At 36.3% G+C, this 72,089-nt stretch overlaps 3 protein-coding genes and 1 pseudogene across 3 annotated transcripts; 2 read left to right on the top strand and 2 right to left on the bottom strand.

The window, feature by feature from the left end:
* Nucleotides 1-3,988: 3,988 nt before the first annotated feature.
* Nucleotides 3,989-4,423, bottom strand: LOC122304633 (uncharacterized mitochondrial protein AtMg00820-like). The gene has a single exon (XM_043116892.1). The coding sequence runs from the start codon at nucleotides 4,421-4,423 to the stop codon at nucleotides 3,989-3,991; it is 435 nt and encodes a 144-aa protein (XP_042972826.1).
* Nucleotides 4,424-21,770: 17,347 nt separating this feature from the next.
* LOC122303857 (tricyclene synthase TPS4, chloroplastic-like) lies at nucleotides 21,771-25,515 on the top strand. Its single transcript, XM_043115851.1, has 7 exons — nucleotides 21,771-22,025; nucleotides 22,352-22,625; nucleotides 22,727-23,099; nucleotides 23,519-23,737; nucleotides 23,832-23,970; nucleotides 24,462-24,710; nucleotides 24,848-25,515. The coding sequence occupies exons 1-7, from the start codon at nucleotides 21,780-21,782 to the stop codon at nucleotides 25,175-25,177; spliced, it is 1,830 nt and encodes a 609-aa protein (XP_042971785.1). The 5' UTR covers nucleotides 21,771-21,779; the 3' UTR covers nucleotides 25,178-25,515.
* A 10,166-nt stretch (nucleotides 25,516-35,681) lies between these two features.
* On the bottom strand, nucleotides 35,682-36,503 carry LOC122304632. Its single transcript, XM_043116891.1, has one exon. The coding sequence runs from the start codon at nucleotides 36,501-36,503 to the stop codon at nucleotides 35,682-35,684; it is 822 nt and encodes a 273-aa protein (XP_042972825.1).
* Nucleotides 36,504-66,665: 30,162 nt separating this feature from the next.
* LOC122304631 overlaps nucleotides 66,666-72,089 on the top strand; it is a 6,008-nt pseudogene continuing 584 nt past the window's right edge.

The following is a 72,089-nucleotide window of genomic DNA, read 5'->3' as shown; positions in this document are numbered from 1 at the left end:
TTACATTTTTAAGAGTTAAAAATCAAGGTCAGTTCTTTAGGTCTGAAGTCAATGTGGAAGTTGTTCTAGTGCTCAGTATCAAACTGGTAATGTGTGAAGTTTGAGTGGCTTGGGGTATGTTTGGATGGGAAAATTTTTCAATTTATGAGAAAATCTTTGGAGATATATATTTATTTTGGTGCTTGTGGAAGTGGTGGGGCTGAGGGTTGATACCCACACCCTACGACTGGGATTTGGCCCATTTGGGTGACTCTGCCCCCACTTCCCATATCAGGGGAAAAACCTTGCTTGCCCCTAGCTTTCGGGCAGGAAGTGTTTAACAGCCTCATCTGCAAGTTACGGAAAATAAAAGGAAATAAAAAAATCAAAATCAAAATTCAAATCCAAATTGAAATCCAAACACAAACCTGAAATAATAAATAAATAAATAAAACCAGCACAATTACCCTAGAATCCGGCCTAGCCAATCAAGATTGGATGGACATAGATGCACCAACCTAACAAACCCCAAGAGAGAGAGACGCGCACACACACATTTATTGCAAGAAGAAGAGGTTCATTCCGCTTTCACTCCCATAGTTTCCCAATCAACTGTTTTGCTTCCATTCCTGTAGTTGATTTGGATATGAAGCTCACAGGTGCCAGTCTGCGAGATTGTGAAATTTACGTAGAGAAGAAGAATTAGAAGAGAGGAAGTGTCAGAGATTTTTGCAACTTTTGTTATTTCATATAAATGGGATTTTATATTATTATTATTATTTGCCTAGTTCTATTAATAGTATTTTCACTTACAAAAAATTATGATTATATTATTAGATATATTGTGGGTGGAGACAGGCATATACTGGGTGGATTTTTATACAATCTAGACCCCACCAGGCCCTTAATATTTTGTGATGAGTGGATTTTCCCATCGTTTCCCTGTGAGCCAGTTAGATTCCATGGTAGCTATTAGTGTTCTCCCACAGAAATCTGTGTAAATGTGAACATTGAACAAATTTGCCTTTGTATCTTCTGCACATGAAATTTAGACTTGAAATGCGGCCTTTTTATTGTCTGCATATCAAATCCTGTGAACAATAATGCATTTGTGTTTTCTACATGTCAAAACTAGTCTTGGAATCTGGTGAAATTTTTTCACCCACTGTGACTGCAGTTTTCTGTTGTGTGCTTGCTATAACGGGATCATTGCATCATATTGACAAGGATTTTCTTGGATGGTGGTTATGCGAACGGCAGGTTAAATCTGGAGGTCTTAATGGCCATCCTGAGAAACTTCCTGATGTAAGTGTATACATATTTACCCAGTTTGCCACACATGAACATTTATTAGACTTTCTCACTAATTTATTGCATCACCTTAGGTCTGCTACTCGTGGTGGGTTCTTTCTAGCTTAATTATGATAGACAGGGTTCATTGGATCAATAGGGAAAAGCTTGTTAAGTTTATCTTAGATTGCCAGGTCTCAATGTTTTCCTCTGTAGATTCACACTATTTCTTTTGCGAGTTCTGGGTTGTCTGTTTTATTTAAAAAATCTTTTAGTTTGATTTAAGTTTCTCTGAGATGTTGTAGTTTGTTAACAATCCAGGATACAGAAAATGGGGGTATTTCTGATAGACCAGATGATGCTGTGGATGTCTACTATACACATTTTGGGGTGGCTGGTAACTAAATGCGGCATTACTACTTTTTGAACTTCGTCAATTTTACTTTTTTAACTCATGCATATGGAACATGTTAAATCTTTAAATTGTTGTGAATTTTCGTGCTGAACTTTGAGTTGAATCACATTTTCATGTTCCTCATTCATGAAGGGCTAAATATAACCTTTTTTTTTTTTTTTTTTTAAATGAGGGCTCTTTGAAGTTTGAAGACTGAATTTGATACAGCGTATGATTTTATCATGCGTTTTAGTTTCATATTATTTAATAGTTTGGGAGCGCTTGGTTAGGAGTGTGAGGGAAAGAGACTTCAAAGTTATTCCACCCATTTACTTGCTGGGGTCTCTTCTCTCTTATTGCAACTTTTTAATTGGTGGCTTCAAAATCCAGTGCACCCAAGAAGTATTTCAATGTGTAGTTTGTATCTAGCTTTCCTTAGACATGATTTTGCTTTCTTATTATATCTTTCTAGGGTCTCCTTTTTTTTTTTCATTCAAAACAATCAGAGGTTGCTGCTCTTCTACGGTAAAGGTTTAGACTGAAAGATTTTAATTTATCAGATTGAAAATCGGCCATCTTTGTTGTTGCAGGACTTTCCCTTCTTGAATATCCGGGATTGAAAGCTATAGATCCAGCTTATACTTTGCCTGTTGATGTTGTGAATAGAATCTTCTTTGCCAGATGACTGATTCTTCTGACTTTTCCTTTATACATCGGTTGAAGTAATTTGTACCCTATTGTTTCCCTGTACTTAATTAAAGCATACGAAGAAATAGAATAGCACAGCAAGTGCTTCACAAAAGTTTTCAGAGAATTGAAGATTTGTTATTATGTTTTCTCATATTCATTTCATATGCAGTATTAGAGCACAGAGGTCCCATTTATATAGATTTCTCATGGATGAAAGATTTAATCATACGGCTCTAATTTCTCCATTTTGTTACATAAGAATATTCTAGAAATATGACAAGTGTAGCTGCTTCATTGGTCAGTTGGAGATTCTTTTAGAAACAAATGACCTAAAGATCTTTGTGTACATGTCCTCTGCTTGTGAGGTATTGTTGTTGCAACGACATTCTCTTGGTTATTGGTTGCCTTAATAAGCCCTTACAAGTCAAGTGGCACCGGAGAAATGGTGAGACTTAATCGAAGTAATTCAAAACGAGCAGTGGACAATGGTTTAGTGAAGATGTTGAAAAGTTGGTCTTTGCTTCAAATGAAGGAAACATTGAGAGTATTTGCAGCAACTCTTTCACAAACAAAAAGATAGTCTAGCTCCACATGTTTTGAATGCAAATGTAAAATCGGATTCACGGACAAGTAAGTTGCTCTCAAATTATCACACCATAAAGGAGGGGGTCAATCAAAAAAATTTCAAGTTCACCCAACAAAGATCGTAAATAAAGTTCACAAGTAGTATTAGCTACGGTATTCGGCTTCGGTGGAGGATCAAGCAATGGTTGGTTGCTTCTTAGATCCTCATGATACAAGGTGCTAACCAAAATACATGCAGAATCCACTAGTGGATTTGCGACCATTAGGACATCTGGCCCAGTCAGCATAAAAAAAGGTAGATAATTTAAATGAAGAAGTAGCGAAAAAATGTAGATCGAAATGAGAGGTTAGTCTTAAGTAACGAAGAATGAGTTTAACAGCTTGCCAATGAGGAGTTCTAGGGCAATGCATAAATTTGCAAACCATATTAACTGCAAAAGAAATGTCGAGATGAGTATAGGAAAGGTACTTGAAGCTTTCTACGACACTACGGTTTAATTGAGGATCTTCAAATAAAGAACCTTCTAATGCAATATGTTTTGCCGTAGTGGCCATGGGAGTTGAGACTAATTTGGAGTTATGCATATTTGTTTTGCTGAGTGGGTCAGTTATATACTTGGTCTGAGATAAAAAAAAAGACCTTGAGAGTTATGGAATACCTCAATTCCTAAAAAATAATGCAGAGATCCTAAGTCCTTTACAGGAAATGAGGCACGCAAAGAAGAAATAATCAAAGATCAAAGATTGACTTGAACCAGTAACAATAATGTCATTCACGTAAATTAACACAAACACAAAATTATAATTATTTCTAAAACAGAACAATGATGAATCAGACTTAGAGGCAAGAAAACCAAGAGAAAGCAATTTAGTGCTTAACTTTGAAAACCAAGCCCTAGGGGCTTGTTTGAGACCATATAGAGATTTATGAAGCTTACAGATGTGATTGGAATAGTTTGGATTTGCAAAGCTCGACGGTTGATGCATGTACACCGCTTCCTCCATATCTCTATAGAGAAATGCATTATGGATGTCCAATTAATGGAAGGGTCAAGACAAACACACAGCAATGGAAAGTAGAAGCCGAATGGTCACTAGTTTGACCATAGGGCTGTAGGTTTTAGTGAAATCAATCCCAACTTGCTGATGAAACCCTTTAGCCACTAAGCGGGCTTTGTGGTGCTCAAGAATTCTATCAGCAAGCCATTTGGTCTTGAGGACCCACTTGCAACCGAGAATGTTGAGATTGGATGAGTAAGGAATGAGATCCCAAGTACGATTGTGAAGTAAAGCATCGAATTCAGAGGCCATGGCTGCTCTCCATTCAGGGTATTTTGGTGCTTCAGTAAGGGAAGAGGGTTCTTCGGGAATAGTGAGAGACGTTGAAGTGGTGAGATGGAGAGAAGGTTTCGGAACAGGATAAGGAATGGTTCCATCCGTTCGACGAAGAAGACAATGAATATGGTTCTGTGAGCGTGTGACCATAGGGTGGTTAGAGTGAGATGGTGGCGGAAGAGTTACAGAAAGTGGTAGGTTTTGATGTGGCGTGATGAAATGGGAAGTTGTAGGAGATGACCTAGATGGAGAAGACAGACTCGGGTTGTGGGATACAGATTGGGTAGAGGTGGGTAATATGGTTTGAGAGGTTTGGAGATGTAGGGTGAGAAATGGGCTGAGAAATAGAGACAAACCTAGGTAAAGGGAGAAGTGGAGAAGATGAACAACTTGAGGAGTTTCAATTTAGGATAATAGAGGGGTTTGGTAATATGGCTGTAGGCAAGGAAAAGGGTTGGGCTAAATTAGACACACTAGAGGGCTGGGGGGAGGCAAATGGAAATACATGTTCAAATAATTGAACATTCCATGATACATAAGTCCTTCCAGTGGGAATGTGAAGGTACAAATAGCCTTTGTGATCTGGGCTATAGCCGATAAAGACACAAGGCTTGGACTGAAAATCAATTTTGTGTCTATTAAAGGGCCTATGGTTGGGCCAACATAGACACCCAAAGTCCTTAAAAAGGTGTAATCTGGATTTTTTGAAAAAGGAATTTGATAAGGTGATTTGTTGCCTAAAAGGGGAGTAGGCATATTGTTAATTAGAAAAACGGCCGTAAGTATGGCCTTGGCCCAAAATTTTTGTGGGACAGATGCGTGGGCTAAACGGGATAGCCCTTTCTCAATGATGTGTCTATGTCTCCTTTCAATAGTGCCATTTTGAACATGTGAATAGGGACATGTAATTCGGTGATTTATCCCAAAATTTTGAAAGAATTTGTGAAGGGGCCGAAATTCCTCACCTCCATTAGTTTGAATGGAAATAATTTTTGAAGAGAAAAAGTTGTGCACATAATCATGAAAAGCTAAAAATATTTAAGAAACATCTAATTTTTCTTAAAGGCGAAATGCCAAATATACTTAGAATAGCCATCTACTATAGATATATTGATAAGAAATAATGACACCCATTAGAGGAAGGCATAGGCGCGGGTCCCCATATATCTAAAAACAAAAGATTAAAAGGAGTAAACGACCTAGACGGACTAAGAGGGTGAGGTAAGGAGTGTGTCTTGGCTTATGGACATGTGAGGCATGGAGAGAGGCGAGTATTGGCTGTAACAGGAAGGTTGAAAGTCTTGATTGTGCAATTAGTGGTACCAGGGCAAGAGTGATTGAAAAGTGAGTGCCAATTTTGAATAGATGTTCTTTCACTGAGCATTGCTTGAGGAGAGAAATGTAAAGATGCTGGATCCTTCCAGGCCGAGACAGCAGGAGGAAGTGATTGAGCATAAATCTTGCATATTTTATATATTTAAAACTAATGTATTTTAATTGCTTCATGACATTATTATTGGTTTTAAATGAAAAAATGGTTAATAAGGATAAATACGAGTTGTGATTTTTAATTGATTAATAACATATTTATGCTTAATTTTATAACTATGATTTAATTGGGCAATATTTCCTCACATATAGAACATATTTTTGATAATCTATTTTTTTAATTTATTTTTGAGTATTATTTTTCTCTCCTTATTTTCAGCTTGAATAAAATTCACATGGGATCCAGTTGAAACATTTGACCAAAAGCACATGCTAATTGAGAGGAAATACAAAGAAACATGCAATGTCAAAGTCTAAGAAGGGGGCTGAAACCAAGTGGAAGCATGTTGAAAAGAAAAACAAGTGAGGGACATGGAGGTGGGTGGTCTGGATGTATATGGAAAGGAAAAGAAAAAAAGAGGCTGGCTAGTGGTGAATTTTGGACATTTATGAGAAAAAGGCAATAGATATTTATTGGAGGAAAAGAAATTCAGCAGCACGGCAGTACGGTTTGAATTCAGCAGCAAGTTGATTGGATGATATTTTCGGCAGAGTGTCTTCATGTCTGGCGTCTTGGAGGTCCCATGAAGCAGCTCTTTTCTTTAATTTTGCTTGCTCTTGGACGTGGGAGTGTGAACGTAAGAGGCGGCAGCTTGTTGATTTTTTTGACTTGACTTTTACGCTGATAGAGGGAAAGATTTGATGTTCACGTCTTGCTTGAGGCAGCTATTTAGTTGAGAGAAGTCGGTTGGTGCAGCAGAATTGATTGGATATTGTTTTTTTTTTGGAGGAAAGAACTTCACGTATGGCGCTTGGGACTTGGACTTGAGGCAGCTATATATATATATTGCTGGACGAAAGGAGGAGAAGGTAGAGTAGTGAACATGAGGTTGGATGAGAAGGTGTGTGTCGATCGGTTGAGAGAGAGTCGGTCATTGGGAATTATTTTGGCTGAGTAGGTGAGGGACGTGGGAGGTTTTTGGATGGTCTGGAGTTTTCATTGAAAGAGGTTGGTGGGGATTTGAGAGAGGAGTGTCAGTTATTGGGATTTTTCTGAAGTTTTCATTGGAGAGGAAGTTGGTGCTTGACTGAATTGGAGAAACGGGTAGAGTTGAGGAAGTCAGACGATAGAGAGGGGAGTGTGAACATAAGTCTGGAAAGAGAGTCGATGCTTGATTGAATGATGGAAGAAGTCGGTGCTTGAGTTTATTTTGCTGGGAGAAAGTTAGTTGGAGTAGAGAGAGACCTTAGTCTGTGAGGGACGGTAGATTTTTATTTTGATTTTTTCCTTAGTCCTTTTCATCTTGGACGAAAGCTCTGGCTCTCTCGGTGGGGAGTATTTTTTTTCACTTTTTCCATTTCGTTTTGGCTTCCTTCTTCATTCTGAGTGGTTCAAACCTTAAGGGACTCGGTCGGTTGGTGTGTATTTTCGTCTTTGTGGATTACGTTTCTGTTTTCCAGACCGGCGACTAGTTATTTGTTTTGCTTTTGTAATACTTACATTTTCATTTGACGGGATTTGATTTTCGGCTGGATTTCCAGATTTTATTACTTCTAAGTTATTTTCTAGTATTTCTTGTATTTTATTTTAAATTTTTAATGAAGAATATTTATGTGATTTCTATAGTACTTGTGATGAACATGGTTGGCTAAATTTTCATACTAAGGTTAGAGGTGAAGTTCAATGATTTAAATATTGTTTTCGAATTAACGTAAAATTTATTTTGTGAGCTTGATCGGTTGAAAGATTTTATTATTGGATATTTTGATTATCTATATATTTATCTTGATTCATTGTGATTTTCAAATACAGTGAATGCTTGAAGAATCCATATGATATTCAAATAGATTTGTGAATGTTTTAACCATCATTCGTTCATGCTTAATCATTAGCGATTTTTTTTTCCTTGACCTTAAATGCTACATCTTCCAATTAAACGGAATTATTATTCTAATTTAATTGAAGTAAATTGATTGGAAACAATATTATAAATTATTAGAAGGATCTTCGAAACTTTAGTCTTTCTCCATATCAATTCATTTTATCATTTTAATTTTATTCAGTTATTTTACAAATCTTCATCTCAGTAATTTTATTTTATATTTAATTGCACGTTTTATTTAGTAATTTCTTTTCATTGTTTGAATTTATTTTCTTCATCACATAAGTCAATTCCTGTGGATTCGACCCTGTAAGGTATTACAACACCTGTATACTTGCAGGTAAAACTGCACTAAATTTTTGGTTTATTAGTTTGAGTCAAAGTTTAGGTGCAACAGGAAGTTCATAAAGGCCATTTCTAACATGGCCTTGGAGGAGCGGTTGCAGGGTATGCAAATCCTTCACAAAAAGGAATTGGAATAAAAAAAAAAAAACTGAATTATCAAGACAAAATTGATGAGCGGAAAGTAAATTGCGAGTAATAGAAGGAGCATGTAAGAGTTTGTGAAGTATGAAATTGCGAGAGGAAGTGTGCAAGTGAGCGGAGCCAATGTTTTGAATGGGGAGAGTGGAACCATCTTCGATGCTAACTTGGTCGGATCCTTGATAAGACATTGCATCCAAATTTATGTTAGCAAAATTGGCAGTAAAATGATTCATAGCCGCAGAATCAAGAAACCAAGAAGTGGTGTTTGGAGCAGGGACAACAACGGTGGTATAATTGGTAGTATAATTGGTAGTGAATGAATTAGGAAGAGGAGTGAGATAGCCATGGTCGGTCATAACGATAGTAACAAGCTACAGCTGTGTGAGTCGTGTGACCAAGTTTTTGACAACCCTGGCACACTAAGGGACCTTGGAATTGATTGGGAGGGTCATTAAAGTGACCCCTGAATGGGCCTTGACCATGACGTCTAAGAGTAAAGGATCCGGCCTCTGTTGGTATTAGAAGAAGGTTGTCTGGAAGTGTTATTAGTAGTGATGGTAGTGCTTGAGAGCAGGGGAGATGCCTGATGGGCTAGCCATGACTCATGATTAAGTAGGTAACTAAAGACCTGGTGAGTGGAGAGTGGGTCAGGCTGTGTGGTTAAGGAGGTCACAAGTGATTCATAATCACTTCCGAGACTAGCAAGGAGATAAATCATGAACTTAGATGAGGAAAGTGGCTGACCAGCACCCGATAGAGTGGAAGCAAGAGCCATAGCTTTGTGGAAATATGTAGGGATGGAATCTGACCCTTTCTTTAAGGTGGCTAGCTGAAAGTGAGTTTGCGTTATATGAGCTGATTACTGGGTGGAAACATGGTTTGATAGGTGGACCAAACCTCAGAAGAGGTGGAGCAAGAGAGAAACTGCACAAGAATGGTGTCCTATAAGGAAGCATTAATGGCAGAGATGATGAATTGGTCTTGCAAAACCAAGTTCTTGTGTTCTAGACTTGGCAAGCCGTTGATTGTGTAATTGGTTGCAGAATAGATCTGTCAACATATCTGAAAAATTGATGCCCCTTGAGGAAAGGCACAATCTGAGCCTTTTACAAGAGTTAGTTCTCAGTATTCAATTTGGTTGTAACAAAATGTAAAGAGGTGTTGATGAGGGTGGGCTTGACAGATGGTGGGGAAGAAGAATTGATGTTGATGAGGGTGGGGTTGATATATGTTGGGGAAGAAGAATTGGAAACACTGGAGGACTTGTGATTGGCCATGGATAGAAAGAAGGTGGACATTGGTCCTTAAAGGTGCTTTGATACAAAACTAAATTAAAGCATATGAAGAAATAAAATAGCACAACAAGTGCTTGTCAAAAGTTTTTAGAGAATTAAAGATTTTGTATTCTATTTTATCATATTCATTTCATATTCAGTATTACAGCACAGAGGTCATATTTATACATATTTCTCATAGATGAAAGATTTAATCATAGGGCTCTAATTTCTCCATTCTGTTACATAAGAATATTCTGAAAATATGACAAGTGTAGCTGATTCGTTGGTCAGTTGAAGATTCTTCTTCTAGAAGCTGATGACTTGAAGATCTTTGTGTACATGTCCTTTGCTTGTGAGGTATTGTTGTTACAACGACATTCTCTTAGTTGCTGGTTGCCTTAATACCTTGATATAGAAAAAGAACATATATGTAAAATTCTTTTGACAAAAGAAGACATCCAGTTTAAGGTGGCGTTTCTCTTTGCTTGTGTAACACTCTAGATTTTCACTTGCAATTTTTGCTACCATTTTGGTCATTGAACTAATAAAGGAAGCCCATGATACATAATATTTATTTATTTATTTATTTTTAAATGGTTCAATGGGAGCCACAATGTTTGCTATATCGCCTGCCTTACATATTTTGACTAAAATAAACAGACGACTTTGCTTCATTAATCTTTTGTCCTGACCAAAGTGAATACTTCCTTATACACTTCGTCAAACCCGTGGCTGCCGATACCTCAGCTCTGTAGAAAGGTCTCATCGGTAGATCTAAGATGAAATAGAGCTAGAGTAGCTCTTGGCACTTGAATACGACAAATTACTCCCCTCAACCATCCGTGATAATACTTCAGCACACGATAAAAGAAAAGGTGACAAAGGTTACCCTTGTTGTAGCCCTCCTAATGGTTGGAAAAGTCTAAGTGGGCCTCATTGAGGAGGGGAAATCAGGAATGCAAGACATTATACATGAGACATGAGAGATACATTAGTTCACCAAGTGGTTTACAACCAAAGAATTTTGGAACAATTAGTACATAACTCAGCTTTTCATATGCCTTCTTTATATCCATCTTCATTTTGTAAAGAACTAGGAGAGATGACTTTATCCATCACGTTCCTTAATATTGCAGCCATAATATTTGAGATGATTTTATATATCACTTAGTTGCATATTAAATATAGGCTTATAATGTTAGGATTCTCAACCTTTGGAATAAATACCAGATCTGAATGATTAGTTTCCCTGAACATCTAATTGCTTGACAAGAAGGCTTTCCACTATAGACATGCCAATATCACCTCTCACAACCTCCCGAAAGAGTTTGGAAAGCAGAGCATTTAATCCAATGGGACTTGGGGCATTCAATGATCCAACCTATTCAAGAGCACCTCCACAGATATCATCATCATCTTCAATCTTCTCCACCTGATACTTAATTAGTGTTTGAATTAAATATGATAAATCCTAAGTATCCTCCAGATTAGATGGTTGGAAAACTTGCATGATTGCCTTTTTGATAATCTCAATAGAATTTCTGCACCTTCTACTAACCATGGATAGGTGAAAAAAAAAGGTTTAGTTTTCATAGAAATGATATTTAGCCACTGTCAACCTAAAGTTTTGTGAGTAATTAGCCTTTTCTCCTCATCACTTTGCTGCATGTGGGACCGTTCACATACATTGTGATATCCCATATGATAAAGATAAGGGTAGGTAGTGAATAGAATCCCATATTGCTTGGCAAGGAAAAATTCTTGCTCTTTATAAGGTTTAAATGGGGCTCCAATTGTATCATTGACTAGTCCTTTTGGAGTATAGGTTATGCAATTTGCACCTTTCATTGGGGTGTTATAATTGGAATCAGAGCTAGGTTACAAATTTTGTAGACTTTATGGATCGAGGTTTTGGGAAAATTGTGGTTTTAGATTTGATTGGCTTATATTAGGCTATAAGACATGACTTGGTTATGATTTAAGGTTTAGATTTTGAAGTAAACATAAGTTTGATTGAAAGTCAAGTTTGAGGTTCAGTAGACTATAACATAGGAGGTGTTGGATATCTGCGGGTTTAGGTAATAACTTTGGATATGAGGTATGGAAAGTTAAGGACTAAGAAATAATTATGTGGAAATTTAAAGGTTTATATTTTGGGTTGACTTCATGGAATGAATTTTGGTTAGGAACTGGAGGTCTAGACTTGTGACATTGATGTTTTGGAGGAATTGTTAGGCTTGTAAATCTAATGTGGTGGTTAGTTCCTTTTGGATGTATTTGATGGAGATACAATGCATTTGGGACTACAAGTTGTTAGAGTGTGCAACGGAAGCGTGGTTTTGGTGATATGATAGCTGAGAATCTTTTTTTTTTTTTTTTGCTATTTGTACGAGGTTCATCAATTATTGTGGAGAGTTTGGAATTATTATTAGGTTTTTAATTGTATTGTTGAAGTTTATACTTTAGAATTGTTTTGAATCTTTTGAAGTGTGATGTAATGTGCACAAATATTTATAAAGGTTTAAGTATTCGAGTCTTGATTTTAGGTGCGATCAATTTTGAGGATGAAATTTTTTTAAGGGGGAGGGAATGTAACATACGGATCCAGTGTCAAGCTATTTTAAAGAACTTTTGGATTTATTTGTGCGAAAAACCCATTTGAGTTTTCAAATATTTTTTATGGGAAACTACGGGCTTAAAATCACTTTTTTGGTGGATTATGATTTTTTCTTTGGGTTTGATATTTAGGTTAAAAATCTTTTTATGGGCCGAGATATTTTTTTTAAAACAAGTTGGATTATTTTTAGTTTGAGTCGAGGTACAAAAATTCAAAAAAGAGTGCTTTTATAAATTTCCTACACTATCCAAACTGTGGGCTCAAATGTTTTTGAAATGGGCCTTACCCGACCACCTTAAAGCCCAAGCCCATGAGATCAAGCAGACTCCACATCGTGCAGGTTCCTTTGTAGACATGGCTCCATCACTTCTGTTCCTTGCATGCACACCTCTTTCTCTCATCTCTAGGGCTTTTTTTTTTTTTCCTTTTTTATGGTCAACCCTTTCACCTATTTATACCTCCCGTTAGCCCCCAACCTTATGTATGTTTTAATCATCCTCAACCCTAGACTTTGTAGCGGCTTCTCCTTCTCATCATAGAGGCCCAACGGCAACCTTCCCTTCCATGCATGCTGCTAGCCTCTTCAACCACCACTCCACTGCCGCAAATGAGCCCAGCCCAGATGAAGCCATAGCCACCCACATGCACGGCAACACCACCTCAAGCTGCAGTTTCCTCCTGTGCCAAGACTCTTACATTTCATAGATTCACCAAGCCACTGTCCAACTCTTGTTGCACATCCTCACCATCATGGTAGCCCAACTAGTGTGTGTCCACCGTTAGGAGAAACCATTCCACGCTGCTGCTAGGCCCTCCGCGAGAACACGCCAGCCATTGCCCAAACTCAACCACCACGATCCGTTGTGAGCTACGTTACATTTTCAGTAGCCAACCATCGCATTTAAACACCTGCCCAGACCTCACCGTCCGAAACCTGGCCACAACCCCTTTAACACCCAAGAACCACCTCTGTTTTGCTTCTAACAAATAGAGCAAGTTCTTGCTCAAGTCCTCCACCGTGCTCCCCTTTGTCAACCTCTCACTCGGTGTTGCACCTTGTTATCGCCTCTGCCCTCCACGTCACCTCCACCTGCACATAAGCTACTGCTGAGTACTGTGTGTCACTCAAGCGGCTTTCCTCTCTGTAAGCCTTGGCTGAACTCCCTCATTAGCTTTCTTTGTTCTCTCTCTCTCTCTCTCTCTCTCTCTCTCTCTCTCTCTCTCTCTCTCTCTCTCTCTCTCTCTATATATATATATATATATATATATATGTTGTTCAGCTGCTTGCCACCGTCAACCCAACCGCAGCCCAATTTCCAATACCTCTCTTTCCCCTTGGCATCGCTGCTCTTGGTCTTCACTTTTTTTTGGGGGGGGGGGGGGGGGGGGGGGCTGCCGCATGCTCTAGTTTTAGTAAGTTTGTTTGTGAGTTACTTTGGGTTTTGTTTTTCTATAGAATTGTGTTATTAAATTACAAAGAGACCTTTTCTTTTATAAAACATTTTAGTATATATAATTTTTCTTTCAGTAAAGTCTTCTTAAGTTTTTGGTATATTTTACAATTTTGTCCTCTTGGGCTTTAAATCAAAACATGAGGGTTTAAAGGATATATTGAGTGGGTTATCTTTACTTTGTGCTGACAGACTTGTTTTCTACTTGGTTTCTTTTTTATTTTTTTAGTGTGTTATGTTAAGTTATTTTAAAGTAAAATATTTTTGGTTTGAGTTCGGGTTCTAAATTATTTTGGGTCGGGTAATATTTTTATTTAAGCTACATTTCATTTCTTAAATGGGTTGGGTTTTGATTTTTTTTTTAAAAAACTTGTGCATAAGTGGAAATTAGGTTAAGTAAATATTAAGTGGATATCGATGAATTTGAGAAGTGACCATATTTTAGAGTTAAGAAAATTTTTAGGTTTTTTAGGAATTAAAATAGTTATTTCAAGTGTTAATATGATGTATTTGCTCAATTGGAGATTTATTCAAATTACCTGAATTTTTATAGGTGATGATTGATATTTGTTCAGTACCATTGTGGAGAACTTTTGAAAAGGTAAGAAGTTTAAGTAAGCGAAGTTCCTATACTAGATTTTGCATAAAAGGAAAATAAAATGAGATTGACTTTTGAAAATGTGAATGTTTTTTTGTTCAAAATTACTCATGAACTCTAATGAAAGAAAAAATATTTTTGTCATGACTAGTATAGACATGAGCTTATTTTTAGTATTTTGTTTTCTAAATTAAGCAAAAAGAGCGAATATAAAATTTTGTGCATGATTATATGAATATGCCCTGGGTGTTTTGATTCTGAAGATGATATGATTTTGTTCAGTGCTCTATTTTGATAAGATGTGACTTCTGAAAAACATTTGGCATAACGTTCTAATTCTGAATTTGATTTTGCTTCCACTTTGTTCAATTACGGCCCTACTACTGATAATAATAGTAGCATATGGCCTAACCATGGATGATAATAATGGATATGGCCCAACCACAGGTAATAATAGTAAATACGGCTTAACTACGGGTAATAGTGGATACGGCCCTATCATGGGTTATAGTAGTTGTCTCTGTTTGAGTGCACACCTTGATGATAGAGTGATTTATGTTTTGCTTGGTTATCCACAGATGCACAACCCTATCACGAGGGTTATACATGGCATCTGTTATGATATGATGCTTTGATATAATAATGATGATGATCATTTATGCTATGCCAAAGGATTATTTTTGAATAAGATTGTTTCTAAAAGTTTCGCTCTGATATTTTGATACATGTTTTGCATTCTGAAAGCAAATGTTCTGATTTTAGCATTCTGAAGGGACACATTTTTGTTCTGCACCCTAAACTCTATAAATGCTCATGTTTATATACTAGTAGATGTTCTCTACTTACTAAGTTGTTGATAACTCACTCCTTATCTCTATAACATTTTTCAGATGATTTTTGGAATAGTTCAGTTGAGGATCGAGATTATGGAGCATGGGTGAAATGATTATTTAAGCATTACTTGTAGAAGATTTATGAGGATTGACAGTTTCTATTAAGAGATTTTGTAGTATTCTAATGATTTTATATTTTAGAGTCTGTAAATATTTTGATGAAATGTGAGTTTTAAGTTACAAGAAATAACTCTTCATTACAAATGATATCAGAGCTTATCTCTATTAGAAATGTGGGACTTGAGCTGTGTCATTTACGACGAACAGGCCCGACGAGAACGTTGAAAATTTAAGGAGGGGAGCTTATAATATCCCATATGATAAATATAAGAGTAGGTGGTGAATATGACCTCTCATTGCTTGAGAAGAAAAAGTTCTTACTTTATATAAGGTTTAAATGGGACTCCAATTGTACAATTAATTTGTACGTCCTTTTAGAATATAGATTATGTAATTTGGACCTTTCATTACAGTGTTACATATGTGCTAATAACATTTCTTACTTTTCATCTCATTCATCGCCATATCTGATGATCTCACTCTCTCTCTTTCTCTCTCTATTTTTTATGGTACTGAAAAATCTGTGTTCTGTTCATTATAAACACACAGAGATATTGATCCCAAGAAAAGCATACAACATGAAGTGAACGTGAAATCCGCAACAATGAACAGTACCACTCACGTCCAAACAGTGAAGTTTCCAGTAGTACTAGTACTAGTTTATAGTAGTCGTTACGTAAGTTTTGGATCTATTCAGCTCGCAAACTCAGGCCATACCTCCCTCATCTTCACCATCCCCACGGATTGCGTTATAGTACTAAAAGCAGTCATGTTCAACTTCATTATTCTGAAGCCATATATGTGTTCACATGCATTTGTCCTATATACGCTTTATGGTATCTTCCATTAATTCAGTTGTGTTCCACATAGTTTGATCCTATATATGTCTCTATAATGAAATTTCCATCTCTCTTTAATTACTACGTACGTACCTTAAAAAATATATATCTTTAAAATGATCAGGTTATTTAATCTAATTACACGTGGCAACTATATTGTTAAGATTCACGTGTCTTGGCATGGGATTCCAAAAGGACCTGAACAAATAAAAAAAATCCCACCATAGATCGCTCCTCGTACACCTCTTGTTTTTTATGTTTTTTGTTTTGTTTTGTTTTTCATTTTTTTAATAAAACGTACACCTCTTGTTTTCGACGAATGTTTTATGGTATGATGCCAGCAACTTCTAGATTAATCTTATGTCTCGATCTGCCAGATCCTGAAATGTAGGACCATATGTACCCGCAGTGACACGTAAAGTATATATACAAATATATATATATTTTTTTTCCTCTCCCTCTCCCTAAGAAACAACCTAATTGAGTAATATGCAATATACCATTAAAAAAAAATATTTATTAGTGGCCGCTAAATATTTAGGAGGAAAATGATCTTTTGCTACGAAAATGAACTTATTATCAATTGTTTTTATCGTAAGAGTAATGTTATTTCAAGCTTCTAGCTACACTATATATCATTCATGTAATATAATTTAATTTGTAAAATTCAAAATTTATTTTTCAAATAAAATTATATGACTATATACAAACGTTTTCATGTAGGAAATTATCTACCTATGTAGGAAATTATTTTGATACATGTTTTGCATTCTTAAAACAAATGTTATGATTTTAGCATTATGAAGTTACACATTTTTGTTTTGCACCCTAAACTCTATAAATGGTCATGTTTATATACTAGTATATGTTCTCTCCTTACTGAGTTGTTGATTACTCATCCCTTATCTCAATAACATTTTTTAGATAATTTTTAGAATAGTTCAGCTAATGATTAGGATTATGGAGCATGGGTGAAATAATTATTTAAGCATAGTAGATTACTCGTAGAAGATTTATGAGGATTGGTAGTTTCTATTAAGAGATTTTGTAATATTCTTACGACTTTATATTTTAGAGTCTGTAAATATTTAGATGAAATGTGAGTTTTAAGTTACAGGAAGTAACTCTTCGACCTCTACTAGACTAGGGCGTTACAAATAGTATCAGAACTTATCCCAACCAGAAATGTGGGACTTGAGCCGTGCCACTTACGACGGACCGGCTTGATGAGGATATCGAGATTTAAGGAGAGAATATTGTAATATCTCATATGATAAATATAAAGGTAGGTGGTGAATGAGATCCCTCATTGCTTGGGAATGAAAAGTTCTTGCCTTTTATAAGATTCAAACGGGACTCCAATTGTACCATTGACTAGTCCTTTTAGAATATAGACTATGTGGTTTGAGTCTTCCATTGGAGTGTTACATACATTCTAATAACATTTCTTACTTTTCATCTCATTCATTGCCATATATGATGATCTCACTCTCTCTATTTTTTTTTTATGGTACTGAAAAATCTCTATTTTGTTCACTATAAACCAAAGTTTTAAAAACTGTTTCGTTCTAATCAGAATGAACAGAATTTTTCGTGCTGGAACAATGACCAGTGGGGGGTAGGTATGTATTCCGTTTCAGGTCAAATTTCGATTTTTCCTACCAATTTCGGTTAATTCTAACTGGATTTCAGTATTCTGGCTAGAATAGTAATTTCGATCCAAAATTAATATTAACATTGAAGGAATGGCTCTCTTGTAAATAAGTTGAAAATGAGGGACAAGATTTTACTTTTAGAATCCAAATACCCATTTCTGTGCATTGGACTCCAAATCTCTGCCAATTGTCGAATCACTTTTTACTTTTTACTTATTTTTTACGTTTTCCTTGTCAAGTCAAAGTTTATATATATGGACGTTGCTACGTCCACAGAGGGTTTCTATCGAAATTCTCTACAGATCAAGCAAAAGCTCTTTCTTTTTTTCACTTTTTCTTTCATCATTTATTAAAAATATTTAGACATTTCTTAAAAATAAAAATAAAAAATCACAAATTCATTTTAAAACTGTTACTTAATCACTAAGTAAACAAACATAAAAAATAAAAATAAAAAAAGTTTTTGGTAGAGGACTTCGAATCCTTTGTAAGACTAGTGTTTTCCTATATTTATATGTGTGTGTGGTTTAAAAATTCACCAAACGACCAACTCAAACAAAAGTTAAATTTATTATAGTTTATAAAACTTCTACATGCAAGTCAACTCCAGGGATTTACTATAGTTTTAAAATAAAATAAATATATTAATAAATATGTGTTTTACTTTAAGATTTATATTAAAAAATATTATTAAGTTTTTTAGTATATATGTTTTTAAAATTTGCATTGATGTTATTTTAAAATATAGTTTATATATATATAATTTATTTATTTATTGTCTATCTTAAAATAATACATTGAAACGTATCAATATCAAAATATTTCATTTCAATATCTAAACCACTGTAGGAAACAGATTTCAAAACTTTTTGATAAACAAACACAGGTATCGATCACAAGAAAAGCATACAATATGAAGTGAATATGCAATCCGCAACAATGAACAGTACCAATCACGTCCAAACAGTGAAGTTTCCAGTAGTAGTACTAGTTTATAGTAGTCGTTACGTAAGTTTGGATCTATTCAGCTCGCAAACTCAGGCCATACCTTCCTCATCTTCATCATCCCGATTCCCCACGGATTGCGTTATAGTACTAAAAGCAGTCATGTTCAACATCATTATTCCGAAGCCATACACATGTATTCCACATTTTTCCTATATACGCTTTCTAGTATCTTCCATTAAGTTGTGTTCCACATAATTTGATCCTACGTCTCTATAATGAAATTTCCATCTCCCTTTAATTACTACGTACATACCTTAAAAAATATATATCTTTAAAATGATCAGGTTATTTCATCTAATTACACGTGGCAACTATATTGTGAAGATCGTGTCTTGGCGTGGGATTCCAAAAAGACTTGAACAAATAAAAAAAATCCCCCCATATATAGAGCGCTCCTCGTACACCCTTTTTTTTTTTTTTTTTAAATAAAACGTACACCTCTTGTTTTCGACGAATGTTTTATGGTATGATCCCAACAACTTCTAGATTCATCTTATGCCATGATCTGCTCGATCCTGAAATGTAGTACCATAGGCACCCGCAGTGACACGTAAAGTATACAAAGATCCTCTTTTTTATTTTTTTAATTTTTTTTAATTTTAAGAAACAACCTAATTGAGTAATATGCAATATACCATTAAAAGAAAAAAAAATTTATTAGTGGCCGCTAAATATTTAGGAGGAAAATGATCTTTTGCTACGAGAATGAACTTATTATCAATTGTTTTTATAGTAAGAGTAATGTTATTTCAAGGCTTCTAGCTACACTATATATCATTCATATAATATAATTTAATTTGTAAAATTCAAAATTCAAAATTTATTTTTTTAAATAAAATTATATGGCTGTATACAAACGTTTTCATGTAGGAAATTATCTACCCATGTAGGAAATTATTTTGATACATGTTTTGCATTTTTAAAGCAATTTTTTTGATTTTAGCATTATGAAGGTACACATTTTTGTTCTGCACCTTAAACTCTATAAATGGTCATGTTTATATACTAGTATATGTTCTCTATCTACTGAGTTGTTGATTACTCATCTCTTATCTCAATAATATTTTTCAGATAATTTTTAGAATAGTTCAGCTAAGGATTAGGATTATAGAGCATGAGTGAAATAATTATTTAAGCATAGTAGATTACTCGTAGAAGATTTCTGAGAATTGGTAGTTTTTATTAAGAGATTTTGTAGTATTCTAACCACTTTATATTTTGGATTTTGTAAATATTTAGATGAAATGTGGGGCGTTACAAATGGTATCAGAGCCTATCCCAACCAGAAATGTGGGAGTTGAGCCTTGCCACTTACGACAGACCGGCTTGATGAGGACATCGGGAATTTAAGTAAGGAATATTGTAATATCCCATATGATAAATATAAGGATAGGTGGTGAATGAGATCCCTCATTACTTGGGAAGGAAAAGTTCTTACTCTTTATAAGATTCAAACGGGGCTCCAATTGTACCATTGACTAGTCTTTTTAGAATATAGACTATGTGATTTGAGTCTTATATTGGGGTGTTACATACATGCTGATAACATTTCTTACTTTTCATCTCATTCATCGCCATATCTAATGATCTCTCTCTCTCTCTCTCTCTCTCTCTCTCTCTCTCTCTCTCTCTCTCTCTCTCTCTCTCTCTCTCTCTCTCTCTCTCTCTCTCTCTCTCTCTTATGGTACTGAAAAATCTCTATTTTGTTTACTATAAACCAAAGTTTTAAAAACCGTTTCGTTTCGGCTAAAATGACCAGAATTTTTCGTGCTGGAACAGTGACTGGCAGGGGTAGATATTTATTCGTTTTAAGTCAAATTTTGGTCTTTCCTACCAATTTGGGTTAATTTTAACCGGATTCCGGTATTCCGGCCAGAATAATAATTTCGGTCCAAAATCAATATTAACATTAAAGGAATGATTCTCTTGTAAATAAGTTGAAAATGAGGGACAAGATTTTAGTTTTAAAATCCAAATACCCATTTCCGTGAACTGGACTCCAAATCTCTGCCAATTGCCGAATCACTTTTTACTTTTTACTTATATTTTACATTTTCCTTGTCAAGTCAAAGTTTATATATATGGAGAGTTTCTACCGAAATTCTCTACAGATCAAGCAAAAGCTCTTCTTTTTTTTTCACTTTTTCTTTCATCATTTTTTAAAAATATTTAGAAATTTCTTAAAAAAAAAATCACAAATTCATTTTAAAACTGTTACTTAATCACTAAGTAAAAATATATAAAAAAAAAATAAAAATTTTTTTTGGTAGAGGCCATTTCGAATCCTATGTAAGACTAGTGTTTCCCTATATTTATATGTGTTTGTGGTTTTAAAATTCATCAAACGACCAACTCAAACAAAAGTTAAATTTATTATACTTTATAAAACTTCTACATGCAAGTCAACTCCAGGGATTTACTATAGTTTTAAAATAAAATAAATATATTAATAAATATGTGTTTTACTTTAAGATTTATATTAAAAAATATTATTAAATTTCTCAGTATATATATTTTTAAAACTTACATGGATCTTATTTTGAAATATAGTTTTTATATATATAATTTATTTCTTTATTGTCTATCTCAAAACACATTATAAGAGAAGCGAACTTTTGTGACCAAAATTTAATGATCAAAAGAACTGTTTCGGATGAAAATCGTCGAAAATAGTTCTTTTGATCACTAAATTTTGATTACAAAAATTCGCTGCTCTTGTAGTAACGGTACATTAAAACTTACCAATATCAAAATATTCCGTTTTAATACCTAAACCGAAACACTGTACGAAACACGCAGGTATCGATCACAAGAAAATCATACAATATGAAGTGAATATAAAATCCGCACCAATGAACAGTACCACTCACGTCCAAACAGTGAAGTTTCCAGTAGTAGTACTAGTTCATGGTAGTCCACTAGTCCTTACGTAAGTTTTGGATCTATTCAGCTCGCAAACTCAGGCCATACCTTCCTCATCTTCATCATCCCCACGGATTGCGTTATGGCACTAAAAGCAGTCATGTTCAACTTCAAGGCTTCTAGCTACATTATATATCATTTACATAATATAATTTGATTTATAAAATTCAAAATTCAAAATTTATTTTTTAAATAAAATTATGTGGCTATATACAAACGTTTTCCCGTAGGAAATTATCTACCCATGCAATTTCCACGTTATTGAAGTTCTATATATAGCTCCACTCCACTCCTTTTGAAATCACAATTGATTGCAAACATAGAGAGGAATGGCACTTCTTGTACTCCAGTTGCCATCATCCAATATTAATCATGTCTGCTTGACACACTTGCCTACATATCCAAAAACAAAAACTCTTCTTCTCTGCCAAAAACAAAAACATCATGGGCAACTCCGATGTTTTGCCAGTACAGCGACTACTTCTCATTTAGAAGTCCAAAGACAGTCTGCCAATTACCAACCAAGCTCTTGGAGTTACGATTTTGTGCAGTCCTTAAGGAATGATTATCATGTGGTGATTGCATTTTTGATCTTTTACTCCTGATTATTTGCATGTTCTCCCTGTACCTAGCTTCCTGCTTTGATCTCTTTTTTAAAGTCCGATAAAAGTTTTGTAATGTATGATCTATATGCATGTCTGAGAAATCTAAAACTATTAGGTACTATTCATAGAATATTAATTAAATGTCGCTCGTTATATCCTTCAAGGATAACTCATGATGAGACACAAGAGAATTGAGTAATTAGGGAATATATGATCATAGTGATCAATTATATTTAAGACATCTAGCTATGGAGATGCATATTAATTGTAAGCTCATTTTGTAACCGCGCGCACAGGATGAACTATACAAAAATAAGGTGAAGAAGCTGGACGAAGACGTGAGGAGTATGATCAATAATGAAAATCCAGACTTATTGGCTAAACTCGAACTGATTGATGAGGTTCAACGATTAGGCTTGGGTTACCGCTTTGAGAAGGACATAACAAGAGCTCTCGACAACGTCGTCTTAGCATCTTCAAAAGGATATAATGAAAGAATTATGAAGAGTCTCCATGCGACTGCTCTCATCTTTAGGCTCCTCAGGCAACGTGGCAGTGACGTCTCTCAAGGTACAAACAAATTAATATCTTCTTCGGCATTATATATGTTTATTTTGATCATCTTAACAAAACGATTCGAAGTTACATATATTTTTCATACACGCATGCAGATATGTTTAACAGTTTCACAGACGAAAATGGCAATTTCAAGGAATGCGTTAGAAGTGATGTCAAAGGAATGCTGAGTCTATACGAAGCCTCGTATTTGGGTTTCGAAGGAGAAAACCTCTTGGATAAGGCCATGGAATTCGCAAGAATGGGTCTCGAGGACCTCAAAAGCCATGTAAGTAAAAGCGTGGCAGAGCAGATTCAGCATGCGTTGGAGGTTCCGCTACACCATAGAATGCAAAGACTGGAAGCTCGTTGGTATATTGAGGCTTACAGTAAGAGGGAAGATGCAAATCCGGTTGTGCTTGAGCTTGCAAAGTTGGATTTCAATATAGTCCAGTCATTACTTCAAGGAGAACTTCAAGAAATGTCAAGGTAATTAGAACATGTAAAGAGTTCTACAAATTGGATTGCAGTACGTACTAAAACAACAAAAATCAATATACGAAGAGGGAATGATGAAAATCAAAACAACTTTGACAAATAACAAATCCCGTGAAAGAATTATATTCAAAACAATTTTTTAACTCTAACTACCCCTTATAATAATACAAGCCATATTAAAAAAAAAAAAAAGAAAAGAAAGAAAGAAAGAAAGAAAGAAAGAAGCTTTTGTTTAGATTTTCCTACTCACTTATATAAAACACAATAAAAAATGGATCAAAAGTATTTTCAGAAAACTTCCAAGTTTTGTCAAAATTCCTCAAACTATCGACTTTACGATGTCGTACGTGTGCACACTAGTTGGGTAGTTCATGATGATCACCACTCACCGCCTCATATATATAATATAGGTGGTGGAAAGATATGGGGCTGTCGAACAACTTGACCTTCACCAGAGATAGGCTGATGGAATGCTTCATTTGGGCGGTTGGAATTGGCTTCCAACCGCAGCTGGGCCTACTTCGTAAACAGCTGACCAAAGTTGCTGCTCTTGTCACCATCATTGATGACGTCTATGACGTTTATGGTACATGGGATGAACTCGTGCTTTTTACAGATGCTGTCGAAAGGTTCATTTCTTTCCCTCTCTTTCTTCCTCTGGCACCACCAAATTAATTTTTATAGCAAATCGTGTTTTTAAAATACTCTAAATTGTGTTTTCAGATGGGATATCAAAGCCGTGACGAACCTTCCTGACTATATGAAGCTATGCTTCTTAGCTCTTTATAACACTATCAATGAGATTGTTTACGACACTCTTAAGGAGAAAGGAGAAAACATCCTTCCATACCTAACCAAAGCGGTAATATATTTTTAAATTGCTGCACCTCTTGACTGTCTAAAATCATATAATTAAGACCATATTTAAGTGATTTAACAAATTACCTACATCCACTGGAGCCTCTTTTACTGAGTTTATATGAGATTACAAACACTCAACATATTTCTCTCTAACATCCTCTCTTTCTCTAATTTTCAGCCACACTTCTTACATATAAGAACTCCCCTATTTATAGGAGAAGTTCTCCTAAACAAGTTGCTAATTATCAATCGTAATTGATGACTAATCTCTAACCGCAACAACTTTAGTTGAAAATCAACATATAGGTGCAAGTTTCAACATACGGTGCTGTATGACGGTGCATGTGATATCAGCTATTTAGTTACTGCATTCACACTTAGGTGGTTTGTCCAACAATTTTGAAGGAGAAAACATAATTCGTTTTTGTTTATTTATTTATTTTTTTTAAATGTTTAAATCTGATTAAGTTGTAGTTTCCTTTTGTATTTTAGTGGGCAGATATGTTCAAAGCGTTCCTCCAAGAAGCAAAGTGGAGTTCCGACAAGGAGATGCCAACCTTCAAGGACTATCTTAACAATGGCTGGCGATCCTCTTCTGGGACGATCTTCCTCGTTCATTCATATTTTATATTGAATCAAACTTTCACAAAAGAGGCCCTTGAGGGCTTGGAAAATTACCATGACCTCTTGCGGTGGCCATCAATCATTTTTCGACTCAGCAATGATTTGAGTACTGCTGCGGTATTCATTTTCATTTCTCGCATCAAGTTAGAATATAATTTAAATAATTAAATCTATATCTACCTATCAACTTAATATGTTGTCTTATATAGTTTTGTGCTAAATTAACAATTTTAGTCATTTATTTAACAATGCAGGCAGAGTTAGAGAGAGGTGAAACTGCAAATTCAATCCATTGTTACATGCGAGGAACAAATCTTTCTGAGGAACATGCTCGTAAACACCTCAGCAACATGGCTAAGACAACTTGGAAAAGATTGAACAAAGAAAGAGTAGTTAATCGTTTGTTTGGAGAATCGTTGGTGGAAACTGCAATCAACCTTGCTCGGATTGCCAAATGCACTTACCAGTATGGGGATGGGCATGGAGCACCGGACATTAGAGCAAAGAATAGAGTCCTGTCGTTGATATTAGAGCCCATTCCATTACTTGTTGAGAGAGATCAAATTCCTTGTTTACCAAAATGACTTTGGCACAGATGCATATATATATATATATGTATATATGTGTATATATGCATGTGAACTTAGCACGAAAACGACCTGGTGCCATGACTGCCATCTAAAAATAAAAAAATATATAGTTACTCAATCTGGCCTGTGCCAGGAATATAGGGCTTAGAAAATTAAAAATAAAGTCTTTGAGAGGGTTTCATGACATGTTGATACAACCAGATCATTGTCATGTTAACTTATGTAACCAAACCAATATTGCGGATTTAACTTGCCACGAGGCAGTCTTTAATTGGTCCATGTGTTTATTTAATATTAAAGTTGATGTATTTAGAAATTAACAATTCAAGTTCTAATAAACAAGTACCACGCAAGATTGCGATAAAAAAATTGATGGCTTGGTTCTTCAAATAAAAAATCTGAGTTCAAAACTCCACTCTCCTTAATAATAATAAATACAAAAGTACCACTCAAGATTATTCATTGCTAAAAAAAAAAAAATGTAAAAGGTATCCAAATCAAAATAGATCTACGTACCACATATAGCATGAGAATATTTGATCAAGAAAAACTCTAAACATAGGCATAAAAGGTAGGCCCTTTACTAGCCAGCCAGCATGGATTATTGAAACACTGGGTTTAGCATTTTAGAGGTCTCATTGTCTCAATAGGAAATTCAAAAGCGGGAATTATTGAAACACTGCGTTTAGCGTTTTGCTAGTTGAATCAAAATACATCGACTTTGCCCTGTACAACTAGGGGTGTTCAACTGGGCCGGATTTTATCCGGCCCGGTCCGGATTCCGGTTCCGGGTTTCGGTCCGGATTAAATCCGGGCCGAAATCCGGATGGCAAAACCCGGACCTATGCGGTCCGGACCCGGATAGAAAATCCGGGTTTCATATCCATAACCCGGTTAACCAGGTTTCTATATAAAGGACCAAACCAAAAAAACCCTAAGTTCCTTCGGTCCTTCCCCTCCCCCCCGATTCTACGCCTCCTTCCCCTCCCCTCATCTGCTCTCTCTCTCTCTCTCAACCCTAGCTACGAAACCGTAGCCGCCGCCGCTGTGATGGTCTCAACCCCCCCTCTGTCTGTTCCGCCGTTTCTCCTCTCGGTAAGCCTCTCTCTCTCTCTCTCTCTCTCTCTCTCTCTCTCTCTCCATCTTTGAGCATTTCGGTAAGAAATCTGTTTGTTGATTTTGATTTTTTTTTCTTTCTGTGCATTGGGTATCAGAGTAGAGTCAGCAATGGGAAATCGTGAGTATAGTTAGATCTGCATGTATCTTTTTTTTTTTTTTTTATGGGTTTTTTAGGGTCAAATCTGTGCTAGCCATTTCTGTCCAAGTTCAGATTTGCAATAGATTTTTTTAGGGTTTTTTTTTTCGTTGAGTACTTTGTTGATTTGGGTCTATTTTGTTTTCATTTCTTTGTGTTTTATGCCCAAATCTCTTCTGGGTATTTGGTATTTAGTGTTTGTGAATCACTGTCTGGTGTGGGTTTTCTGATTCCGAGGGTTGAAGGGTTTGATGTTTGAAAGAGTTGAGATTGTATTTGCAGCTATGGGTGTAAATATGGAGACTGCACAGTTTTTCAAGCCCGATTTCGAGGAAAATGGCTCGATGGAGAGAGTGACCCTTTTTCTAAATCTGGTATTTTTTACTGTGGGAATAATTTTGTCAAATAGCATCTATTACTGTTGAATTTGCTATTTACTTCTAACTTATAAAATCTTCTCATATGTAAGATTTAGAAGATTTAGATGGGATTGTTATTTTCTTTTCTTTTTTATTATTTATTTTGGAATGAAATGCAGAACCATATCACTTCTAAATCTCCAAATTACATGGATGGAAGATTGCAATTGTTTTATATCATCCTTAGTGATTTGAAATTAGTCTGTTCCAATCCTCAAAAGGACAAGTTTTTCTGTTAAATAGGTTTTTATGGTCCTGAAAGAGTCGTAGTAGTGGTCTTTGCATGTTTTAGCCCTAAATTTTTATCTAGGACTTGTGCTTGGGGATTTGTTTTTTCTTAACAATTGTGACAGTGATTAACGTTGTGACGAATATTGTAGGGTATGTTATGTTTTCAGATTAAATAGCCCGAGAATTCTTCTTGTGGTTATACTCTGTTTTTCTAGTCAATTACATGACTTTTGATGATTTTGTAGTGTTACTGGTTCTGGCCTGGCTCATGAATTTAATGCCTCTTGAATGCAGGGTCCTCCAAGAAATCTGTTTATTGGTGGAAGTTTGATCCAAGCAGCTGTCCTATTTAAATTTATTCATTTTTCCCATGTTGTTCTAATGAGTTGATCCTATAGATCAGGTTCCTATTGTCCAATCTACTCTGTTGAATCTTTTTATTAAGTATGTGCATCACTGTGTGGTTATATTTAGCACTCTTGGCTGCATTAATATCGTCATGCATCCTCATATTACAGGTCTTTTGTAGGAAAATATACATTTTTTTTTTATCACATTCATATATCAAGCAGAAATGATTTGGCCCTTTTTCATTTGTAAGATGTCAATAGCATGTTCATAGGAGTACCGTGTAGATGGGTGACCAGATTTGTGGAATAACTTCTAGTATCAGTACCATAACTACAATATGCAGTACATGTAGTTCAGCACATCCAAACTATTGACAAATACGATGCTTCCTCGAAATAGCTAGCTAGCAGTACATTTATATCAAATTTTCAGTGCATGGCATTGTATACTCTTTATCTATCAAATTTTCCTTGGAAGTCATAAGTGTATAACCCATTCAATTTCTAAATTCTGACACATTTCAGGTTTAGGTGTGTTCTTTTGCAGATTTAAATGTTCATTTCTTGAGACTACATCTTTCTCTATTATTATTGGGCTTCTGAAGAGCAATGTCAATTTTTGTAATCCTTTGGGTGTAGTCGTAGGAGGAATGTTCTTACAAAATTTGTTCATGTTTGTTGTTATGTATTGGAGTTTAATTAAAGCAATATATGTGTTTTGTAATGCTCTAAACAAATTAGTTCAAACAATGTAATATATAGTGGATTTGTTTTTTCTTTTTAGATTAATTAGTTGTTTCTAGCTTATATGTATGTGTTAATTATATAATTAGTTGATATTTTTATCATCATGGACAATGATAGAAAAACTATAAGCTTTTATATAACAAAAAAATTTTGCATTTCAACAATATTTATTGAAAGAATTGCAATAAATATTGGATTTTTAGTAAAACATATTTTCAACATACAGTATTAAAAAAAAAAAAAACCCGGTTTTGATCCGGAACCCGGATTTCCGGGTTGTAAAAACCCGGATTAATCCGGGTTTCAAACCGGGTCATAACCCGGGTATGACTGGGCCGGAACCCTGTCCGGATTTTGAATCCGGATTCCGGACCGGGTATACCCGGATACCCGGTCCGAAACCCGGTTGAACACCCCTATATACAACCCTTTGTTGATTGTATCAAAAAGTTCATTAGTGGCGTTATAGCATTGGCAATGGACTAGCTAAATGCCAATGCAAGTCCATAATTTGACTATATTTTTCAAAAAGCTCTCACATTGGACTAGCTAAACTCTCGCTATCTTGAATTTGTGCTACAATAAATTGGTTTCCCTGGCCATTGTTGGCGAGTTGCTGTAGAAGGATCAAAAGACTATTTTATTATTTTTTGTCTAAAAGCCACTCTCTCTTTCCCTCGTATTTTTTCTTTATTCATCCGAAAACCCCATCACAGATCAAAGCCCAGATCCTTAGAAACTAGAAACATCACAGATTAACTTAAAAAAAAAAAAATAGAAACAGCACAGATAGAGCTTGGGAAGAAGCTGGTGACCATGAAAATCGAAGAAAACCATAAAATAAAATAAATAAATAAAAACAAACAAAACTGAGAAAATGAAGGAAAAATAATCGGGGATTTTTTTGACAAAAAAAAAAAAAATACCAGCACTGCAAGAGGTAGGAGGGTCTTTCATCTGGAGGTCCTTGAGCTCCTTTAAGATCTGCTTCGAAGCCATGGATGAAGCTCGTAGATCGCCTCCGATCAAAAAGTTAAAGAGTTTAAAGAGAGAGAAAAGTATGTCATCTGCAACTCCAAGTGCCAATTAAAATATATAATATATCATATTATTTTGCTGAGATGATTTTGGGCTTTGATGCGGACGACTACTTTTCTCAATAAATGAACGAGTTTGATGTGAGAAAAACTTCATCTGCAAGTGTCTATTAAAATATATAATATAATATTATTATTTAAATTTTAAATGTCTAGTTTAATGTGAATTTCTTTAACTAAAAATTAATATACTAATCAAAAGATAAAATTTTAACTAAATTTTAAACTTGATAATGTTTGTTGGCTTCAACCACAATTTTAAATATAAAAGTTTGATAGAATAAATGTTGATATATTTATATATGTGATTGTTAGGTGAATGGTTGGTAAAATATATTTATAATAATTTGTAATTAAATAGTTAAATAATAATTTATTTAATAAAATTATTAACTAATATATGAAGTGTATTTGTAAAATATATAAAAAAATTTAAATATTATTAAAATATATAATATTTTATTATTATTTAAATTTTAAGATAGCTAGTCTAATGTGAACTAATCTATCTAAAAATCTATTTTAAAATTAAAAGTTAACATTCTAACTAAATTATAGACTTAACAATGGCTAATCTATTATCAATGCCCTTATTGAGGAAACTTTGATCAAACAGTACTGTTACATATAGGTACTGTACACGCTACTGACATGGTGTTTTGCCACGTCAGTGGTTATATTATTTGAAAAAAAAAAGATGAAACAAATAGAGGAGGAAGAAGAAAGAAGACTGCAATGCCCATTTCGTGTTTGCCCATTTCGCGTTCAGACTCTTCATACACAACCATTTCACCTCTCACCTCTCTTCCTCTCTGTTATAACCATCCATACACAAAGGACAGATTCGAAGAAGAAAGAAGACTGCAATGCCCATTTCGTGTTTGCCCATTTCGCGTTCAGACTCTTCATACACAACCATTTCACCTCTCACCTCTCTTCCTCTCTATTATAACCATCCATACACAAAGGACAGATTCAACAGAACACTTTACCAATTCTCACCTATCTTCCTCTCTCTTAGATTTGATAAATCTCTCATATTTGACAGAAAACATCCATTTCACGAAATAGGTATTGAAGAAACCTCCTGCAAAGTACTTCCAAGTATTAATTTGGACTACAAAAATTGAGAAATCCAAGAACCTAAGTGATGGGTTTTCCTTGAGGTAATGAAGGAGACAAAAGGGATGGGTCTTCTCATAGGGCTGTCCGCTTTTGGATTGCTTCGTTTTTTTCTTGCACTTTCCCTTTCTGGGTCCTTCAATGGTTTTCGGATCAGAGGACAGGTCCGGTGAGTTTGGCGTAGGCGAACATTAGTGAATAAGGGATAATGGATGGGTAGAAGATAGGTCCTTCAATGGTTTTGGATTGGCTCCCTCTTTTTCTTGAACTTTCTGTTTTTACCGTATGTTGCTGTCACAGGGAGGAGAGAGAGAGAGAGAGAGAAGTGCAAAGTTGAGGTGTTTTCATTCAACTGGTAAAACGCTAAATGTAGTGTTTCAATAATCCACACTTTTTTTTTTTTTGAAACCAAATTTCATTCATAGAGGAGGCTCATTACGAGCAATATAGATTAAGTCATCCAAGATGACTCTTTTGATTACATCAGGACCATCTTCCAGCCAAACTACTTCACTGGCCACATTAATAGCTAGTTTTGCAGCAGTGTGTGCACCTACATTAGCACTTCTTTGAACAAAATTTAAGACCCACTCTGGATTAGCTGCCATGATAAGTTGCAGGTCCTCAATCACTTGTCCTAACCAGTAGCTGTCCTCTTCATTTAAATTCACTGCATCTACAACGTTTTTTGCATCCCCTTCAAAGCATACTTGTGACAGACCAAGCTCAAGACACAGCACCATTGCTCTTTGAAGGGCGTAGCACTCAGCTTGGAAGGCTGATTGGATATTCTCCCTAGGTGCCACCAGACACCCTAACAATTCTCCCTCTGAATCCCTTACTACTACTCCCAGACCCATTCTTCCTTTGTCATGATCAAAGGCTGCATCGAAGTTAACTTTTGAAAAAGGCCATTCCGGGGGTTTCCAAATCTACTTCATATCATCCGCTTGTCTTCCTTCTGTTTTGTCCTTACCCCCTGACTGTGCTTCCTTATACATTGCTTGTTCAAACAAAGCCTTTGCAATAATCAAACTAGGAGAATGAAAGGTTTCCTGAAAAACCAATCCATTTCTTCTTGTCCACAGCTGGTAAAAAATTATTGCTGCCAGTTCCAATTCTTCCTGATTCAGCCTTACTACCATTTCTTCCCACAACAAGTGGAAGTTATTGAAGCTCCTTTTCCACTTACTAAAAAGAGTAAAGCCTCCCCACACATCGGCTGCTGCAGGACACTCCCAGACCACATGCACTTCAGTTTCGGGTTCCCTCAGACAGATTGGACACAAGTTGCTTTCCACTATGTTCTTTCTAAAAAGTTTGTCTCTAGTTGGAAGGATCCTACCAATACACTTCCATATCAGCATCTTTACCTTACCTGGAATCATGAGGCCCCACATTTTCCTCCACATACTGCTGATTGACCCACGTGAGGAAGTATCCCCTAAGTTTCTTCTCTGCATTGTAGTTTACAGGAAGTAGGCACTCTTGACAGAGAATTTTCCTCTTGCTGTAGCTGCCCAAATCCTCTTGTCACTTGCTCCTCTACTACTCAGAGGAATGGATAGGATCATTTCTGCTTCATCCTCCCTGAAAACTGCCTCCACCACTTCTTTTCTCCATGATTTAGTAGTCTCATCTATCAGAATTTCCACCTTTGCTTCACTATCAAGAGTATTCATTGGAGACTGAACTTGGAAAGATACAGGTCGAGGTAACCACTTGTCTTTCCAAATGCTAATGTTCTTGCCATTTCCCACCCTCCATACCATGCCCTCCTTAACCAACTTCAAGCTCGACCATAGGCTTCTCCACACAAAAGATGGAGACCCTTTTAGCTTTGCATCCACCAGATCACACTCTTGAAAGTACTTTTGCTTGAAGACCCGAGCAACCAACAGATCTGGTTCCTTTATAAACCTCCACAGCTGCTTTGCTAGTAGTGCTTTGTTGAAAGAACTGAGGTCTCTATAGCCTAATCCCCCTTGGTTTTTTACTGAGCTTAGGAAGCACCAGCTTTTCCAATGTATGCCTCTCCCTTCTCTTTTATGGTTCCACCAAAATCTTGCCAACATAGCTTCAATCTCTTTTAGTAGCATAACTGGTAGCTTAAATACACTCATAGCATAAGCAGGGATTGCCTGTAGTACACTTTTAATCAAAACTTCTTTGCCTGCAGATGAAAGAAATTTTGTTTTCCAGCTGTTTATTTTCTTCCATATCTTCTCTTTCAAACTCCTAAAAGAGTTATACTTTGATCTTCCAACCACTGTAGGGAGTCCTAAATATCTATTATAATCATTACATCTTGAACCATTAATCTGTTGGAGGATGAACTCTCTTGTTTCTTCTCTTGTGTTGGTGCTAAAGAATACACTGGTCTTTTTCATGTTTAATGTTTGACCTGAAGCTTGCTCATATAAGGCCAAGAGTCCCCGAATTCTGTACCACTCCACTATCTTTGCTCTGCAGAAAATAACACAGTCGTCTACAAAGAGAAGGTGACTGATTCTTATTCCTCCCCTCATTACCTCAGCTCCTTTAATCATGCCTTTCGATTCAGCTAGCTGTAGTAAATTACTAAGGCCTTCAACACATAATAAGAATAAGTAGGGTGACAAGGGATCACCTTGTCTTAGTCCTCTAGTGGGAATTATTGTCTCTTCTGGCTGTCCATTGATGATAACTGAATATGATACTGTTCTGACACATGTCATCAACAAATTTGACCATTTCTGCCCAAAACCCAGTTTTAGTAACACGGCCTCTAAGAAATCCCATTCAACCCTGTCATAGGCTTTCGACATGTCTAGCTTGATTGCCATAACCCCCTCTTTACCCTTTTTCCTTTGTTTCATTGAATGAAGAACCTCAAAAGCCACCATTATGTTATCGGTTATCATCCTCTTGGGGATAAAGGCACTTTGATTCCTTGATATCACCTTGTCCAGCATGCCTTTCATTCTATTTGCCATAACCTTCGAGATCAGCTTGTAAAACACATTACATAGAGATATAGGTCTAAATTCATGTACTGAAGTGGGGGAATTAACCTTAGGGATTAAGGCAAGATGAGTGTGGTTTAACTCCCTTGGTAAGGTACCTGAATTTAAGAAGTTCAGCACTGCCTGAGATACCTCCTTCCCAACTAGTCCCCAGTGTTCTTGGAAAAACCCTACACTAAACCCATCAAGCCCTGGTGACTTGAGAGGTGACATTTGTTTGAGTGCCAGCTCCACTTCCTTGTTGTAAAAACCCTTTCCAGTCTTAGACACATCTCGGTTGTTAGTCTTGATTCCAGGCCCTGCAGACTTTGCTCTATACTTGCTGAATTGGGATTTGTTGACTTGTATATTGCTTTGAAGTGGTTCTGAAAACTTGCAGCTATCTCTTTCTTCTCTCTCACTTCTGTTCCTTCCATATCAATGATCCTGGTGATATTGTTCTTTTGCCTTCTCTGATTTACACAGGCATGATAGAATTTTGTATTTCTGTCCCCACCAATCAGCCAGTGTCTCTTTGCCCTTTGCCTCCACCCTATGGCTTCTTGTTCCAATAGAAAATTCAGGTCTAACTGCAGATTTTTTTGTCTCTTTATGGTGCTTGGTTCTTCTCGGCTTTGTAGCTCACCTAGCTGCTGTGTCTTTTCTCTTATAGCTCTATTTCTGTCTCTTGCCATGCCTCTACTCCACTTTTGAAAACCCTTTCTAGTTCTTTCAAGCTTATATAAGACCTTCTCCACACCAGACACCCGTCTATAACTCCCCTGCCATGCATCCAAAACTACCTCTCTACAGCCCCTCTCGTTTATCCAGTTGGCTTCATACTTGAATGAAGAATGAGATCTGTATTCTGAGCACCTCTCAAAACTACAGGAAAGTAGTATTGGGCTGTGATCAGAACAGATAGCTGGAAGGGTATCCACTGAAACCTCTGTATAAACTCCTTTCAACCTTAGGTTTGCTAAAGCTCTGTCTAGTCTTTCCTTTGTGAAAGACTCATCTTCATGTCGGTTGCACCATGTGAACTTGTTTGTTTTCCATCCCAGATCAATCAAATTCCCTTTTTCTATCAGCTCCCTGAACATTTTCATGAGGTTTTCACTCCTTCCTCTTCCCCCCTCCTTCTCATCAATTAACAAGATCTCATTAAAATCTCCTATCACCCCCCAACCTCCTTCACTAGGCTTGAAAGATGACAATAGATCCCAGGTCTGTTTTCTCAAGTTTGCATTCGGGTGCCCATAAAAGCAAGTTAGTAGCCACTTAAAGTTACACTGGGTATCATTCACCAAAACATTGAAGTGATGTCTTGAGAAATTAACTAGCTCTAACTGGTCCTTATGTTTCCACAGTAGAATAAGACCTCCACTTCTACCAACCGCCTCACTAACACAACAGCCCTCAAACTTTAAGGTCTTTGCAATCCCATCTGCTCTACCATATGGGAGTTTGGTTTCCATAAGGAAAACTACATCAGGCATCTTCTCCTTCACTATCATGCGAAGGGTCTGAACTGTTCGGGGGTTCCCAAGCCCCCGACAGTTCCAACTGAGAATCCTCATAACCTCTGGTGGGGCTGCCTAGCAGCCTCCACCTTATCCCAAAGATCATTGTTTTTCTCCAAAGAAACCGAAAAACCAAGCCTTTTTTGTTTTTTCTGAGATCCAAGGTTAGTAGTGCTTACCTCTAACCCCCGTTTTGCCCCTTTTGACCTAGTGGAGATAGAGGAGGATGTTGAGCAATTCTGCACCTTGGCCTGACGTTTCCAGCTACGATGTTCTTGCTGCTGAGCCTTGCTTTGTTCTTGATTCAGAACTGTCTCAACCGCTGCTTCTTCCAGGTTAGTTGCTGAAAGGGAGTTGGGCCCTTCTTGGTCTAAAGGCCGACCCAGTACACCATGGAGCCTAGCCTTTTCGCCTAGCCCAATGTTAGTTTCTATTTCACTCCCCTTTTCCCGCCTATAACTATCTCTCCCTGCCTTGTACAGTTCCTCTTGCTTTTCCCGCCTGAAACTGTCTAGCCCAGCCGTACACTGCTCCTTTTCTTTCAAGCAGCTTAGAAGGTCAGCTTCCATCACGTCCCCTCCTTCCTCTAGGATTGTCCCCCGCTGTCTCTGACAGCTAGTGTCTGCCAGGTCACCCTTCATAGCTTCCATAGGTTTCTGTATGTGAGACAAGCCGGAAGGGGTCTCCCGTCCACCATCCAACCCCTCTGCCAGCCTCCCTTCTCGGACACTATCTTCTGGTACTACTGCCCTCCCCTCTTCACTGAAATTCTATTTCTCCCTTGCTCCCATATCGCTTGGATAACGCGCTTGGCCAGACCAACGTCTAGGAGCCATCTCAGCCCGAAGCCATGGGCTGAACTGTGGCTTTCCATCGGGGTCCTCCTCTCTCTGATTTTCTTTGCTCGCTTGGCACCCCTGATCATCATGAAGAAGCCAGCTGCACTGAAAACAAATTTTTGGTAAAGATTCGTATCGAAATAGAACCCAGTGTTTAGCATTCTGGACACTTATGAATCTGCCCCTGGCAATTTGTTTCCTAAGTTTTATCTCCACCTTTACCCTTAACCATCTACCCCATCCAGTCCCATCCTCTTGCGTATCTACATCTACCACCTTGCCCACCGTCTTCCCTATTCTGTTACCCCATTCCTCCGACATGCAACTTAAGGGTAAGTTATGGATTTGCATCCAGAAAACTTCACTGTCGAAAGCTATCTTCCCCGGTTTCATTTTTCCGTCATATAGCATGAGGAGAAACATAGCATTATCAAAAAACCAAGGCTTTCCTTCCAATACTCTCTGTAGGTCCGCATGTGTTCCAAAAGTAATAACATAGGTATTTTTCCCAACTTCTTGGAAAGAAGCCTTCTTACCGATCCTCCATATCCTTGCCATGGTATTGCTTATCAGGTCTTTCCCTATCACCCTATCCGAGCATACTCTCCCAATCAGACTTAGTTCATCTTTCCGTCGTATATCTTCGTTCCCACAGCCCTCTATCTCTACCACCTCTTCCTCCTCTTCTGTTAGTTTCAAATTTTTCCATAACTCCTCTAGATCTTTAGCACTGTGATTCACTCCTGCGTACATAACTGAGCTGTATAATGACTTCCCTTGAAAGAAACTAAACTGAAAAACTTAACCTGAGATAAAAATGAGAACACTAGACGACACCACCTCTGGTTTTGCTCGAGAGCTAACCTGAGAGGAGACTCATGACTGCATGGTATAATAATCCACACTTAATAATCCACACTTTTGAATTTTATTCTTAGACGTCCAAAACTTAAATGTAGCATTTCATTAATCCACGCTAGTTAGCGTGCAGAGGGCCTACGCCTTTATGCCTCTGTTTAGAGTTTTTCTAATGAAAACAAAGATGGATATGAAAAAACCAAGCTAGCTCTTATTGGGATAAAATGAACTTATCACAACCACAGACCCTCAAATTCTTCAACTTTAGAAGTAAACACGTAGCTAGATCAATTGGATTGATGAATGCAGTACCACATGACCAAACTACTTCACTCTTTTGAATAGATCCCACCACTATTTCATGATTAATCCATCCACGAATTAAGATGATCTCTTAGACAAAGTCAATGTCCGAAAGTTATTAAAATAGATAGATACAGATAAAATGAGTTTTACAATAATTTACTACAATAGAAATGATTTTTAGTGACAGTTTGGAAATTGTATTAGTCCTCAAACTGTCACCAAAAAGCATTTTTTGTGATGGTTTGTTCAAACTGTCACTAAAACTTGATGAGAAATCTTTTGACATTCGAATGTATGTAAATTTATTTTTGAACGTTACATGGACATTCAAACGTTATGGCTACATACTTGCCAAAGTTAAATTTTTTGGCGCCAACGTTCGAACGTTAATTTTAAATTTATAAATATGACCATAATTTATATATATTGTAAATTTGCTAGTGCATGCTTTTTGAAAAATTCTAAAAAGTGTAATATATATTTATATCTATACAATTTTTAAAATATATATATTTATGTTTATATATATTTTTATTAGTATTTATGTATATATATATATATTTTATAAGTATTTATGTTTATATATATATAAGCAGGGGACGGGGAATGGTTGCACAGTCTGCCATGTGGGGGTGGGGCAGATGTGGGCAGGGCAACGAGGTGTGGGGCCTCAACTTTTCAATTTGATACTTAATTTAAAAAAATTTGAAATTGAAGTAAAGTGATTTAAATTTAAAGTTGGATAAGTTGACATTAAAGAACATTTTCACAACTAAAATTAATAAACAATATATATAGTAACTAATTTTTTTGTGCTCTAATATTAAAAGCAAAATACAATAGTTTATAAAAAAAAAGAAGGCAAAATAGAATATATGATTTTCGCAAAATACATCACGCTCAGGCTCGAGCGGAGGGACAAGATCCACAGCAGGCAGTGAAAGATGTCGAGCATGCGCCCTCTGCTCGCCAATGCTACGCCAGTGTATGCTTATGTCGAGGGGCTCATCTGATTTGAGACCCACTCCTCCACTTGGAGTGGTACTCTTTGGGCCAGTAAAAGCCGGTTGATGATGATCTTGTATAGGACGTTGTTCGTGGAGATGATGCTTGCCTCGTAACGGACTCTCTCAAAGATGCTCATAAGCAAGTTGGTGAGATCTCCACGTGCCACTTGAATAAGAAACTGTGTGCGTATCTAGCTAAATGTGGTCTTATGTATAACATGATTCACGTTTGTTGCAACAATAAGTTGCAACATGTTGAAGAAAGGGAGGATATCTATTTGGTTGAAGGCGTTCTTCCTCTCGAGCGATGTGCGGTCTCTCTTGGTGAAGATGTAGAAATCCTCATCTCGCTTGTCATCTCGAGCCTTATGTTCAATACCCCCAGCCTCTGACTGATCTGCATCTCTGGCTAATGATGACTCAGCTAGTTGGCTGGGGCTAATAGATGAAGTGGTCCCATCTACATCGGGTGTGCTGGCAGGCCACATATGTACTCAAAGTCTCAGGTATGCACTGAATCCTAAGCTCCACATCCGGAGATATCTCGAACTCCACACCGCGTATAGTCACGGTGTGGAAGGATGCGTCCTATGGCATGGAGCACATCCCTATGTGGAATTCTTGGACCATCTAGGGGTACACCATCGCCCTTACCATGTAGATATTTCCCCAACCTTTGTTGAGGAAGATGTCTCTAAGGCTCCCTTGCTCCCATTTGAGCTCATCAAACTCATTAGTGAGGATCTCCTGTTCTAGCATAATTGTCCAAGCCCCGAGCTAAGCAGTGTCAGGACTTGCTCCTTCCGTCCCCCATTTCCTTGTATGCATTGGATGAGACATATCCTGGAAAGAAATAAAAATAATAATTACATTAGTGCCCTAAAGAAAAAATAATAATAAAAATAAAAATAAAATTGTATTGTAGTAACATTCAAACATTTGCAAATAACACGTTCGAACATTGTGACAATACGTTTGAACGTATGTTTCACATGTGGACGTAAATTGAGTTACGTTCACAGATTATAATAAGACACCAATGTTTGAACATACAAATGAAATGTTCGAACGTTAGAGAATAAAATTAACTAGTCAATAGTTACATTCGACGTACAAAGAAGGTACGTTCGAATGTGACTGTATATTAAAATTATGTACATATACGTTCGAACGTAAACATGGATAACATTCGAACGTATTGTTAAATATTGAAAACTAAAACATTAACATTCGAACATTAATGGGTACATTCGAATGATAACTTGACGTTCGAATGTACATATATGCATTTGAACATTACGTGATGCATTGGAACACACCGGATTTACATTCGAACATAAAGTTTTAAAGTTCAAACGTATAGTGGTATTGTTTGAATGTGAATACGTAACGGTTAAGGAAACTTAATCGTTACATTCGTAACGTTCAAACATTATGAGATAGAAATGGTTAAGTCGACTCAGCCGTTCCTCAAGCTTCTAAAACACATGCTAATAGCCAAATTCCACCATAGAAATGAAGTGTACACTTCAATAACAAGTTCTGTGGTGACCATTTGGGGCCAATGGCAACTCGTGGTGGCCGGAACATGAAGTTAAAATCCTAGCCACCAATTTGATTTTTAGCACTGAATTTCATTAAATTCAATTAAAAAATAAATGCTAAGTAATGTAGTATGCACGTACCTCCTTCATGACGGTTGTGGTGGAGAACTATGGTTGTGGTGGCGTAGAACGACGGTGGTAGTGTGAAAATGACTGGAAATGGTCTCGGGTTGAGCTTATATACTTGAAACGTTCAAACGTTTTAGTGAAAATGTTTGAACGTTTGCATTAACATTCGTACATGATCCAAACTTTAATGTTAACGTTTGAACGTTTTTGACTCAAGGTCGAATGTAGATTTTTGATATAATATGTATTTCAATAAGTTATATAATATATACTAATATTTATATTAGTATGATTAGAAGTATTTTTGTATTTTTTATATATACTAGTATTTATATTAGTATTTGTTATATAGTATGTAGTATAATTTATATATAATATATTATAATATGTCAATTATAGTATAATATATCAAATCACTATGTACTATATTATCCAATGTAGTGATTATATCAGTTATATATATATATATATATATATTCTAAAGTATATATAAGTTATTCTAAAAAACTAAGTAAGTTATATATATATAGTATAAGTTATATAAAGTATATAATATGTAAGTTATATATAGTATAAGTTGTAAATATAGTATATGTTGTATATAGTATATATACTCTAAATAATGTATAAGTTATATCTTATATATGGTATAAGTTATATTATACTTATATGGTATACTATATAATATTAATACTTCACTAACTTGTTAGTTTTAAGTTTGTTTACTTTCAATTGATAATATTTGAAAGTTTATTTTCATTATCAATTTTCCATATTTAAGCATAGCATGCGTTGAAAGTCTGAGACTCCACATACTCTGCTCATGTTTAATTCTTGCCATTAATCTTTGTACTCATTATCTTCATTTTCTTCCAATCTTTACTTGATTCTGCATTATATATTATACTATATTATATACTACAGTATAATATATATAATACACCTTGAGTTCGAACAGAGGAAGACGTTCGTTGGAACGTTTAACATTTACATTCGACCACTTCTTGTTAATGTTCAAATGTGTGTGAATATTTGGTGGAATTTTTCCTGCACGACTAAAATGGCATTGTTTAGCATAAACGTTTGAACATATTGTAGTTAGTTAAATAGGCAGGACAAAATGCGGAGTCTCAATTTTTTTTATACGTTTGAACGTATAATTTATATACGTTCAAATGTTTCTAGATTTTTTGAAGTTAATTCACATTTAAAATGTCACTGTAATATGCTGAAGGACATTCAGAATGATGTCGTTGGCTTTAATTGGACCTATTTGCAGCAATAGGTCAAAAAACCAGAAAAGAATTGAAAACACCCTAGAAGTCTGGGGTGTTTTAATTCACATGGGTTGAAGGCATTTCATCCCATTTGCCTTCAACCCATGCTTAAACATTTAGAGAGAGAGAGAGAGAGAGCTAGGGTAAGAGAGAGTTAGAGTGAGAGAGCTTGAGAAAGAGAGAGTTAGAGGAGTGGTTTTTGTGGCATTTGTTTTATTCTTCAAGAGGGGTAAGGTGAGATTAATTTTACTTTGTGTGTGTGTGTGTGTGTGCTTTTTTTTTGTGTTGTTTGTTAATTATTTTATTGAAAGGATGTGTTGTGAGGTTTGAATTATTTTTCCTTGTATTTCTTTTGAAGGATTATTTGTTGGAACTTGTTGAAGCATTTGATTTTTTTACTTATTTGTTGGGTTAGGTATATTTCTAAACTTTGTTGTGAAATTATTGTAAATTTTATTGTGGAAATATGTGATATCATTGTGAATAAAAATGTGAACTTTTATTGAATATGTTGGGAATATGTTTATATATTGTGATTATTGTTTGTGAATTTTTATTGAATATGTGGGAATATATTTATATATTGTGATTATTGTTTGTGAATATTTATTGAATATGTTTATATGGTTAGAAATATATTGTGTTTTGTTTGTGGGTTTATGTGAATTTTTTTATGAATATTTTTTTATGTTTTTTGAATTTGTTGTAATTTGTTCTTTCTTAGGAATATTATAAGTTTAGGAACTTAAGTTAAGAGTAAAGATAAACTTATTCTTCACTGAGGTTAAAATATTAACATTTAATATACATTTAATAAGGGAATAAATATGTTGCGCTCTCCTCTCTCTGCACAGAGTAGAGGTTTTCTTCTCTCGTCTTTTGTATAAGGTCCTCGAGATGGCAGATGAGTTGGATGAACTCTATGCGAGTTTGTCTTTAACTGAGAAGGAGAATGAAGCTGTTTCGGTGGAGACTAGCCGGCTGGATGATGTTCTGGAAAATGGGGCGAACTGTTTGATTATGAAGCTTTTGATCAAGAAGCATTATAATCATGAGGCGTTTAAACAGATGATGAGGAAAGTTTGGCATCTTGTTAAGAGTGTGAAGTTTCGTGATCTCAATGCTGAGTTTACGTTGGTTGAGTTCGAGGATGCGCGAGATAAAGTCTAGGTGTTGAGTGAGGGTCCATGGACATTTGATAAGCATTTGGTGCTTTTAAAGGAGTTTGATGGTAGGTTGCAGATTGGTAGGCTTGAACTAGTGCAGGCTCCATTTTGGGTTCGATACACGATTTACCATTGATGGCTTGTAATGAGTACATAGGTAAATTGGTCGGGGGTGCTTTGGGGGAGGTTTTGGAGGTTGATTTAGACAAGGAAGAGATGGAGTGGGGGGAATATATGAGAGTTTGTGTGATTATTGATATTTCAAAGCCCTTTTTACGACGGAAGCGTATGATTGTGGAGGAAATGGGTGTCTTGTTGGGTTCGATTCTCCCATAAGAGGCTACCAGATTTATGTTTTTATTGTGGACTTCTAGGTCATACGTTAAAGGATTGTGAGGTTACTGATGCAACCAAAGTTGATCCTACTAAATTCCCTTATGATCAATGGTTATGAGCGGGTTTCACAACTACTCGCAGGGAAGGGAGACGAGATCCTCCTACTTCGGGTCTGTCAAAGACTGCAGAACCATGGCTGACGGTTGTAGCGGCTGAGCCTAAACCATCGATGGGAGGTAACGTAAATGGGTATGATGTTCCGACTGTAATGAGTCCAGTTATGCACAGCGGGTACGTGGGGGAGAAAATTCAGGAAGCTGAAGGGAGTGAATTAACTGCAAGAGGTAATCCTTTGGTTGAATTTGAATCTTCAACTGGTCTGAGCATCACGCCAATTGTGGTGAGTGTGGGAATCACTGCATTTGAATCTCTCGTGGTTGTAGGACTGCCAACTGTGGAATCTGATGGGCTGATTGAAACGGATGTAACTAAATTAATTGAGCCGAAGGATGTGGAGGATGGGCTTAAGGAAGTTCCTATGTTGGAGGACTCTCAGCTGGGTTTGGGCTTGGACTTTGGCCCATCTGGTAGTAAGTCAGCTAGTGGTAAGCCTTTTACAAATCCAGTTTCTTTCAATAGCCTTCCAAACAGAGGGGCAAACACTGGGGGCTTAGGGCAGTGAAGATACACCATGTATCTGATGAGAGTGTTGATGGCAACTTGGTTCGCTCGACGAAAGGGGAAATTCCTTTGCAATTTGGCAAGAAAAGGAAGGGGAGCACGTTTTTTGAAGATGATGCAAAGAGGGGTAAGTCTTCTTCTAGTTCTGTTTTGGTGGAAGAATCTTTAGAGATGTCGGTGGTGGCTGTTGAGCAGCCCCGCTGATCACAATGAAATTATTAAGCAAGAATCTCTATGGGCTTGGGAACCCACGGAGTATTCGTACACTTCGTGACTTGATCACTAAAGAAGCTCCCGAAATTGTGTTTTTTTCAATAAACAAAATTACATTCTTGCCATTTGGAGTTTTGTAAGGTTAAATTGGGTTTTCGCAATTGTTTTGGTGTTGACTGTGTGGGTCGAGGTGGTGGTCTTGCTCTTTTATGGAAAGATGATATTCAATTGTTAGTTGTTATTTTTTCTAGAAATCATATTCATGCAACGGTTACTAACTATGATGGGGGTAATTGGCTATTGATAGGGGTGTATGGTCACCCTGATAGTAGTTTGTGTTCTGAGGTGTGGCGGTTGTTGAAGTTGCTAGGTCATGGGGTTGAGTTACCCTAGCTAGTTTTTGGGGATTTCAATGAAATTCTGGATCATTCTGAGAAGGTTGGTGGAAATGTTAGAAATGAAGCCCAGATGAGGGAGTTTAGGGAGGTGTTATCAGACTGCCAGTTGAGAGACTTGGGTTATGTTGATGCTCCGTTTACCTGGAGTAATCGAAGAGGGGAGGAAGGGTTAGTGAGGGAGAGATTTGATAGATTTCTTGCCACTTCATTGTGGTATGATATGTATCCAAATCTTTGGGTTAAACATGGGGTAGCAGCTTACTCTGACCATATCCCTTTATGGTTAGATATTGAAGGGGCTTTCATTAGGAGGAAGAATAGGAAGCTGTTCAGGTTTGAGGCTATGTGGGTGGGTTAAAATGAATGCTCTTCTATTGTTGAAAAGGCTTGGTAGTAAGGGGATGGTCCTCACTCTTTGAGTCAAATTATGGGGCGTATTTCTAGCTGTGTTGTGGATTTGGGAAGATGGAATAAGGTTTTCTTTGGTCATGTGCAGAAGGAATTAGCTAGTGCTAAGTTGAGACTACAGTGTTTGGAAGAGAATGCTCCAAGCTCTAATTTTCTAGAAGAACATAATCAAGCTCGTAATGAGGTTCAAAAATAGCTTGAAATGGATGAGTTAATGTGAAAATAGAGATCTCGTGTGATGTGGCTTAGAGAATGGGACAGTAATTCTAGGTATTTCCATTCTAAGGCATCAACTCGATGAAGGAAGAATAGTATTTTACATTTGCAAGATGATTCTGGCTTTTGGCATAGAGGGGACCAGATGGATGGTTTAATTACTGAATATTTCCACAAGTTATTCTCAGCTGCAGATTGAGTGGAGATGGAGGATGTTTTATCCAGTGTTGAGTCCAAAGTAACTACTGCGATGAATGTGGAGCTATTAAAACTGTATGTAGCTGAGGAGGTGGAGGTAGCACTAAACCAGATGCATCCTTCTAAAGCCCCTAGCCTGGATGAAATTTCTCCTCTTTTCTTTAAAAAATACTAGCATGTGATAGGTAAATCCATTATTGATGCTTTGCTTTTAGCTTTGAAATCTGGAGAGTTTCCTAGAGACTTAAATCACACTTTCATTATTTTAATTCCTAAGAAAGCATCTCCCTCGAAGGTAGCAGATTTTCGTCCTTCTAGTCTTTGTAATGTACTTTATAAGATTCTTTCAAAAGTCATTGCAAATAGACTTAAGAGTCTTGCCAGAAGTGATTTTAGATACTCAGAGTGCTTTTGTTCTTGGTAGGCAAATTTCTGATAATGTACTAATTGCCTATGAGTTGTTGCATTTTCTACGCACTAAGAGACACGGTAGAAAGGGGTTTATGTCCCTTGGTTTTGATAGGAAACCGATTTCTTTGGTAATGCAGTGTGTAAGAACAGTTTCATTTTTAGTATTGGTTAATGGGAGTCCCAAAGGCCCTATTATTCCTTCTCGAGGACTTAGGCAAGGATATCTTTTATCATCGTATTTGTTTCTTTTGTGTACGAAGGATCTTATTTCTTTGCTAAAAAGAATTGCTATTAGGGAAGTTGTGGAAGGTGTAAGGATTTGTAGAGGTGCTCCTAGAGTTAACCACTTGTTATTTGCGGATGATAGTGTTATTTTTTATAAAGTTGATGTGCTTACCGATGAGAAGATCCAGTCTTTGTTGAACAAGTATGAAAGAGCTTCGGGGCAATGTATTAATAAAGAAAAACTTTCATGGTCTTTAGTAAAAATGTGAATGATGAGTTGACAAGAGAGATTATGCAGCTTTGGGGAGGTAGTTATACACAACAGTATGAGAAGTATTTGGGTTTTCCACCTATGGTTGGGAGGTCAAGAAAGCAAGCCTTTTCAGCAATAAAAAAGAAAGTGTGGTAGAAATTACAAGTGTGGAAAGGGAATTTGTTATCACAAGGGAGTAGGGAGGTTCTTATTAAGGTTGTAGCTATGTCCATTCCAGCATATGCTATGAGTTATTTTTTGTTCCCAAAGTCTTTGTGTTATGAGTTAGAGATGATGATGGCTAAATTTTAGTGGGGAAATCAATTTCAGGAGAATAAAATTCATTGGTGTAGTTGGGAGAAGCTGTGTATTTCCAAGTTTCAAGGAGGGATGGGTTTTAGAGATCTCCATCTTTCTAACTTATCTCTTTTGGCAAAGCAAAGTTGGAGACTCCTAAGAAATGAGGGTTCTCTACTTTACAAAATTTACAAAGCAAAGTATTTCCCTAATACAAGCTTATTTGATGCCAAAGTTTGTGCAAATTCATCATATGTTTGGAAGGGAGTTTGGGAAGCTCTTGATTGTTTGAAAAAAGGATGTAGGTGGCATGTGGGGAATGGTAAATCTGTTAGAGTATTTAAAGACCCATGGATCCAAGATTTTTCTGGCTTTCCAGCCCTTGTTGAGATTGATGAGGAGTTAAAAGTCCAATCTTTGATAGATGAGAGTACAGGTTGGTGGAATGTTCAGATGGTGAGAGCTCTATTCAATCAAAATGTAGTACAACAAATTCTGAAATTGCAAGTTTCAGTAAGCTCTGAAGATTCATTATTTTGGGTTCATGAGAAGAATGGTATCTACTCAGTCAAAAGTGCTTATAGAGAACTACAACAGAGGCTACTTCAACCAATAGGATAGTCTTCTAGAGTAAGATCAGATGCAATTTTTTGGAAGTTTTTATGGCAACTGAAGCTCCCAAAGAAGATGAAGATTTTTGCATGGAGGGCTTGTCAGGAGAAGCTTCCAACTTTCTTGAATTTGAAGAGGAAACATGTGTTGGAGGATGAAAACTGTGTGTTGTGCAACCATGGTACGAAAGATGTTGCTCGTGCTTTGTATTATTGTTCTGAGGAGAGGAATGTATGGGTGGGTTATTGTTCTCAACTGGATAATATGAATTCTGATTTGTCTTTTTGGGAGTTGCTAAACTTGGCTCGCGAAAGAGGTTCAGATTCATTGTTGTCTCAGTTTGTAGTAATTGCTTGGGGGCTTTGGCATAGAAGGAATAAATGGATTTATGAGCATGTTTCTTTGCATACTAATGTGGTTGTAAATAATGCTATTTCTTTACAACAAGAATATGCACAGGTGCTGGTTTTTGTTGTGTCTAATAAGAAGATCAATAATATGGTGTGTTGGCACCCTCCTTCCCTGGGTTATTTGAAATTGAATATTGATGGGAATACTTTTTCTAATCATAATATGGCTGGGATAGGGGTTTGTTGAGGGATCATAATGGTGATGTTATAGTAGCTTGTAGTAAAGTTGAAAGGGAAGTCTCCTCTACTGAATTTATTGAGGCTATTGTTTTATTAAGAGGCTTACAAATATGTGCTCAATGGGGTGTTCCAAGGGTTTTGTTAGAAACTGATTGTTTGATTTTGGTCAAGGCTTTGCATGCCAATTCTGAGTTTCTAATAGATTTTGAATTCATTCTTCAAGACATTCGCAGACTTATAATTGGTTTTCAAGAAGTGAAAGTTGTGCATGTCAATCGGTTAGGCAATTTGGCTGCTCATCATTTAGCTAGATATGCATGGGTAGTTGATGATATTGTCATGTGGTGGGATTATTGTCCTTCTTTTGTTAGCCAAGCTATTTGGCTTGATAAACTTTCTATTTGTAAGGCTGCTGTTTGATTTGAATGAATGTTAATTACCTGGTTATCAAAAAAAAAAAAGAAAAGGGAATAAATATTAAATATTTAATAGTATATATAATATATTCATATTAGTTTAATTAGAATATGATTATTATTAACTTATAATTATTAGAATAAGAAATGTGATAAAAAGGAATGAGATAAAAATTATTAAATTAAGAGTATATTTTTTTATTATATATAGATTAAATGATAGGAAATATCCCAATGAACAGGTGAGAATTGGTAATAATCTAATAAATAACTAATAACTAAATAACAAATAAATATTTAATAACTACTAAGTAAATGGCTCTGATAAAATAGCAAATAATTTATAACTACAAATAAAATAGCAATATAAATGCTAATATATAATAGCCAATGGCTCTGATACCATATACGTATCCCTGGTAATATATAATAGATATATATTTAATTATTATAATAATAGGCGGTATAACCTGCCATTATTATATTAATAAAAGGCAGTAGAACTAACCTTTTGCATGAATTAAAATAATAGATAGAAGAAAATAAAATTGATTTCATTGAAAACATGATAACATAATACTAATAAGGAGATTAATTAAAAAAGAAATTGGGAGCAGAAGACATGAAATGAAGTTTAGATTATAGGAGAGAATATTTAGAAGTAAAGTGAACAAGAGAAGGAATCGCTTCACATGAGGAATTTTGAATACCTTCCTTTACGTATAGACTCTCTTTATATAGACACATGTACAATATAAATCAATAATATGTGTCATCTGACACTAATACAGTAAACGCTTATAATATGTGCCGTCTGACACCCTAAAGATTAAAAATATACAAAGTCTCTTGTCTTATTAGTTTAGACTCTTGTTTTCCTACGTAAAGGGAAGATAGCTCAAAATGTACAAAGTCACTTATTCTTTATTGGACATGGACAATAATCTTGAACCAAACGTCTTTACTATTCTTGAATGGTAATTATTATCCCCTTGAATGACTCATGTCCCATTGAATAACTCTTGCATTGAGTCTGAAAGTAATCTGATAATAGACAAAGTTGCTTGTCTTGTTTTTAAGGAGATAATGCTTCTAAATACTGAAGAGATAATGGTTCTGACAACTTTAACTTGTCATATTAAATAATTGAGCGAGTAATAATCTTCTAAAATCACATAATTTGAGGGTCATAATTTGAGAATTCCTGATCAAATGGATCTTGAGAATTAATTCAATGTGGTGTATAATTTTGAGAAGGTGAGGCATGTTGAGAAAGAGAGACTTGATTAATTGGTGATGATGCTGCTGCTGACGATACTACTTGCTATAATGTAGATAATCTGCCTCCTTGTTGAGGATTTTCTTCGTCGTCACTGTCTAAGAGTTGTGACATTGCTTCAGCCAATTTTTTCAAATCTTTTTTGCTGGTAATTGATACTAATTAAGCTTGAAATCTACTATGTTGGACTAACACCTCATGAGCTTTGGTAATTTTTGAAAATATTTTTACAACACGATCATAATTGTATTTTTTTTTTTTTTTACCTTTTGATAGAAACTTGGTAGGCCAAGAACATAATGTTTTTTAAAGAGGGATGAAGTTTAATGACATATTTTCAATTCATAGTCCAATTTAATTTTGTCTTAAGAAAGAAAAGAAGAAGTGATGGATAGTGTGATAAGGAATGTGGATAATCATTTTTGTAATGTAAAAATCTAGAGACTTTCCTGGAGAGGAATATGGAGAATGAGAGATTCTAGTCCAAACTGATTTCACCATAGTAGGAATCATTGTGAGAGTGTCTTAATTTCTTCTAATTTGTTAAAGTGAAGAAACCAAGAATGATTCAAATTCTTGTTATGTCTTAAAAACATTTTTGTCCATGTTTATTGATAATCATAAATTTATAATAATCAAAATAGGATAGATCATATGGTTGAGAAAATATTCTTGTTAGATTAAAGCTTTTTTCCCACTGTTTTAAGGTAAGGACTTGTTTAATAGTAACTTTATGAAAAGTAATAATTGGAGATGAATGTGGAGAAGGTTGAAGTTGAAGAGAACGGGAGATTTCAGTAATAATAATAGAATCTGTATCTACTAAAATAAATTTATAAAAATTCTGAGTTTTCGTAATCTTTTGTAAAACATAATGCCAATCTGGTAATAACAAAGAATAAGTAATTTTTGAGGATCGGAAATGTGTTGTAATTCATATTCAATAGGAAAGACTGGATATCAATGAGTTTTGAGAATAATAGGAATTATAATAGGCTAAGATAATGGTGGAAGATTGATAATCTGGACAAGAGTAGAAGAAGAAAGAGAACTGGAAGGAGTAAAAACAGATTCAAAAAGCTATTTCTCCTTCTTCTTCTACTCATTTCCCGATTATCAATCCTCCACCATTATCTCAGTCTTCTACAACTCATATTATCATCAAAACTCATTGGTACCCAGTCTTTCCTATTAAATTTGAATTACAGCACCTTTCCTATCCTAAAAAATTATTTGATGCTTTTTTTATTATCAGATTAGCATTATGTTTCACAAAATATTATGAAAACCCATAATTTTTATGAATTTATTTTAGTAGATATAGATTCTATTATTATTTTTGAAATCCCCTATTCTCTTCAACCTCAACCTTCTCAACCTTCATCTTCGATTATTGCTTTTCATAAAGTTACTATTAAACAAGTCCTTGCCTTTGAACAGTAAGGAAAAATACTCTATCTAACAAGAAGATTTTCTCAACCATATGATCCACCATATTTTGATTATTATGATTATCATCATGCATGGATAAAATCATTTTGAAGATAGAACAAGAATTTGCGCTATTCCTAGTTTATTCACTTTGATAAATTACAAGAAATTAAGACACTCCCACGTTTGTTCCTGCTATGGTGGGATCAGTTTGGATTAGAATCTCTCATTCTCTTTATTCCTTTCCAGGAAAGTCTCCAGATTTTTACATTACAAAATGATTTATCCACATTCTTTATCACATTGTCTACCACGTATTCTTTTCTTCCTTAAGACAAAATTAAATTGGATTATGAAGTGAGAATATGTCATTAAACCTCATTCCTCTATAAAAAAATTATGTTCTTGGCCCACCAAGTTTCTATCAAAATGAGGGAAAAATACAATTATGATCATGTTATAAAATTTTTTTCAAAAATTACCATAGCTCTTGAGGTGTCAGTCCAATAGAGTAGATTTCAAGCTCAATTAGTATCAAATATTAGTAAAAAAGATTTAAAAAAATTGGTTGAAGCAATGTCACAAGTCTCAGACAGTGACAATGGAGAAAATCCTCAACAACAAGCCAAATGATCTCCATTATAGCAAGTAGCATCGTTAGCAGTAGTATCATTACCAATTAATCAGGCCTCTCTTTCTCAACAGGCCTCACATTCTTAAAATTATAAATCACATTGTATGGATTCTCAAGATCCATTTGATCTAGAACTCTCAAATTATAACCCTCAAATTATGTGATTCTAGAAGATTATTACTCCCTCAATTATTCAATATGACAAGCTAAAGTTGTTAGAACCATTATCTCTTTAGTTGTCAGAAGTATTATATCTTTAAAGAACAAGACAAGTAACTTTGTCTATTATCATATTACTTTCAGATTTAGTACAAGAGTTATTCAAGGGGACATGAGTCATTCAAGGGGATAAGAATTACTATTCAAGAATAGTAAAGACGTGTGTGTTTCAAAATTATTGTCCATGTCCACTAAAGCACAAGTGACTTTGTACATTTTGAGCTATCTTCACTTTACCTGGAAAACAAGAGTCTAGCCTAATAAGATAAGAGACTTTGTATATTTTTAATCTTTAGGGTGTCAAACGGCACATATTATAAGCGTTTACTGTATTAGTGTCAGACAAAACATATTATTGATCTATGTTGTACATGTGTCTATATAAAGAGAGTCTGAATGTAAAGGAAGGTATTTGGAATTCCTCATCTAGAGCCATTCATTCTCTCGTCCTCTTTACTTCCAAATATTCTCTCTTGTAAACTAAGTTTCATTTCATGTCTTTTGCTCCCAATTCCCAAATATTCTCTCCTGTAAACTTACTATTATTATAATCATTAAATATATATATCTATTATATATTACTTGGGATACATATATAATTATATATTACCTGGGATACGCTAATAAACAATAAAAAAAACTAATAAATAACAAATAACTGACAACTAACTAAAAACTAATGAATAACAAATAACTAGTAAATAAAAAATAACTAAATAAAAAATAAATAGTATATAACTAATATGTAACTAACATATTAGCTAAGTAAATTAAAATAACTAGATTTACGTAATAAGCTAATAATAACAAAAATAAATAAATAACTAATAAATAACAAATAACTAACAACTAACTAAAAACTAATGAATAACAAATAACTAGTAAATAACAAATAGCTAAATAACAAATAAATTTGTATATAACTAATAAGTAACTAACATATTAGTTAACTAAATTAAAATAACTCATTTTACGTAATAAGCTAATAAATAACAAATAACCAATAAATAACAAATAACAAAAGACAACATACTAATATATGTGTACACTTGTAGTGTTATATACTAGATGTTGCGTGACATTGCATGAATGACCTTAGACTCATTTGGGAATTAGTGTACACTCAAGTATCTACCAATTCCTTAATTGCCTAGTGTGGACAGTTTGTGATTATATTTTCTACATTGCACATTTTTGTTACTCCTACTTCACATATTTAGTTTGAAGTTTCGGTGTATTCTTCATTTGTTCTTAGGGTGTACTGTTTGTAGGTCACAATCTATCTTTGTGAACATGTATCCTTCAAGAACAACGGGGAGGTGCTGTAGAAATTTCTACTGACGTGGAAAGTAGTAGAGTGATGAAATGTGTGCAATATGGATAATATAATCTCGAATGTGATAGGACAAACTACCTTTATAAAAAAAAAAAAAAAGTAGTGGGAATTGGAGTATGCATGCATGTGGAATTATATTTGCATTAATCTAATAGATAGGTCTTTCTAGAAATGGAAAAAAGTTGGATGCGTCTTGGCGAGAGACTTGGAAAGGATTACATATCCTATGCACGTGGAGTAACAACTTTCATTGATTTCGCTCAGGCCTCTGTTGATAGTTGTGATTACATTAAGTGTCTATGTCAGGGGTGCAAAAAGCAGTGTGGTATAGGTTTGGATGAATTTGAAAGTCATATAGTTGTGAACGGTATGGATCTGGGGTATACTTGATGGGTACTGCATGGTAAGCCGTATGGACAGTCAACTGATGTTTTGTTCGATCATTTGAACTATATGTGTCACATGGATGATGATATTGAGCAGAATTAAGGTAATAAGCAGGATGAGATGAAGGAGATGTTGGATGACATTGGCACTGGTATGTTTATGAATGAAGTTGACAAGGATGCCTCATGTGGCTGAGGGACTAATTTAGAGAATTTCGCATCAATATGCAAATATGCAAAGCGTGAGCTGTATCTTGGCTGTACAAAACAAATCAAAATGTCATTTATTGTGTGGTTACTTCACATTAAGTCATTGTGTGGGATGCCAAGAGCACGTGGCTCAGATGGCATGAGACTCAGCTTCCATAAGAGAGGTCTTGGGTTCAATCCCCCTCCCCATATCCCCCAATATCAAAAAAAAAAAAAAAAAGTCATTGTGTGGGATGTTGATGAAAGTAATAAACATGATATTTGGCTTATTTAATGAGGTACTTCCTAAAGGTTTTGTCTTGCCGAAGAATTTTTATGAAGCAAAACAATTGAGAAATGGATTAGAGTTTGAGTACAAGTCCATACATGCATGCAAGAATGATTGTGTTCTATTTTGGAAGGAGAATGAGGTTAAACAAGTTTGTCCCGTATGCGGAGAGTCAAGATGGAAGGATAAGAAGAATATCCTAGTGAAGATGTTGCGGTATTTTCCCTTGAAACATTGGTTGCAAAGGCAATATATGTGTAAAAAAAAGCTCAAGATATGAGGTGGCATGAGGAGAAGAGAGTTAAGGATGACAAGAATATGAGGCACCCAGCTGACTCACTTGCGTGGCAATCATTTGATGATTAGTACCCAGGGTTTGGCAATGAAGCTCATAACATGCGTCTGAGACTCACAATGAATGGATTCAATTCATTTGAAAATATGAGCATAAGTTATAACACCTGGCTCATGGTGTTAATTCCGTATAATTTACAAGCATGGAGGTGCATGAAGGCGCTAAACTTTTTGTTAACTTTACTTATTCCTAGCACAAGATCACCAAGAAATGATATTGATGTATTTATGCAGCTGTTGATTGAAGAGCTGAAAGATTTATGGAAAACAATTGTAAGAGCTTATGATATATCTACATCAACATTTTTTCAGATGCATGTTATACTAATATAGACGATAAATGACTTTCCTGCATATGATAATCTTTTCAATTGGAGTATTAAAAGGAAGTTAGTGTGTCTAACATGTAATAAAGAAACTGCTAGTGAGTGGTTAAAATATTCCCAGAAGCTGTGTTTCATGGGCCATCGACGATATCTAGTAGTAAATCATTCATGGAGAATAGAAGGCGCTAAGTTAGATGGGAGGGTAGAGGACAAAAATGCACCTAAGTAGTTGTCTAGGGACGAGATAGTGGAACATCAAGTAGATGTTGTAGCGAACACTTTTGGCAAAGGTCGGCGAAAGAACAAGAGAAAACAAGGTGCAGCAAAATTGAATTGGACAAAGCGTACTATTTTTTTTTGACTTGCCGTATCGGTTGTCCTATATGTTGCGACATAGTTTGGATTTAATGCACATAGAGAAGAATATATGTGATAACATATTAGGTACATTGATGAGCATTAACAAAACAATGAAGGACACGATAAAGACGAGGAAAGATTTTGAGAGAATGAGAATTAAACACAATTTTCATTTGCAGGTGGAAGGCAATAAGGTGGTCATGCCGCATGTATGTTTTACGATGACAAGAGAGGAGATAATGGACTTTTGCAAATGATTGTAAGGTGTGAAGTTTTCAGATGGTTATGCTTCAAATATCGGTAGATGCGTGAGCCCTTATGATTGAAAAATTAGTAGACTAAAAAGTCATGACTGTCATGTATTTTTGCAGAAGTTATTACCAGTAGAAATTCGTGGGAAGCTGACATCTAATGTATGTGTTGCCATTACCGAACTCTGTATGTTTTTCAAAAAATTGTGTACTCGGGTAATAAATCGAGATATGTTGCAGAAGATGGAAAATGACATTGCTACTATACTATGTAAATTTGAGCATATCTTTTCACTATCATTTTTTGATGTATGGTCCATTTAATAATACATTTACCCCTGAAGGTATGTTGGGTGGACCGATGCAATTCTGTTGGATATATGTAATGAAAGATATTGGGTAGACTGATGCGCACTGTTGGGAATAAAGCTCGACCTAAGAGTTCAATAGCAAAGGCTTATATTTTTTATGAATGGTTGACATTTTTCTCTCTATATATTTATGATGTTGAGACACGATTTAATCATGAAGAGCGAAATGTTGATCTCGCTGCTTCGCCTCCTCATGAGCTATCAGTGTTTTCCCAGAATGTATGACCATTGGGTGCACAAATGGGTTACGATTTAATTGGTGTAGAGTTTGGTAAATTTTGGTGGTACGTGTTAAATAGATGCCGGGAGATTGATGACTATCTCAGGTATGTTAGATGCATGTTTCGAATAATTGTAGTTAAAAAAATATTAACTATAACTTTTGTACTAAAAAATAATATTCTTTTTCATTTATATACGATGAGCACATAGACAAACTTTGGACAGAAGGTGTAGAGAATATAGAGTTGAGACACGAAGAAGAATTTCCCGAATGGTTTGAACAACGCATATGAATTAAAATTATTTATATGATGCATAATTCTGTTGAACCATTTGAATTCTTGGTAACTTTTAATAACAAATATAATATTTCAATTGTTAGCTTTTGGAACAACGTGCTCATAATCCAGGATCAGTTTTTCTGAATTGCATACATTGGCTCGTGGTCCCTCACATAGAGCTCTTTGATACACTAGATGCACAGTTCATATTTATAGATTCCATACTTTGGACCATGAATGTAATAGAAAGACGAAAAACTATGGTGTGTTGGTCGAGGGGAGTTATGGAATAGATGATATTGACTATTATTGTATCATACGTGACATTATTGGATTGAAATATTTGGTTGGGTCTGTGACTTATGTCTTTAAATGTGATTAGTGGGATCTAGGCAATGCTCAGGTTTCAATACACAGGGACAATCACTTTACGAGTGTTAATACTACATCTAAATGGTACGAAAATGATCCATTTGTATTGGCTTGTTAAGCTACCAATTTTATTACTTGATTGATCCAATGAAAGACATTGAAGAAGATAGTGGAGAGATAATTTGGCGAGTGGTACAAAAATTTGTACCTCGAAATATCTATGAGGCAAGAATGGTTGCGGATTAGGAGAATAGTGAAGATGAAGATGACAGTTTAATTGTAGAGGCCTACCAGGAAGATAGAGAGGGTATTAACTTATTTGTTGACCTTGGTGCACTCGACTTAATCCCCTTATGCCCTTATGTAGAGATAACGTCCCCGCCATGTTAAATGATCATTCAATTGAAGTAAGTGAGGAAGAAGAAGAAGAAGAGTCGGAAAAAGAAAAAGAAGAATTCAGAGAGGAAGTCGATGAAGAAGGGTTGATGATGACGACAAAGATCTATCTGGTTGAAGGAGATTTTGAATCAAGCATGGAGAATACATATGAAAATGAAGAATAAAAGTACTAAATATTTTATTCATATAGGTGACTATACAATATTACACTTTAATAATTTCTTCTAATCAATTTTCTTTATCATATTAATCATTTTCAAGGATGCCTCCAAAAAGAAAATGAGGCAATGTGCCTCCTCTGCCAAGTCTCGAATCCATTGAGGACTCCCTAATTGAGGTATCTGCCCCCGAACAATTTTATATGCAAGAGACAGACAGCTAGTCGACATCTACTAGTAAGAAAATGTTTTTGATAATTCAATAGATTTTAATACTACCAAAGACTCTATTTAATAATTTTAAATATATTAGCTAGTGTCGAATCATATCGAGGTCGTGGCGTAACACGTGGCCTTGCGCTAGAGAAAAACAGAAGGAACAAAAAAATCAAGGTCATAATTCCTAACAACTCCACTGGGGGAGTGAATGATAATGTTTAGTTGAGAGTACATGTTTTTCACATATTAGTTTGATTTCATATTTTTGAAGTAATGAATTTGTTAGGATGAATTTGACCTTAATTTTGGTCGTAGCAAAGATGGTTGAACTTTGAATGAGTTGATGGCTACATTATTTCGGCATCACAAGAGATGATGTTATGAGCACTTCAAGCATTTTGAGACGTTGGAAGAGGCTAAGCAGTCCCCTTTCAAGAAGATGAAGTCAAATGATTGGAGGAAGTGTTGTGATCTCTTTGCAAGTCCAGATTATCAAGTATTCTAGAATAATATCATATAATTATTTTTATTTATATTCGTTCTATATTATATATATTATAATTAACATTCTTAATTCATTTTGTAGCACTTAAGTTTTATAATGTAGAGAATAGAACCGCTTTGACTGTCCACCATCGTGCCAATTCAAGGTCATTCTAGAGTCTTACTGATAAAATGGTAATTAATAACTTATAAAAATTCACTCATTTTTCTCATATTCTTTTATTTAAGTACGAACACTATTTTTTAAAATTGCTAATGTGGTTTTGTTAGAAACATGATGATCTTGAGAGTTTTTTCCCCATTCATGTTTATGCTGCTACTCACACTAATGAGTATAGTGAGTGGATAGATCTTGTCACTGCAGATAATTATGTAAGCGATATTAATCTTTTTACTAAATTATGCAACATGTGAATAATTTATTTTTGATTTGTATTTATTTTAATATGTTACTTATTGTGTGTTTCTTTTTAATTGTATGAAAAAATGATGGAGATGCAGTCAGCTTCTACATAATGCCTACGTCCACGGGTTGTTTGGGGGTGAATTCAACTATGATATGTGATTTTACACATCTCTAATAACCTTACACATCTCTCAATACAATGAAGGAATTTAAGATTTCAGGAGGTTGAAGATGATGCCTCCCTTGAGAGAAGATCCGTTAGAGTCATTGTGCATGGTGGAGTCCGTAGAGAATTAGTTGTGGAGAGCATTAGTAGATTTGTGAAGATCTCCTCCTTATATAGAGATATATTTCCTTCTTTTGAGTGACTGAGTCCTACTTGTCTTATGAAACCCTTTCTTTTAGGAGTCTGAGTCAACTTGTTTTATCTCTTCTTATTCTTATCTCTTAGCTTTATCTTTTCCATTATTATTAGTGATGGGTTTTTGATGGGCTGGACTGACTTAGCTTTATCCCTAACAAATGGTTGTGATTCTTAAGGTCAATTTACTTAACAAGAAGCCTTGAGAATCTTCAAGTTAATTAAGATGGAGATAGCTTGTAGACAACTCTTGAAAATAAACTATGGGAACCAGTCCCTGGTTTTTAGTTGTTCATGCAAAGTAACGTAGATCTTTGAGCATGGAGCTCAAGAAGACTAGCGAAATTTGTAGTAAGGGCCTTCGAGGATGGGCCTCAGGGAAGCCTGTTTGTACAAACATTTGCCTGATCATCGAATGTTTAGATGGTTGCATGTGATTGTTTATCGTTATCAAAGAGTGTTTATTTCTATTGATGCGATTTTCTATTGATGTTTCCATTTTGGTGTTAAGATTAGGATTTGTTTGTTTTAACCAAAGCTAAGTGGTCAAGGAACCCGCCAACCCCCCAAGTCCCTCCCAAGCAGTTGCTGAGCCTATTGACTCGTTCCTGAAGGTAACTTGCGTAAGGCAGTTTTGGAGCTTGGAGGCTCATTCCCAGAGATAACCCGTTGGTGACGGTCTTGGCATGAGTGTCAACTCTCAACATTTGCTGCAGAAGATGTTTTGTGTGAGTCTGAGTCTAAGTGTGAGAACACTCGGCTTTCATGCGAGGCGAGAGATGTGCTTGGCTAGAGTAGGTGGCAAGGAGTCAAATGCCTAAGGAAGTTGTTTCCTCATTTGTTCTTCATGAGCGAGTAAAGGCACTCGAATTTTATGTTTAGGCAGGAGATTTGCTCAACAACGCATAGGGGCAAGGAGGGAAACACTTAACTATGTTGTTTCCTCCTTTGTTTGCTAGGGTGAGTGGAGACACTCAGCTTTTATGTGGAGATACTCTTTGGAGTTCGACTGCATGGTATTGGGGCTGCATCAAGCGAGTGTCAGCTAGGAGCACTTAGCCAGAATAAATGGAAGGTGGACTCGACCAATCTGCTATCGTAGGAGATGGAGCTCGACTGTGTTGTTGTGGTGGGAGACAAGGCTCGACTGTGCTGCTATTACGGAAGGCAGGGCTAACCATGCTGATGTTGAGGGAAGTAGGGCTCAACCACTTTGTTGTGGTAGGAGATAGAGCTCGACCACATTGCTCTTGCAGGAGGCAGAGCTCAACCGTGCTGTTATGGTAGGAGACAATGCTTGACCGCCTTCGAGGTTTTTGCCAAAAACTAAATAGATTAGTGTAATACAAATAACAAGCTTGAGATTTGTAAACCTGAACCATTTCGCTAAAGTGAGGTAAAGGCTTAAGGCATACAAGAGAGATCTATAGGCAGCCGTACTTTGAAAATTATGAAGATCCAAGGTTAACGTGATACCGAATGGTTTATTCTTGATGATGAAAAATTAAGATGCTTGAGTGGCTCCCAAGAGGGGCTTCATAGGTAGTGTTCTGCACCACGTGAGTGATTTCTAGCAACGTATATTCTTGAGGCAGTAGCCATTGGGATTCTCACGCAGGCTCGAGGAGTTTTGTGGAAAACCTCTAAAAAACAATTTGTTAATAAAAATGAAATTCAAATAACAAGTTTGAGAGAGACAAACTAGAGTCATTTAACCATTGTTTTTAATCCCTCATTTACTGAGATTGTTTGAATATTTCTTTTTCGCTTGTTTGAATCAGGACTCCTCAGGGCTTATGCACAAATACATTGCTCATGGTGGAGTTGAGTGTGGTAGGGTCCCATGCTTAGGAAAGTGGTGAATATTGCGGCTACCCACCATGTACTACTCTCAACACAACATGGTCTTTGTTCAAACTTGAATAGGTGTTGGCTTAGAAGTTTGTTGCTGCTCACTGGTGTAGATGCCTTCAAAATTTTGGGAGATAAATTTGAGGTGATGCGGAGGAGATGTTGCGATTGAAGTTGGTGAAGTGTTGTAAATTGCATGGTGGCACACCTTCTCTTCCAGCCTCTCTTATTACCTCCATCAACATCCTCCATTGCTTGCTATTCCTATTCTTTGGTATGAAATGAAGTTCTGCCGACCACCACCTCCATACTCCACCAGTGCCATGTAATAGCATTGGGAGTTAGAACACCACTGCACAATGAAACTCCTATCTCCTTCTTGATGTACAGTGTATAACTCCTTTTTCCAACCTTCAAATAGTCCTCCAAAGCCTTGGTGAGCCAGCGTGCCGTGGCTAATCCCAATCTCATGCTTTTCACAACTCTCCAGCTCTTCTCATTAAGATGCACATATCTACCATCCCTTATCACCTCAAATGCCTTTGATTCGATTACAACTAATTTCAAACCGTTTTCCTTTGTATTTAAGGAAATCTCACCATCAACAAGCACAAAGCCACCATTGAAATGTTAAGGTGTACGGAGACAAAATGTTTGCAGCTTATTTTTAATATTAGAGTTATGCAAATCTCGTACATATACTCCCTTCCCATATAAGCAACATCACATGTATAGCTGTATAGTTTCTTGATTTATATTATCGTTTACACTTTCCTTCTTAAACTCACCATTGATGGGATTTTGCTCCTTACTTTGTATTATAAATTTACTTGTAAACAATGAAGAAAATACAGAGTTTTTATGTCAAAAACCATGTCTTTGGTTTCTTAACATGGCATCAGAGACCTTAGATCCTCTCATTCATTTTATTCTTTGCCATTCACCATGTCTGCAACCTCTTCCAATCATCCTAAGCATTCTCCATGCCTTCTTCACTCATCAGACCATCCAGGTGCTCTTCTTGTCTCCCCACCACTCACTAGAGACAACTATCTCAAACGGAAGTGAGCCATGAAAATGGCTCTCAACACCAAGGACAAACCCGGTTTCGTCTACAACACTCTTTTCACACCAACCAATCCTCATGAGCTCTCCCTTTGGAAACATTACAATGACATGGTTTTGTCCTGGCTCCTCAACGCCATTGATAAGTCCCTTATCTCCAGTATTATCTAATGCAACAACCCTCTAGAGGTACGGCTTGATCTTGAAGCTCGGTTTTCTCAAAGTCTCAACCCTCATATCTACTAAAACGTGATGTCGGTCTGCTAACACAAGGAAGTATGTTGATTGCTACTTATTATAACACCATAAAATCTTACTGGGATGAATTAGCAACTCTCATATCACTCCCTACTTATAGTGCCACGAAACTCCTTCAACGACATCAAGAAATTGAACGTGTTTTTCAGTTCTTAGTGGGGCTCAACTTTTCTTATGCCTCCATATGCAATCAGAAACTTGCCATGGACAAACTCCCTAATGTTAGCAAATTTTTCTCCATTCTCAATCAAGAATAACACCAACGACTCCTTCACCTTCCACCTCCTACTGACTCCATTTCCATGGCTATCCATCGTCTTGGACACTCTTCCCATTCTACAGAGTCAAAGGGACGTGGATGTGGTCATCCCAAGTGTGAGAATTGTGGCAATCTCGATCATTGGAAGGATACATGTTATAAATTGATCGATTATCCTACCAATCGGATCATTCTCGTGGCACTCAACTCACTCATAATGGAAAATCATGGTCCTCTCACATTGCCACCAATGCCACAACGTTCCAAGTTCAAGTGCTCTTACTGAGAGTTCCATTCCTGGCCACATTGCTACTCAATATCGTCAGCTTTTGGACTTACTCGCTCCATCCACACCTACATTGGCCAATTTTTCTGGTATTGTTTCTTTGCTCTCTTGTAAATTTTCTTTCTCATCCACCACCTCTGAATGGGTAATTGACAGTGGTGCCAGTGAACATATGGCTTCATTATTTTCTCTTTTCCTCAATTCACAACCTATTGGTCATGCTAATCCTATTCAACTTCCCACAGGTGAGATAGCTCCCATCACTCACATTGGTCGTGTTAAAATACATGGTAATTTATCCTTGGTTAATGTCCTCTATGTTCTTGATTTTAATCTCCTCTCCATTAGCAAACTAACCCAAGCTTTGAATTGTGCTGCCTTATTTTTTCCTACATTTTGTATCTTCTAGGACCTCCACACAAGGAGGCTGATTGGAATGGATGAACTTCGCAATGGACTCTACTACTACAAATCCATCCACCCTAATGTTTCCTCCGTGTTTCATACTCACCACACCATCCTTTCTTCTTTATGGCATTAATGGTTAAGCCACCCCTCGGTTTTTGTTCGAAAAAGGCCATAAATTTGTCTAGTAGACCTTTTCATTGTGATGTTTGTACTCTGGGAAAACAAACTTGACTCTCATTTCAAACAAATTGCAATAAAAGTGATTTTTTCTTTTAGTCGTATTTATTTTGACATTTGGCATGGTTATCCCACTCCTTCCACAATTGGAGCACATTATTTTTTAACTATATTGGATGATTTTTCACATAGCACATGGATATATCTTATGCATTTTAAATATGAAACTTTCGCATATCTTCAACATTTTCATGCCTTAGTACAAAATCAATTTCAAACTTCCGTTCATCACATTTGCACCAATAATGGCCAGGAGTTGATATCTCACAACATGCAACAATTTTTCTCCCAACACGGGATCATTCATGAACGTACTTGTGTTGACATCCCACAACAAAATGGTATTGCCGAATGTAAGCATCACCATCTTTTCAATGTTGTCCAATGCTTACGTTTCCTAGCTAACCTTCCAATCTCTTTTTGGGGAGAAAGTATCTTCATTGTTACTTATCTCATCAACCGAATCCCGACCCCCACCTTGGACAACAAGTCCCCATACAAACTCTTATACCACAAACCTCTCTCTTATGCTCATCTCCGTGTCTTTGGATGTCTCTGCTATCCTCAAACCTCTCGCTCCAATCATAATAAATTTTTTCCAAGAACTGTCAAATGTATTTTCTTATGCTATCCTTATGATCACAAAACCTATCCAACATCACTCTCCCGTTGGCCCTTCATCCCCTCCTATTCCCATTTCTCTTTCGAAACTCCCAATTCCCACTTCCCACCCCACTACTCCTACATCTCATACTCCCACCATTCCTTACCCATCTCCCTATCTTTCCCCCATCACACAACCACCTTGTCTCATCCTAAGTGCACACTTATGCATCCTCAATACCTCAATGACTATATTTGTCCTCTCTTGCCCCATGAGTCCAAGCGAAATTCCCCTTTCGCTTGCTCCTCACTAGGCAATCTTCATTCTCTCGCAGGTTTTCTTTCCTATACTCGTTTTAACTTCAAATATTTAGCTTTTCTCTCAGCTTTGTTACAGCAGGATGAACCCACAAGCTACTCCCAGGCCATGCGACATTCTCAATAGCGTGATGCCATGGCTTTTGAAATTCTAGCATTGGAAGCCAATAACACCTGTACTCTTTAATCATTACATTATGGAAAAAAATACATTGGTTGCAAATGGGTGTTCAAGACTAAACTCAAGGCCGACGGCTCTATTGAGAGACACAAGGTCCACTTAGTTGCCAAAGTGTACACTCAGGTTGAAGGCCTTGATTATCACAATACCTTTGCTCCCGTGGCCAAACTTGTCATATACCGATATGTCCTCACTATTGTTGTTGCACACCAATGGTCATTACACTATCTTGACATTCATAATGCCTTCCTTCATGGAGATTTAGATGAAGAAGTTCACATGACTCTTCATCCGGGATATTCACCAAAGGGGGAGAATCAGGTTTGTCGGCTGAACAAGTCCCTTTATAGACTTAAGCAAGCCTCTCAGAATTGGTTTTTCAAACTCTCATAAGTTATTCACTTGGCTGGTTTTACTCAAACTCTTCTAAGTTATTCACTTGTCTATGTCGATGATATTCTTCTTGCAGGTAACAATTCATAGGCAATCATCACATTCAAGCAATTTTTATCTCAAGAGTTTCACATCAAGGATCTTGGCACCCTTAAATATTTCCTTGGCTTGGAAATGGCTCGCACCCCTGATGGCATTTTCAAAACCAACAGAAGTATGCTCTCGACATCTTGGCTGACAGTGGACATCTTGGCGCTCGTCCGACATTCTTTCCCATGGAACAACATATCAAACTCACTGATTGAAATGGTGTCCTCTTGTTCGATCCTAGTTGCTATCGTCGCCTTGTCGGACGACCAATTTATCTCACTATCACTCGACCTGACAATATTTATGCTGTCAATATCCTAAGCCAGTTCATACATCAACCTCGCAAGCCTCACTATGATGCTGTTGTCCGTGTCCTTCGCTATATCAAGTCTTCTCCAGGTGCTGGTATCTTCCTCCCATCAACCTTTGATTTCCAAATCCATACCTACCCCGACTCTGATTGGGCCAGTTGCCCCACTACACGCCCCTCAACCACTGATACCTCATTCAACTTGGTGCTAGTCCCATTTCTTGGAAAACCAAGAAACAAGTTACTATCTCCCAATCCTCGGCTGAAGCTGAGTACTGTGCCATGGCCACCACCACTTGTGAACTAGTTTGGGTAACGTTACTCCATGATCTTCATGTCCCTCATCCTCAACCCATGTGCCTCTACTGTGATAATGAAGTTCCTCTCCATATCGTCAAAAATCTAGTTTTTCATGAATGAACCAAACACATCGAGATCAACTGCCACCTTGTTCCTGAAAAAATTTGAGATCATGTCCTCACCATTGCTCATGTTCCTTGAGCACATTAGCTAGTTGACATTTTCACCAAAACTTTAGGATGTGAACAATTTCATTACCTACTTGGCAAGTTGGGCATTTCAAACCTTCATGCTCCAACTTGAGGGAGAGTATTAGAGTTGCGCAAATCTTGCACATATACCTGCTTCCCATATAAGCAACATCTCATGTATGGCTATATAATTTCTTGATTTATATTACCATTTACACTTTCCTTCTTAAACCCACCATTCATGGGATTTTGTTCCTTGTTTTGTATAAATTTACTTGTAAATAAAGAAAATACAAATTTTTTATGTCCAATACCATGTCTCTGGTTTCTAAACATTTAACAATACATTCCTACAGTAATCTACAATAATTATTATGTATTTCTCCTAATATATTTGAAGTGGAGGATCCTTAGATTGAGATTCTGCTAATAAAAGTGGAGGATCCTAATATATTATGTATTTCATTCGTATTATGTAAAACCCTGCTCCCCACGGTCAAGAATAAAATCACTTTTAAAAATTATCGGGGAAGCCAGACTGCTACTACTGAATCTTGACGTAAAAATATTTTTTTTATACTTGCACCAGATACAAATATTTCTTAAAATAAATAGAGTCATTTTGAGTTAAAATACTAAAATCATAAATGAGAGAGTTTGCGGAAGTATTTATTAAAATTTCTCAAAGTTTGTACCATAAAAATCATAACTTAAAATTTATGTACATGATCGAGGCCACTGTCACGCCTCATTGGACTAAGTCATGTCCTACAACTTTATCATCATAATTAACCTGACTTGCAGTGTTTTAAAAATATAAAAACAAAATAAAATGAGCTGATGACTCAGTAAAAAATTCATCATAATGTAAACATATTTAACATAAAATATTTCATTCTGAGAATTTAAAATCATAATTGAGTATACTAATGCTTATGCTAGGCATGACTAATTTATATGACTTAATTGATTGATTTTATTTATCTGACTTATTTGGTTGACCAGCACACTTAACCTTGTGTGCAGTACTACACAAAGGAAGCCGATTGTGTAGTACTTTAGCCTTTAGCGTACTATGATGGACCACGCTTGAGTCCATGGCTTGCATGCCCACCTTAAAACTACATTGGTACCATGCATCTAAATAGACATCTAATTATACTAATCTGATATTATCTTGCACTTGAACTTAAGACAACTTACATGTCTTATGCAACATGAGATGTATAATATATACATAAATATAATATGTGGAATGAAACATGATGAATGATGTACTTACAATATCATGACATGTGTTACGTAAACACTGGTTTCGAAAGAACTGGTGTTAAGAATAATATATATAATTAGCTAACGTATACTAATACTAATTTAAGATCAAACTATTTACCTTGTAGCGTTGCTTTCTAAAACTTTCAACACAAACTGATCACGGTGTTGGACTAGAAGGTTTATGGTTTTTTTTTTTTTTTTTTTTCAAATAACATGTGGAAGTGAGATATTTATAGAGAGATTTGGGGAGAGGGTGATGACCAATTTGAGTTAGACCTAAAGAGTTTTAACGTAAAGATGACTTGTAGAGTTGTATCTCTGTTGGAATAGGATGCTAATGAGTTTGAGTTGGACTCGGTCCCTATCATTCAAGAAGAGAGTTTGACTTTAAAAATATAATCTAGTAGTTCATTTAATATAAGATCGGGAGTGACTGAGGTTATGTAGGAAACTTCAATCAATGATGAGTTTAATTTGAAATAAATATCTAATAGCCAAGCTTTACATTTTAAAATGAGTCTAACCCATTTAATAAATAATAAATGGGATGTAACCTAGTTATTAGATCTAATTAAAACTCTTAATCAACCTCAATAATATATAGGTCGTGGGCTTATCCAATATGGACCATTAAATATAATTTAGGCTCAATAACTATTATCAATATTCGAACATTAGAATTATTGGACCGAATTGTTACATATTATTTAGTTCAAGTCCATTGCCAGCGATTCGTTTGTACACAGTTTCTTGCTATGTTTGAGCTATGAATGTACTTAGTAGTAGGTTGCTCAAGTCACTTAATAATCTTGTGAGCAATGTTGAGCTAGCTCCTTGAGCTGGTACTTATTAGCGACTAGCTTACGTGTTTTAGGGTTGGTCTAGGTGGTGATATATTCTTTTAATATTTTATGATGATTTATTATTTTATCATTACTTTTTACTTATTTTTACTATTTTGTACTACTATTCACTACCATTCAATACTTTTTCACTACTTTTTCAGGGGACATATAGGGTGAAGTTTATACTTGGTATCCTTTCCCCCTTCTGCTTTGTTGTTTGGCATTTCATTATTTTGGAAGTTAGCTTCTTTGCAGTTAGAATATGTTTTTTACCATGAAAGTTCTTTTTCCTATAGGTTCTCTTATATTGCTCTACGCTGTCTCTCAATATTACATCGTTTGGATAAAATCAATGTGGAGAAAGCTGTGAGCTACATCGTAAGTTGCAACAATTTGGATGGCGGATTTGGTAGCACACCTGGTGGGGAGTCTCATGCAGGCAAAGTATGTTAGACAATTAAGCCATGGTCATTATGTGAAGTTTTACATATTGGCTTGTACTTGATAAATCAAGAGTGTTTTACTTCCATCATCTTCTTTATTTCTTTGTTTTTCTTCAAAAAGTGCTTTTGACTTTTGCTCCGAAGATTCTCTCATTTTTCAGATTCCATAATTATCAACAACTGTAGATTTTGCGCCATGGTTGCCCAAGCATACATTATAGATGGAATATATTTCTTCTCTTTCTCTCCCTCTCTCCCTCTAGGCTCTCATTCTACAGTAATCTCGAATAACTATTAATGTATTTCTCCTAATATATTTCAAGTGAAGGTTGCTCAAGCTCCACTCGTTAATCTCGTGAGCAATGTTGAGCAAGCTCCTTGATCTTGTACTTATTAGCGACTAGTTTACAAGGTTAAGAGTTACTGATAAAAAAGAATAAAAAAAAAAAAAGTTTACATTTTTAAGAGTTAAAATCAAGGTCAAAAATCAATGTGGAATTTGTTCTAGTGCTCAGTATCAAACTGGTAATGTTTGAAGTTTTGAGTGGCTTGGGGTATGCTTGGATGGGAAATTTTTTCAATTTATGAGAAAATCTTTGGAGATATATATAATTTTTGGTGCTAGTGGAAGTGGCGTGGTAGAGGGGTGATACCCAAACCCAACGGCTGGGATTTGGGGGACTCTGCCCCCACTTCCCATAGCAGGGGAAAAACCTTGCTTGCCCCTAGCCTTCTGGCAGGAAGTGTTTAACAGTCTCATCTGCAAGTTACGGAAAATAAAAGGAAATAAAAAATCCAAATCCAAATCCAAACACAATCACAAACCTGAAATAAATAAAAATCAGCACAATTACCCTAGAATCCAGTCTACCCAATCAAGATTGGATGTACATAGATGCACCAACCTAATAAACCACAACACACTGAGAGAGAGACACACACACACAAATACATAGACATTTATTGCAAGAAGTAGAGGTTCATTCCGCTTTCACTCCCATAGTTTCTCAATCAACTGTTTGGCTTCCATTCCTGTAGTTGATTTGGATACGAAGCTCACAGGTACGAGTCTGCCAGATTGTGAAATTTACGTAGAGAAGAAGAATTAGAAGAGAGGAAAGGTCAGAGATTTTTGTAACTTTTGTTATTTCATATAATTGGGATTTATATTATTATTATTATTTGCCTAGTTCTATTAATAGCAAAAGACTCTCTCTCTTGGAGACAATCGACCGTCACGCCGCTCTCCCCTTCTCTCTGTTAACCCCCCTAATCTCCCCCGACCAAAAGCCGCGCTATCGGGAGGGGGGGGGGGGAGATTTGTCTCCCACTCCCTTCCCTCTCTTGTTTAAGTAATTTATCTTTTTCTTTTGTCTGTTTTTGGGTTTTCAGGTCCAATAAGGGAGGATTACCACTCCGGTCTGTCCAGCCGCCAACCGTCAACACTCGCCCCTCCAAGGTGTCGTTTAGCTGCCGATCTATAAGCCCACCGAACGTGGTGCCAAACGGAGTGGGGAGTTGGCCGTATGCGCAAGACGAAGTTTCGGCTCTCTACGGCGTGTGGCTGTCACGCGCCACCAAGGGGCCTTCTGCGGACGTTTTCCTAGATGTGTTTGGATCCTCAGTCTTCGGTTGTCAGATTTTGATCTGCGGTTTTCCTCCCAGACGTTGCCAGTCGGTTGTTTTTTTCTATTTTTTCCTTTGCTTTTGGCGTCTAGTGTTCTGTTGTTGTATGGTCTTTACCGTGGTTGGTTTTTGTGTTGCCGATGGGTGTGCTATGTATCTCCGTTAATGGAGTATTTTTTGTGTCTTGCCCGGTTACTCTTTGTAGCAGACGTGTGAGCTGTGCATGGCCTCTGCTGCCGTGATTTTTGGTTATTTGTTGTTTTGTTGTTATGTCCATTTCTTGTGCAGTCCACAGTGAGGCGATGAGTTGCTGAGTGGTCATAATCTGAGGCGAAGTGCTAAGAGCGGCGGTCGATGCTAAGAGCGGCGGTCGATGCTACGACCGGTGTTCACTGTGGAGGTTTTTGTGGTTCGTACGCAATCTGGGTGCTCGTGCCGTTGGGGCTCATGATGCCGATTGCCTGTGGAGGGTGTGCTGCCGGAACTCTTGCCGTGCTTGTGGTTGGGTTGTTTATGTTGGTTTTTTGGTTTAGTTGGTTGTCTGTTTTTTAGTTTCAGTGTGGGTATATGGTATTGAACTGGTATGTTCGTAGTAGTTGTCTTCGTATCCCGCCTCTTTGGAGGTTGGAGGGGTCGTCAAGTCCCTGGTCATACAGAGCATTACTCTCTCGTTAGAGAGTTTTAGAAGTTTTAAGACAATGTCCGTCACTTTATATGCGGGGAAGCTCCTGAGCAGTTGCGTTAGTTGATTTATAATTCGGTTTTCCTAATTTATAAGTCACAACTGTAATTTCATTTACTGAATGAATGCAATGAAGCATATTTCCATAAAAAAAAAAAATTAGTTCTATTAATAGTATTTTCACTTACAAAAAATTATGATTATATTATTAGATATGTTGTGAGCAGAGACAGGCATACCGGGTGGATTTTTATACAGGCTAGCCCCCCCCAGCCCCTCTCTACTATTTTGTAATGAGAGGATTTTCCCATCATTTCCCTATGAGCCAGTTGGATTCAATCGTAGCTATTAGTGTTCTCCCACAGAAATCCGTGTAAATGTGAACATTGAACAAATTTGCCTATGTATCTTCTGCAAGTGAAATTTAGACTTGAAATGCGGCCTTTTTATTGTCTACATGTCAAATCCTGTGAAAAATAATGCATTTGTGTTTTCTACATGTCATATCTAGTCTTGGAATCTGGTGAAATTTTTTTACCCACTGTGACTGCAGTTTTCTATTGTGTGGGTGCACTCGCTATAACGGGATCGTTGCATCATATTTAGGGCTGTGCAAAAGGCCCGATGGGCTGATCAATCCGTGCAATCTGATTAGATCTAACCCGAAAAAGTCGGTTCACATTAAAAGTCAGTTTTGAATCAACCGGACCCGATGAACGTCGGGCCGTCACCTGAAACCCACTATTTTTCTTCACTTTCCCTTTGCAAGTTGTCTCTCTCCTACCAGATCTTAATATTGCGAGATTGTGAAACGCCGAAACCATTGCAATGTCCAGACTCTTCAAATCTCGACAACCTTGATCTTCCTACTCCCACTCCCACCTCTCTTACTCTCCGGAGCACTCGCCCTCCACATCTCCACCTGCCCTCACACTCGACCTTGATTCACATTCTAATAGCTAGTAAAAGATGTAGTGCTTATGGCTATGATGAACAAAATTTGGCCGAGCCTGGTCTTACGAGACCCAAATCCAAACAGAGACTATTGGAGGCACGATTGGGAAAATCTAACATGGATTTTTTTATTTTTTATTTTCTGGTGTTCTTTTATTTTCTAGAGATCAAACCTAGGGCTCTACGGCAATTTAAGATGGGTCTATTTATGTAATGGTGCTATTGTGAAATAGCTTGTAACAGAGATTGTAATGGTCATAGATTGGTATGATTATTTTGGCTTTTTGAATTTTTTGTCCCGTAAACAATGACACCCTCAAATTGGATGATTCACATCGAATTATGAGCTTCGTGGATGTGTTCGAGTGGTGGTTCAGAGAAAAGATCATGCATTATTGGACCAGGAATGCGGGGTTGGAGGCGGAGTGGTTGGAGGCATGGTGGCCAAGCTCTGACGACGAGTTCGTGTTTGTGGTCGAAGACGATTTGGAGGTCTTGCCACTTTATTACAAATTTCTGAGGAGATTGATCATGAATTTCTATTACAACGCTTCAAACTTTAGCCCCTTCATCTATGGGGTTTCACTGTAGAGACCAAGGTTCATCATAGATCGGTATGAGAGTAAGAAGGTGAAGCATTTGAAGTTTCTGGGTTTCCTACGCTTGGGTCTATTTTGGAAAGCTCAGTGCTAACGGTTTCAACATGAACCGAAGTTTACGGTGTGGATCGGGTTGAATTGACATGAACCTTTCATACGGGTTGGGTCGGATCAGGCCCAAATCTTGTTTGGGCGGGTCGCTGTGCAGACCTAATCATATTGACAAGGATCTTCTTGGATGGTGGTTATGCGAGCGGCAGGTTAAATCTGGAGGTCTTAATGGCCGTCCTGAGAAACTTCTTGATGTGAGTGTATACTTATTTACCTAGTTTGCCACACATGAACATTTATTAGACTTTCTCACTAATTTGTTGCATCATCTTAGGTCTGCTACCTGTGGTGGGTTCTTTCTAGCTTAATGATGATAGAATGGGTTCACTAGATCAACAAGAAAAAGCTTGTTAAGTTCATCTTGTTGACTTGTTACTTCTTTTTTTGTCCCACACCGGTGGGAATAAAAGAAAGGGCATAGGTTCAAAGCTATAAATAAAAGGCTTAACCTCTTAGTTTAAGTACACCAATTGAAAACTTATCTAGTAACTTTTGATTTTTTATTTTAGTTAAATTCATCTGTCAGCCTTTTTGTGAAAGAGGAAGAGGTGTAAAGTTAAAATTTTGTTAGTAGGGAAGCTTTATGGGTGTGTTTGGGATGAGGAGAAAAATTGTGTGATTGTAACAATTTTTGACATAGTGAATTTTTTTCTTTGTGTCTGATGACTTTTTTCCTGTTTAGGAGTTTTCACGTAAAATCTTGTGTTATTATTATTTTTCTATTTTTCTTGTTATTCCTGCAAATGGTAGATCCTAGATGGGGTGAATTTGGGTGGTCCAAATTCCCAACACATCTTAGATTGCCAGGTCTCAATGTTCTTCTCTCTAGATTCACAGTACTATTTCTTTTGCAAGTTCTGGAGTGTCTGTTTTATTTAAAAAATCTTTTAGCTTGATTTAAGTTTCTCTGAGATGTTGTAGTTTGTTAACAATCCAGGATACAGAAAATGGGGGTATTTCTGATAGACCAGATGATGCTGTGGATGTCTACCATACGTACTTTGGGGTGGCTAGTAACTAAATGCCTCATTACTACCTTTTGAACTTCGTCAATTTTACTTTTTTGACTCATGCATATGGAACATGTTAAATCTTTAAATTGTTGCGAATTCTCGTGCTGAACTTTGAGTTGAATCACATTTTCATGTTCCTCAATCATGAAGGGC

The sequence above is a fragment of the Carya illinoinensis genome, chromosome 3, assembly GCF_018687715.1.
Source record: "Carya illinoinensis cultivar Pawnee chromosome 3, C.illinoinensisPawnee_v1, whole genome shotgun sequence".
NCBI classification, from domain to species: Eukaryota; Viridiplantae; Streptophyta; class Magnoliopsida; order Fagales; family Juglandaceae; genus Carya; species Carya illinoinensis.
Note: the sequence above shows the minus strand (reverse complement) of the source record. Positions and strands in the feature narration are given on the sequence as shown.

Excerpts from the sequence above, each read along its gene's own strand:
- LOC122304633 (XM_043116892.1), bottom strand. The coding sequence starts at position 4,423 with ATGGTCACACGCTCACAGAACCATATTCATTGTCTTCTTCGTCGAACG.
- LOC122303857 (XM_043115851.1), top strand. The coding sequence starts at position 21,780 with ATGGCACTTCTTGTACTCCAGTTGCCATCATCCAATATTAATCATGTC. Across the intron at positions 23,100-23,518 it reads GAACTTCAAGAAATGTCAAG|GTGGTGGAAAGATATGGGGC; the intron begins GTAATTAGAACA and ends TATATAATATAG. Across the intron at positions 24,711-24,847 it reads ATGATTTGAGTACTGCTGCG|GCAGAGTTAGAGAGAGGTGA; the intron begins GTATTCATTTTC and ends TTAACAATGCAG.
- LOC122304632 (XM_043116891.1), bottom strand. The coding sequence starts at position 36,503 with ATGTACGCAGGAGTGAATCACAGTGCTAAAGATCTAGAGGAGTTATGG.